The 72,089-nt window shown below is 38.3% G+C and overlaps 1 protein-coding gene, 1 long non-coding RNA gene and 2 pseudogenes across 2 annotated transcripts; 2 read left to right on the top strand and 2 right to left on the bottom strand.

Moving 5' to 3' along the window:
- The first annotated feature begins 8,127 nt into the window (after nt 1-8,127).
- LOC104455562 lies at nt 8,128-11,386 on the top strand (annotated as a pseudogene).
- A 31,571-nt stretch (nt 11,387-42,957) lies between these two features.
- On the top strand, nt 42,958-45,985 carry LOC120295283 (annotated as a pseudogene).
- An 11,592-nt stretch (nt 45,986-57,577) lies between these two features.
- LOC108959726 lies at nt 57,578-59,414 on the bottom strand. The gene is made up of 3 exons (XR_001987197.2): nt 59,129-59,414; nt 57,822-58,038; nt 57,578-57,745 (listed from the first exon to the last, which is right to left on the bottom strand). It is a non-coding gene; the product is annotated as an uncharacterized LOC108959726 (long non-coding RNA).
- A 3,903-nt stretch (nt 59,415-63,317) lies between these two features.
- LOC120295282 lies at nt 63,318-64,016 on the bottom strand. Its single transcript, XM_039316283.1, has one exon. The coding sequence runs from the start codon at nt 64,014-64,016 to the stop codon at nt 63,318-63,320; it is 699 nt and encodes a 232-aa protein (XP_039172217.1).
- Nucleotides 64,017-72,089: the final 8,073 nt, after the last annotated feature.

Raw genomic sequence — 72,089 nt, 5'->3', positions numbered from 1 at the left:
AGAAACACGGTCTAAGTCCTGAATCTTTTGGAAAAGTTGCAAAATAGTCCTTTTGAACATCATTTTTTTCCTGAATTTTCCTTTTCAACAACCTATAATCACCTACCACCAAAACCTCTTTATATGACATCACTTAAAGTGATTGGCAATTAGTTGGCCACCATAAGTTTCCATATTTTTTTAACGTCGCTAGTGATACGTTCATCTATACGGCACGACACATTGCTAAAAAAGAGTATTTATTGACTTGCAAAAATCCAAATTTTAGAGAACATTCACATCCTAGGTATTGATGGGTTGGAAGTCTGACATAAATTACATTGTTGGTAACTCTTGACTTATCAATTACACCCACTTTCCAATGGGTACGGCCGGCTATTGGCCCAAAATGAAATTCTGGTCTGATTGGAAAAATTCAAGTGCTTCCAAAGGCTTCTCCAGATGAAAGTGTGAGATTTGGTTGATTGGTTAATATACATAATGACCCTCTTAAAAAGGTTGAGCATGTAGAAGACTTCAAATTGACTAAGCTTTGTCTTAAAAAGGTTGAGTGTGCAGAAGACTTCAGATTGACTAAGCTTTGTCTTTAGATACTTAATTGGTTTTTTTTAGACACATATGTAGAAAGATCGATAATTGAGGACCATCTAATGTTCAAAAGTCACATCCATGGTCCATGCACTTGAAATCCTATTAATTTAGACCTTGATCTAGATATGTAGATGATGCAACGAGAGAGAGAGAGAGAGAGAGAGAGAGAGAGAGAGAGAGAGAGAGAGAGAGAGTAATTGTTAGAGAGAGAGAGAGTAATTGTTACCTCAATCAGCTCTCTTCCATCGATAAATTAGGAACAAGGGCGCAAAGGTCTAGTCACCACAATTAGCTCTCTTAAGAACACAACATATTAAAAAATGGATTATCACTAGGTTCGTTGTAGCGAAGGAAATATTTTACAGGAGATGGTTGGATGAATTTTGGTTCTTCCACATGTCTATTATGTTTTTTCTTCTGGAGGAAAAAACATTTTTTTATCTTTTCCTAACATAATTTCTATTTCAGATTTAATTTTTTTAATTTCCAAAACTTATAACAACACTAATGCAATAGTGCTGATGGTGCGAGGAGGATTGCTGAAAATTGACACTAGTCACTTTGTTAATGCTTTCAAAATGTGAGTTATTTACGAGAATTATTTCTAGTAATTTCTTATTTGCTAGTTCTGTTCAAGTTTATTTTATTTAAAATTGGTTAATTTATTTTAGTACATATATATATTTTTTTGGTGACCCAGGATCCGCTGGGCCTGACTTTGCTTACGCAAATTGGATTATCACTAGTATGTTATTTTCTACATTTAAGAAGAAAAGCTGTTAAAAATTGGAGTCTCGATTTGGATTGGATATTTGTTTGGGTACATGTTGCTAAAATTATAGGTCAACATAAGTTAATTTTGATCAGACCCTATTGCGAACCATTCAAATTAACTCAATGCACCGATTTGAAAAGTCCACTCCCAACTAAATATTAGAGATGTAAAAAAAAAAAAATAAATAAATAAATTGGAGCTTGGCGTACAACCTGACGTTTGCATGTTGAGGCAATATGAGACCTGTTCCTAAAACCATTTTGATTAATTAGTTATTGGTGCGTTGGAAGTTACCCATAAATTTCATTGTTGATAACTTGATCTTGCAATTATACTCATTTATAAATTAGGCTTTTTTTCCTTTTTACTTTGCAACCATAATGTGGTCAAATGTTGCATCATTTACCATTCTAGTATTATTTGGGTGACATTATTTCCACCCTCTTTATAACTAAATACACTCCGTTTATACAAGATAGGGAAAATCAGCGTTGATGGATTTCACATTTATACATTTTTCCTCAATTGATTTCTTTTCCATCGTGGGTTCCCTTCAAATTTAAACCCATTGTTGCTTAGAACATTAAAATCAGCATTTTCTTTGTCAATCCAACATGAATGAAATTAAGCTTTCATGAAAAATATTTCTATTACTTTAGGCATAGTTTCTATTTTACAAATTTTGTTTGTATATAGGCTTTTCTACATTTCTACGTGAAAATTAGTGCAAAAATTCACTCGACGAAATGAAAAGTTCTAAAGATGTCATTAATAAATAAAGTTGCTAACATGTGTAGAAGAGACAAAAAGAGAGAGAGAGAGAGTAGAAAAGATAGGTTTTTGATGTGCATGATAATAATCACTTGAATGTGTTATCCTCAATTATGGTAACCGGATGCTACATAAACTAGAAAAACTAGAAAGAATAGGACAATGTGTAAATTGGGGTCCACTACTTTAAGTTTCAATTGAATAATAAAGAGCAATTCTGTCTCTCTAATGCAAATAGGGGTGGGTCTAATCATATAAGTGTCAAAACAACTTTGCCCTGTTTGTAATTGTCAAACAAGAGGCCTACGGGGAGGAGCATCAGGAGCCACATGGCAAATCATGATTGATAGGTCTAAGTGCATCACGGCAACAATGTAATTGTGCAACATAATCTGAAGGAAATACACTTTTAATAAACAAAGAAAAATAAGTGATAAGTAAAGCCCCGGAATATTCACATCTCAAATAAGACATGCAATTTGCCTTTAATTAAGAATTGTCAAACAATCTTTATATTACGCAAAAAAAAAAATCTTTATATTAAATATAGGTAGATCCACATTATCCATGTAAAGCTAGACTTGATGGACTTGAGCTGGCTCTGATCGATATGTTTGAGATAGATCAATTTTTGCAATTATTTCAAAGCCAAAAACTGCTTTCTATAATTCCAAAAGGAATCGTTCATACCATTGACCTCTATGCAGTTGTTCATGGTGAATTTTCGTCTCGCTTTTTTTTGAGAAATTTCAATTAGATTCGAGTGTAATCTATTTGATGTTAAAGTAGTTGTTTAGCTGGAATAGATGAATAGTGTGTCTAGGAAAATTGCTCTCTAATATAATGCGTGGCAATATTACTAGCCTCATGTTTTCTACTCGGTATTGTCCTTGTCATTTTCCCAATTGCCCTCATTTCCCAAATTTTATACTAAGGTTCATCGTCAATAACAGTTTATGTTTATATAGTTTTGTGATGAAGAAAATTATTTTCATCAATTCATTTTTGTAAGCAATGCAAATGATCATTTTTAGAAAAATATTCTCATAATAATTAATTTTCCTCCAAATAAATGTATGCATACGTATTATTGGTCTTTGTGAATTACAAGATTAGCAAGCAAAGATCTCCTGAAGGACTCTCTATGTTTACATTAGCTTGTTCACGTGCCTTTACTTAATGATCAAATAAGAAATGACGTAATTGTGCCTATGTTACAACATGTTTCTAATTAAAAATATTTAATAGGAGGACCGATTTAAACATTTGCCAACTTTCTCTTTAACTTGCATTCTCTGTTTATAGGGTGAGAAGGCAATTTCAGTAAAATTACAATTAATATAGATTATAATTAACCTAATCCCATATAGTAATCAAACATAGTAGTGTATCTAAGCCCTCGATGCGCGCAAGAAATGTAAAAGTCAATTTGGGGGTCAATTTATCCCTTATTAGCAGCCTTTGGTGGTGCCCACCACTTTTAAGGTAGTGCGTTGATCCGCTGTGCTTTTTCTGTCGTGCTGGCTTTGATGAGTTTTAACTTACCTAATTATAATTTTTATTTTATTTTATTCCGACGTAATTAATGGTACAGATGAATTTCCTTGGTTTTAGCTTTTTCAATTGGTTTTTTTCTAATCAAATATGTTTGTCAATGGTTGAATTGATTGATGGATGATCATTAGCCAAAATGAAGTGCGTGGTGGTCCCTTGTGTGACTTTCAAATGTCCTTTCCTTGTATTTTGAGAAAAGATTAGCAAATTGTTCAATTTCCATCCTACTTTTTTATTGCATTACTAAATTTTTTAAATTTGCAATCAGATTAGCGAGAGCTCGAACTGGTCTCAAATGTAATCTTCAGCAGATAACCATCGAAAAGGTGCTCACTTCAATATCTTTTTTAGGTTCAGAAAACCGACCTTGGCAATATTTCTTAACCATAAAAAATTTCATCTTACGAACTATCTCTACCCGATTCCAATCGACTTGTAGCCTTCTAAATCCATTTGCATTGCTCGCAGTTTTTATCTCCCACCTAATTTAGCTGCCTCAATCAACCTTTTAATGGCGCAAAATCGTCATTAACTGCTTCTGATGATGCACAGTCCATCGCATGAATTTGAACAAACCTCTATCGATTGATGCATAATCAAATGGCATGAAATTGAGATTCAACTCTGACACTAGAATTGGCACAATTAGACCGAAGGCAATAGTTTACCAGTGCTGTAGGTATACTTCTGTAGCTTAAAAAATGACAATAGCACTTTATCATTCCAATTGACACCATAATCTTCTTTTTGTTTGTTTTGCTAAATCACATACGCCGTATGGTATTTTATAAGCAAATTCAAAAAAGAGGGTGATCTTTTTTATTAAAAACAATGGCTTCCCTTGTGATGGTGGCAATCTTCAGTGGACTAGAGTCGATACTTGGCCAGTAGCTTTTATAACTTTTTCTTAATTGATAAAAGGAAAAATATTTTAGTATTTAGATTCCGTTCATTTCGCGAAAAACAACTTCCAAGTAAATATATATATAGATTTTTTAGTGTTTGGCAAACCAAAAGAAGTTTTCTTAAATAGAGGAAAATGATTTTCATTTTTGAAAATAAGAAATCATTTTCCCTCTTCTTCCTTTCACCCAAACCAAGCATGTTCTCCTCCGTGCATCCTTTCAATAATTATTATTTTTTTCTTTTTCTTTTCTTTTCTTTCTTTTATTTTTAATTTTTTAATTTTATTTTTTATCATATGTTCTTTTCTTTGTTTTTCCTTCTTCCTTGGCCGGTCACCTATCGTGGCGACAACCGACAACTGACCACATGGCCAATGGCCGACAATCAACTAAAGAAGAAGGAAAGTAAAAAGAAAGAAAAAAAGAAAAAAAAAGAAGTAATTAAAATTTTGATTTTAAAAAATAAAAAAAAAAAAAATATTATTAAAAGGAGTGCGCAGAAGAAAATCAAATCAGATTTTCCATATTAAATGACGGAAATGTTTCCCAATTTATTTTCAAATTTCAGTCAAACAACGAGAATATTATTATTTTCCAGGAAAATGACTTATTGGGAAACATTTTTCATAAATGACAAATTTTTATGAAGCAAATGGAGTTTTAGGGGAAAATTAATCATATGAACCCAACATGAATAGCAATGACAATGACAAAAAGTGTACTTGAATCCATCCATCATTACCTCTAAAAGATAGTGTTGCAAAAAACATGCAATAGACATAATAATAAACAGTACAATAAAATGAATTGGATATTGGATTTATATGGTTCGACCACTATGACCAATTTTGGAGGGAGAACAATATGGAAATTCCACTTTAGATTAAATGATACCATGGAAATTACAACCGTACTAGAATCTTTCAAACACACTTAGTGTTTTACAACTCCTATTTACGTCCAATAACTTACATAATATTTAATCCTCACAACTCCTCGGGAACAATCTATTGATTTCACAAAGGAACTCACAAATCTTGTCACAAGATTTATTGTCTTTAAAACATTTACAATTTCTTCACAGTGTAATTCTTGAGCATGCTTGAACAATTGATTGTCGCACTCAGTAGTTTTTCTACTTACATATAGGCAAAAACCAATACACACATGAATATATTCTTCACAATGTTATTTATCAGCATGCCACACAATGAATTACCATGGCCAAGAGCTCTTTTGCTCACTGATGGGCAAAAACTAACGCCCCTTAATATTCGAATATAAAAAAGCAAACTTTGTTTAGAGAATCTATTTAGATTGGGTTTCCTTTACAGGTGCACACTTGAGATATATTCACAACAATCTTCATATTGGCTTGATGTTTGAGCTAAGTTACGACTATTTTGCTTGAACTTGAACTCGGACTCTACCACTACTCTCCCACAACCCCTCATGGGCTCTTTTGTTGCCACAACATCTTTCAAGACTTAAGTTGTGCTTAAAATTCACTATAAAAGCGAGCATCATCAAGGTACCAACTCTACCAACACATTTAACTATCACATAAGAATTTTCAAACACAATATCCTCTACCATAGATACAAAAAAATCACTATTACATCCACATCTATTAAAAAATCAAAGATGCAACTTGTCAAATTTGCAATTATAATAATTGCTGGCTTTACAAGCACCACCTCACTATATGCATTGTCTTTGTCAATTATGCACCAGATATTTAAGGAGTTTCTAGTTGCAACTCTACATTGAGTTGAACACAAGAAAATTGTCTAAAAGGTTTTAAATTTATTGCACTTTTACCAGTTCAGTTCTTAATTTTTTTACCTTTTGCCAATTAAGTATATTTGATCAATTTTGGCTTAAAATCATTGGCATGGAATTGACTGTCCTATGTGGTATAGCCGGTACTAATATAGATAATTTTTAATAATATTTTGATATTTTTATGAATCTTATATTAATTACCTATATTTTTCCTTATATTCTATTTTCCTTTTATATTTTATTCTTTTTTACTTTTTTACTTTTTTTTTCTTTTTCCTTCTTTCCATTCACCGGCCACTGTTGGGCCTCGTTGAGCTAGGCCGGTCTCAGGAGAGGGCCTCCTTGAGGCCGTGGTCTCCAATAAGATCCAGATTCCCGCCTTCCACCTTTTTAGGTCTGCCCATTTTGAAGTTAGGGTAAATTCCAGATCGTATCCGATTTGAGGCCGATTTTCACGAGCCAAAAACCCTCTCCAATTTCGGAATATTTATAAAAATTAGAGTTTGTGCAGAGACCAAAAATAAATAGTGCAGATCTCCTCCTTTATTTTTTAATGATCGTTTCGTTTCATTTGGTTATCGCACGTCCAATGCTTTCTTTTGAGTTGCTATTCTCTCTCTCTCTCTTTTCTCTCTCTGAGATTTTTAGGGTTTTTGCTTCTCTGCGGTCGCTCGCCTGGGCTCGTTCTTCCCATCCCCCTCCTTTCCCTCCTTTTCCTTTTGATATTTCTGCTGGAGGCTCGCGAGGACTGAGATTCAATGAAGCGGTTCTGCAATGGGTGGCCCAGACTAGACAAATGCTTGTTTATTATAATTTTTCAACGTCAATTTTCTTTTATTTTTTTAATTTTTTACTGATTATTCACTTCAATGCCGACAATGTCACGTAAGACAACCGGTGTCGATGTTGGATTTTCCAGTGAAGCAAATCGCCAATAGTATTTAAGTGATTGATTTTTCAAGTTTGAAACACTAACGTAAGCAAAAAAAAAGTTATGACAATTAATTGAACGTTGTATGAACGTAATAGTACTTGCGCAGTTCTTATCCCTATTTTTGTCAATTTAATCCTAAATCATTTCATCTATTACCAATTTTCGTTGAAAATTGTTGACGTGGCATTGATAACGTGGTATGATTAGAATTGACATGAATAATTTGTTAGATAATATTTTAATATTTTTTTGAATTTTATTTTATTTTCCTTATATTCTCTTTTCCTTTCTTTCTTTATTCTTTTTTCCCTTTTTTTCTTCTTTCAATTTATTTTCCCTTTTTCCCTCTATCGGCCACTATCGGGCCTCGTTGACCTTCGCAGGCCTCAAAAGAGGGTAGGGGTTGCACTTACCTGCTCAAGCGAGGGTGGCCTTGACTAGACAAATGCTTGTCTATTATAATTAAACAAGCAAATATTTGTATAGATGGATTCCAATTATTTTGGCACCTGACCAAGAATCTTCAAATCATATTTTCGAAGTATTAATCAAAGGGTATTAGTAAGAAGTACTAGTAGTCTGAAGGCTACTTTTGTGATTTAGGTAAAACTTTTCTACAAAAAATAACACGTAGGATTTTTCAGGCAACGTTGTGGGGAAATGACTAGAAGTCAAACATGTGTTTGTCACGGTAAGACTCCACAGAGTTTGTCACTTTCTCGTGGTCTTTGGTCTAAACTAGAACCCCTCGTGCTATAAAAGTTCATTCAGCTCACTCATTTCTCATGAAGCCTAATAGCATCTTGCCAAGCATGACAAAATCAACTGCAACCTGCCCCCTCTTCCTTTTCCTGTTCCTCTGTCTCCTCTTCTTGCTTCCATTTCAGGCCTCACCATCACCGACCACAGAGGCGCAAGCTCTTGTCAAATGGAAGAACTCCCTCTCGCCCCCTCCACCTCTACCTTCCCTGAGCTCATGGTCCCTCACCAACATCCCCCATCTCTGCAACTGGACTGGCATTGCCTGCAACGGTGGCGGGTTGGTCACAGATATCAGCCTCTCTGGCTCAAGCCTCAACGGCACGCTCGATGCGCTCGACTTCGCTTCGTTCCCGAACCTGACCCGCTTTGACGTCAGCAACAACAATCTCGAGGGCCCAATACCGTCCTCGATCGGCAATCTATCCCAGCTCAGATTCTTGGAGCTGGCGGTCAATTTCTTTGAAGGGGCAATTCCTTGCTCCATTGGACAATTGTGAAAGCTTGAAAAGCTTGATTTGAGACTAAACGAGTTGACCTCTTCGATCCCTTCGGAGCTCGGGCTCTGTTCTAACCTCACCTACTTAGCCCTTGCCGAGAATTCGATCTCTGGGAGCTGCCTCTCTCACTGTCCAATCTAGTCAGATTGTCATTATTTAGAGCTTCGCATAATCGCCTGTCGGGTGAGTTACTGCCTGACTTCTTCACAAATTGGACCGAACTTGTTTCTCTGAAGCTCCAGAGAAATTTCATCTCCAGGCAAATTCCGCCCGAAATTGGAAGTCTGACCAAGCTCAATCACCTCTCCATGTACAATAATTCGCTCTCGGGGACTATTCCTCCGGAGGTCGGGAATCTCACGTTGGTGACGTCTCTCTATTTTGGCACGAACCAGCTTTATGGAAAGATTCCCGAGACCATCTCTCGCCTTGCTAACTTACGGAAGATCTCTTTGTGCTCGAACAATTTCTCGGGAGAAATACCACGTGATTTAGGCAAGTACAGCCCTTCTCTGAAATCTGTTTGCTTTGCGAACAACGGCTTCACCGAGAGCTGCCGCCAGATTTATGCAGTGGCTTTGCTCCTCGATATCTCATGATCCAAGGGAACAACTTCACTGGGCCGCTGCCTGACTGTTTGAAGAATTGTTCACTGCTAATGAGAGTCCGTCTGGACAGCAACCAGTTCACTGCAGATGTCACGAGTGCATTTGGAGTTTATCCGAATCTGGTTTTATAAGCCTCAGCAACAACCGATTTGTCGGGAATCTCACCACACAATGGGGAGAGTGTACAAATCTCAAGACTTTGCAGATAAATGGGAACAAAATTACCGGCCGCATCCCACCGGAGCTTGGGAAGTTGTCTCAGTTGCGTGCCGTGACTTTTACAGCAATGACTTGACCGGGAAAATTCCCGACGAGATGGGAAATCTAGGGGAGTTGTTGAGCCTGAACTTGAGCAACAATCATTTGGCTGGAGATATTCCCATCTCATTAGGAAACTTATCGAAGCTAAATTATCTTGATTTGTCAAAGAACGCAATAAGCGGTAGCATACCGGACGAGCTAGCGAATTGCAAGAATTTACTGAGCTTGAACTTGAGCAACAACAATCTGTCGAGCGTCATACCGCCGGAGCTCGGGAACTTGTTCGCACTACAAATTCTCCTAGATCTGAGCCACAATTCACTAGCAGGATCAATTTTGTCCAATTTGGCAAAGCTTACTAAGCTGGAAAATCTCAATCTTTTGCATAACAACTTCTCGGGTACAATTCCTGCAGCTCTCAACAGCGTGAGCAGTTTAGGCTCTATAGACTTATCATACAACAAACTAATAGGTGCAGTTCCTAGTGGTCGCCTCTTCCAACAAGCACCGGGAAGTGCTTTTTATCGGGAATCCGGGCTTGTGTGGATACGTGACCGGATTATCTCCTTGTGGGACAAGCAGTAAATCGACTGACCAAAGAAAAAAGGTTTTGGTTGGTGTGAGTGTTGGCGTCTGCTGCTCACTACTTTTGGCGATTCTAATTGCCGTGATTCTGCTACGTCAGTGGCGAAAAAATCTTCTTGACAAAGAGGAAGAGATCAAGCGTCTTAAAAAGCACGAGAAATCTGAGCAGATCATATGGGAAAGGTTAGGGAAGTTCACATTCAGCGACATCGCCAAGGCCACCAATGATTTCAGCGAAGAATATTGCATCGGAAAAGGTGGGTTCGGGAGCGTTTATAAGGCCGTATTGGCCAGCGGCCAAATCGTCGCTGTTAGAAAGCTCAACGCACTAGAATCCAGCAATGTCCCAACAGTCAACCGCCAGAGTTTCGAGAACGAAATCCGCGTGTTGACCGAGGTTCGACACCGCAATGTGATCAAGCTCCACGGGTTCTGTTCCACGAGGGGTTTCATGTACTTAGTCTATGGGTTTGTTGAGAGAGGTAGTTTGGCAAATGTCTTGTATGGAGGAACGGGAGCCGTTGAACTGGACTGGGGTACAAGGGTGAACATTGTTCATGGCGTGGCTCACGCAATTGCTTACTTGCATCACAATTGCTCACCGCCTATCGTCCATTGGGACATAACATTGAAAAACATTTTGCTTGAGTCATACCTCGAGCCTCAACTCTCAGATTTTGGGACGGCAAGACTCTTGAATTTAGACTCATCGAATTGGGCCACAGTGGCCGGATCTCATGGCTACATGGCTCCAGGTAAGCCATATAATCAAAGCTAACTATGCATTTCGCTTGTACATATTAGCATGAATTGTTCTCAAATTTGGATTCATCATATAATTCTCATCAGACTTTTTAAGAGCAAGTATAGATTTTGAAAAGTCATTCATATTAATAATACCAAAGAAATTTGGAATTTTTGTGCAACTTGACATTGATCAAAATATTAATGCATTGTTCTTTCATGAAAATAGAGTTAGCAATTATGATGCGGGTAACGAATAAATGTGACGTGTATAGCTTTGGAGTAGTGGCGCTAGAGATTATGATGGGAAAGCATCCAGGGATCTTCTCTCTTCTCTATTAATGACACCAACATCAACAATCTCTGAGGACGCAAATTTGATGCTGAAGGATGTGCTCGATCCGCGTCTTCCTCCTCCGACTGGCCAACTAGCCAAGAAAGTGGCAATCATCGTCACAACGGCACTAGCGTGCACGCACACAAGTGCTGATTCGCAACCCACCATGCATTTTGTCGCGCGAGAATTATGTGCACGCACTCAAGCTTACTTGTCCGAGTGATTGGGCTCCATAACTATCAGCAAAGCTATCGAGTCTACAGGAATAAAATTTTAATGGATATTGCAGATCAAATGATACTTTTACCAAAAAAAAAAAAAAAAAAAAAATGATACTTTTCTGTCTATATCTCTTTTTCTTTTTGGGATTTAGCTCGTTATGAAGGAGAAAGAATCGGGTGTACAAAAGGATAATTTGGAAAATCTCTATTCCACTATCTTCAAAACATGTTTAAAAATCCCCTCTATCCTCTAATGAATATGAAGTACGTCATCACTTCGGATGATCCGATAGACTACTCTCATGTTTTGTTTTCCTGTACATTGGTATGAGTTGAAAGTTACCTTTTGTATGAGCCAATATAGATAAATTGCATACTCAAGTTCTAACTTTAAGGAAAAAATTCTAATTAAAGGCTTGAAATATAAAGTGGACTTTATTTTAAATAAGGGTCTCAAGTGACCAAGTCCATCTCAAATAAGGGCTTAAACTTCCCAATCAGCCAAATATTCACTGATGAACATTTTCCAGCAACTAGAACATGCGTAATTTGGTCAAAATCTGCAATTGGGTAAATTTTTTTAAAAATTTCCAAATTGAATAGGATTTTCAATTATTCATATTTTCTTCCTTCCTCTCCCCGGCTGCTTAAGCATATTGCACTCGCCCAATCCTCGGCCATGCCGCTCACCTGATCCTCGTCGCTTTTGCTGTTCGCCATTTTCTCTTCTTTCACAAGGTCATCGTCCACAAGCTTTAAGTCATTTGCAAGCTTCAAGTCCGTCGTTCGCAAGCTCCACTCGCTTTCATCCAAGGTTAGTGTCGTTCACATTGGTGTAGTTTGTTCAAGGAAAAGCAATTGTAGCTTGTCGAAACAACACGTCGCCCAGGTGTGGACATGTCGTGGAATATCATACCGATGGCAGCAAGGCTCTCTTCCCAAACCTGAATGGTTGTTCCAGTTATAGTCATGAAGCCTGCTTCTCTGGCACAAGCATTCTTGTGAAAGATCGAGTTCTGCATCTTCTCTTCGATGCTTCTCGGTCCACTCGTGCCGCTGCAATCACAGAAGGAAGAAATTTCCATTCCCCCTAATGCCCTTCGCCTTAAGATCAATCCAAGTGGTAAAGAGGGTTCTCCTTAGGGTAAATGTGACATCCCAATTTTTCTAATTCTATTTTCAGCTGATTGAGTCGGGCATTTCATCTGTGCATATAGTTCGTCTCTTTAAATTGGCCACTCATGAGAGGACTAGCATATTGGACGAAGCAATTAAGTGATTTTAACGCGTCAGACTTGGGGACTGATTACTCTCAGGTTGGATGCAAGAAAATTTCCCTGAATGCTACTTGGTAGGTTAGGATGCGCTGGAATTGCACCAGATTGAAATTAACCGTGAAAATTGAGATCGAATTCAGAAATTGGAAGTCATGATGTGTCACAAATCATTTTAGGATCATTGACTCATCATCGGAAGATTTTCATGCAATCGAGTTTTTCAGCGAATTAAATCGAGAGAATGGCTAATTTGGCTCGAGGAATTAGTAGGCCCGCTTTTGGTCGTGCCCTTGGGACTCAAGGAGGTTCTATGGACAAGTGAGGGTGTGAATTGAAGTGTGGTGACATTGAATTAATTTATGAACTTTAATTGGACTAAATTGGAAGAGATTCGAATGGAATTGAAGAATTTAATGTACAAAGTTTCATGCCTCGGCGGAGAAGGAAATTGCAACCATTGGAAGAGGTTGTGGAGGATTGGGTGAGTGGAATATGATGTCATCTTAGGTCATGGTGAGCCATCTTTGTTGGATTAAAGAAAGAGAAAAAAATAAAATAAAATGGTCCCATCTCTCTCTCTCTCTCTCTCTCTCTCTCTCTCTCCTTCCTTTCTCTCCTTCCTCTCTCCCTTCCGTTGGTTTCCCCCTCTCCATCTCTCTTCTTGCTGCTCGACGGAACCGAGCAGCCATGGTGGTCGCACGTCGCCAGCCGGACCCTCGCCATTCGTTTATCACCGCCGCCGCCACTCCGCCCGACTGCACGCACGTCGCCCGCGCGCCTAACCACCGCTCGACGTTGCCCTCGTCTGCGCCAGCCCGTGTTCTAGCAGCTGGCCCGAGCAGCTCGGGCCTTCGCCGGAGCTCCCTCTGCCGCCGTCGACCTCCCCACCGGCCTGCCCAAGCCCCGCCAGTCTTCTCCACCCATTTCCGACCCAAGCTTAACTCGGATCCGCCCTCCGTCGGCCTCAAACAACAGCCAAGAGAATGGGTATCTCAGCCCGGTTTGGCCCGTTTTGGCTGGCTTCCCGACCCCGGATGCTTGGCCCGCTTTGAGAAAAGTTGTTCCCCTCGGCGTCCTCGTCATTTTGATTCGCTCGACTCGCTAATCGGGTGAGTTTAGCTCATTAAATCTGGATTAGAGGGTTAATTATGCTTAGGGAGGTTTAATTTAGGTTAAGTGTTATTAGGCAGTTAGTTTAATTTATTTAAGTGTAGATTATATTAAGATGTTTAATTAACTTAAAGTATGTTTAAGTTAAGGCTAAGTAAGTGTTTATGTTAAGATAAGCTTTGATGTGACTTAAAGGAATTTATTTTTGATTTATTAAATATTTCGAATTATTAAATAATATAATAAAATATTATTATTCGAAATTATTAAAATATTATTATTTAATTAATTTCGGAATAAAATTAATTATTTATTAAATTCGAAAATTTTGTCAGGACCTTATTTTCTTAGAATTTCACGCCCGATTGTTGCCGTGTATTCAGATTATGAATTTGATGTTTGATTATTGAAAATTGAATGTTGATTGTGAAAAATAGGGATTTCTTTCATAAAATCCAAAGTGTCGGAATTTGATGGAAAGATAACCGTGATGTGGTTATGAGTGAACTTAGAAAGTCACCCTAGTTGGACTGAGATTTGCCACCAAATTGGATTTGGTTGCGCCCAATAGGGCCGTGATTAGCCACCCGATAAAGGTTGCGCCCAATAGGGACGTGATTCGCCACCTGATAAAGATTGTGCCCAATTGGGCCATGATTTACCACCTGACAGAGGTCGTGCTCATTGGGCTGTGATCTACCACCTTTTAAAGGTTGTGCCGAGTGGGGCCGTGATTACCACTAAATGTTAGACTTACTCAGAGTCGCAGTGAAGGCAAGTGATTGAATAATTAGAATGACCGTATGATGATCTTACGACATGTAATCGACTGAGTCGATTGATCGCTAAGACGATCTGAGCAATTGAATTGTTTGGATGATGCGATTGTGCTGCAATTGTTTGGTTCTTATAACTGCACGTGATTGAATTATATAAATAGTACTAACCTGCAAGTAAGGACTAAGACGAGGTAAGTCTTCTTGATATTGTGGCTAGGCCACCTTTGGGCGTATTCTATTTCTAATAGGGGTTTAGGGGGTTGAACTTGCTGAGACAATGCCTCACCCCGTTGTGGGTCAACATTTTCAGGTCCCCTATGGACGGAGCGACCAGTTCGCCTGGTTGGCCTTGTGGAGTTGCAGAGGTGAAGTTTGAAGGATTGTAATTTGTGTACGACTTGTAGGTCATAAAATGGTTCTTTTTTAAGAGCCATTCTTTTATAGACTTTTGGCTGTAGGCCTTCGTCTGTAACTCCGTCGATTTATGAAAGTGTACTGTTGTGAAATTGTTTTATGATTTTTTATCCCATATTTTATTGTCAGGGGTTTTATAATATGCTTCCGCATGTGCATTAAAGAACTGAATGGGTCGGTGACTTAACCTGGGAATGTTGCATTTGTTTGACCATGGTGGGATGTTGGCGCGCCCGAGGTTCAGGGTGTGACAGTAAAATTGGGATTGCCTCACACCGCCATCACTCTAGCAAAGGCTTTCTTTTGCCTTGTAGCTTTAAATTCCAATGCTTGGCTTTTCTTGTTGTGATCTATGAACTATTTGTGCATTGTGGGCATTGGTGAATTTAATAGTAAGATTAGTGACTTCTAAATGTTTTGGAGCAAAGGTGAGCACGTCGAGTTTGTGAATGTTAGTTACGAGCACCTAGAGGGGGTGAATAGGTGCGAAAACAAACTTTTGAGAAGCATAGTATAAAAATTTACTTTTAACTTAAGTCTGTTTAACAGTAAACTTTAAAATAGAAACGAGACTCTAACAATTAAATAGAGTTACGAGTAAAGTAAAAGAGTTTAGGGAAGAGAATAAGAACATAAGGTTTATAGTAGTTCGGCTTAATCCAAACCTACGTCCACTCTCCCGCACTGACAGCCCACTGTTTGGATTTCACTATGAATCAAAAGAGTCGTTACAGTATCACGTCATTGATTCCACAGTGTAGAGACTCTGCTACACTTTTTCAAGGTCTCACAAATGTATAAACTCTCTTTTGAGTACAAATTTACGCTCAACAATTGAATTGGCAAAGAACATGAAGCTTCGAGACTTTGGAATTTATCTATCGCGCACACACTCGAATAACTAGAACGTCTTCCTTATATACTCCTCCATGCCTTCATACCCGTTGGCACTTTCCAAAGGAGCTCTTCCAATCTACTCGTTGGACAGAATCAATTAGGGGAGATCTCAAGTTATTTAAGGAATATGACGATAGCCCACTAATCCTGCTCGCCCATACAATCAGGATCTAGGTTTCCATAAGTAAAACCTTCCAAGTATGCTTCACCAATCAATGAATCTAAATTACCCGAATAAAAGTGAATAATAGATTCCAAAATGCTATATCCAGCCGAGAGATCTTCTTTAGTCAATAGAATCAAATTCTTAAAGAAATACTCAATTCTGGATAAGTTTTTTTCAACGGTTTAGAAACTGTCAATAAGGGTAGATTTTGAATCTTGAGTGTGGTGGTTCGGTGGTCTTCAGACTTTGACGAAAGAGTCTGTAAGTCTTCAGACTTGACTGATGGAAACGTTTTGTCAACTTTAAAACAAATACGGAAGTTTTCTCCAACAGAGTTTTGGACATTGCAAAAAAGGAGATCGTAAATTTTCTTTTTTGTCGATTTTCATGGCATCCTTGAGTTAGTAATCTGACATTTATTGTCAGTAAGCTAGACATGGACTCCTCTGAGTAATGCTTCCGCGGTGATCAATTGGAGGTGGATGAACTCATCATTGGGCTTCCTATATCTTCTAATGGAAAAGAGACTATTCTGCCTAATAAATTTTGCAGCGTCGTCAGAAGAATCGCAGCTCAAGCCATGGGGAGGTGAAATGATTGCATATGTTTTGTTGATTATTAGTTATATCTTGTACAAAAGATAGATTCTTCAATGGGCTTTTCATTTAAACTTGTTGTTCCATAGTTTGTTCTGGGGAGGTGTAACAAGTTTCTGTGCATCTTTTTGATGAGATAATCAAGTATTAGAAAGGTGCTGTCTATATCATTCATGCTTGGACATTCCAATTTGAAATGCCTATATCTGCTATGAACATACACAGGAATTTTCTCCTCAATCGAGACAAAAACTAGTTGTCATTTTGGCCAAAACTCTCAGTCAACCAACATTCTCATATTATTCTATAATGGACTTGAAATGAATGCAAGAAAAAAACTACATTTACACATCAATGAAACACCGCAGTAATAAAACTGACGTACATTAATCCATATGATTATTTGACAACATCAGTCTACAACACTCTTACAAAAAGCAACAACAGAATAGAAAGCAACATTTGATATGGGATTTTCGGCCATAGCGGTGCCCAGCACTTGACGTATGCTTATTTATTATGGCTAGGCCTTTGATGTATGTATTGTCTTCAAAACATGCTTCCAAATCCTAAGTACGAATATTGAAATGACTATAAAGAAGGTCATCACTTTTCTGTTTTGTCTTCCCATACATTGGTGTGGGATTTGTCCCAGGTTGCCTTTTCAATGGTCATGTAGTGATACTTGCGTGCTCAAATTCCAACGCTCATATGGCGTTTTTCCAAATAGGTTTTTTGTTTGCAAACAAACTCGAATAGAAGCCATTCTGTTGATCGCATCAAATGGGTTGACAATAATCTGCGAACTAAAACACCATGAGCATTAATTTGAACTTGTTAAAATCGTGTGGCGTTCTCAAGTCGTATAAGGAAATTCCAAGTTTTAAACTTTGGCATCGATTTCAAAGACTAAAAAGAATAACATGATGGGAACTTACAATGTGACTAGAAAAAGCTCTAGCAAACTTTCTTTTTTGGCCCACAAAAACTTCAGCATGAGAGGCTCGCATTCTTGTCTAGGATTTGGCTTTCTCTCGCTTAATTTATGATGTTAGATTCTCCAACAAAAATGTTAATATTCTTGTAATAATTCTCTCTAATGAAATACCCACCAAGAAGGGTTTTCGAGGCTCCAGGGTTAAGGGGAACTAGTCAGTAGAAGAATACCACAAGTACCACAACTTGGTTGGAGGGACACATAAGTGCCAAAATTTCCAAAAGGTACATTTAAGTGCCACTTTTTGAAAAATTGGACACTTAGGCTAGAAGAGGAAGAATGGAAGGAAAAAAAAAATTATGTCAATACTTGCGCTTACGTCAGCGATTTCCGAGCAAAATTGGTTGGATGGACTCAATAGACAAACCGTAAAAATGTTTATGATTCAATTGGCATATTAAAATGGTTTAAAACTAAATTGGTCAAAATATAATAGCTTTTGGACTTTTTGGACAATTTTCCTCTTTCCTTTTGTTTAGCCAATTTTCACATAATGTTACTTAATCAATGAGTAAACTTCTTAGCCATTCGAGAAACGCAATCTAAATCCTAAATCTTTTTGAAAAGTTGCAATATAGTCCTTTTGAACATCATCCACTGAAATGTCTTCATAGGTCATCACTTAAAGTGCTTGGCAATTTGTTGGCCACCATAAATTTCCATATTTTTGAACTTCACTAATGGTACATTCATCTCTATGGCGCAACAATTACTCAAAAAGAGAAATTGACTTGCAAAAGTCCTAATTGGAGAGAACATTCACCAATCCTAGTTATTGGTGGGTTGGAAGTTAGGCATAAATGCATTGTTGGTGACTTTTGACTTATCAATTACACCCCCTTTCAAGGTGCAATCCAACAAGTAGAGCCTGCTATTGGCCCAATGTGCAATTCTTGTCTACTTGGAAAAACTCAAGTGCTTCCAAAGGTTTCACTAGATGGAAGTGTAGGATTTGGTTGATTGGTTAATATACATTGTGGCCCCTTCAGTTTAGCGTGAAGAAGACTTCGTATTGACTAAGCTTTGTCTTTAGATGGTTAATTGGTTTTCTTTAAACACATATATAGAAAAATTGATAATTGAGGGCCATCTCGTGTTCAAAAGCTGCGAGCTGTGAAATTGTGTCCATGGTCCACGGACTTGAAATCCTATCAATTTAGACCTTGCTCTAGATAAATAGATGATGCAACATAGGATTAAGAGAGAGAGAGAGAGAGAGAGAGAGAGAGAGAGAGAGAGAGAGAGAGAGAGAGAGAGAGAGAGAGAGAGTAATTGTTACCTCAATCAGCTCTTCTTCTTTTTAATAAATTAGGAATATACGGGCGCGAAGGTCCAATCACCTCTAGCTCTCTTAAGAACACAACATATTAAAAAATGGATTAATACTAGGTTCGTTGTATTGAAGGAAATATTTTATAGGAGATGGTTGGATGAATTTTGGTTCTTCCATGTGTCTATTATGTCCTTTCTTTTGAAGGAAGAACATTTTGATCTTTTCCTAACATAATTTTTTATTACAAATTCAATTTTTTTAATTTCCAAAAATTCTTACAACATCAGTGTGATAGTGCTAACAGTGGGACGATGATTGCTGAAAATTGACACAGGTCACTTTGTTAATGCATTCAAAAAGCGAGTTATTTAAAATGATTATTTTTAGTAATTTCTTATTTGCTATTTTTTCAAGTTTATTTTATTTAAAATTGGTTAGTTTATTTGGTATGTCATTTTCTATATTTAAGGAGAAAAGCTGTTAAGAATTGGAGTTTTGATTGGCTTGGGCATATGTTGGGTATATGTTGCTAAAATTATAGTTTAATACAAATTAATTTGGGTTGGGACCCTATTGCGACTCATTCAAACTAATCCAATGCACTGATTTGACAAGTCTACTCCCAACTAAATAATAGAGATGTTAAAAAGAAAAAAAAAATGGAGCTTGGTGTACAACCCCACGTTTGCATGCTGGGGCAATGTGAGACCTGTTCCTAAAACTACTTTGATTAGTTAGTTATTGGTGCATTGGAAGTCATGCATAAATTGCATTATTGATGACTTGACTTGGCAATTGACTTGGCAATTATCCTGTTTATATTGGGGATTGCATTATTTTTACTTTGCAACTTTAATGTTGTTTATCCCAGTATTTTTTTTTATCTATCCCACTTTAATTCTTGGCTCACTTTTAGACTTTTGCCCTACTTCGTCGAGATTCACACATGAAACTAAACGTATCCACCTTAGTCCTTCTGAGAAAGTGGGGAATTAAACGCCGCACCTTCTTCTTCCCATGAGAAAAGGGTAGCCATTGGGGCAACCTTCTTTATAACTAAATACACTCTGTTTATACAAAAAACGCGAAATCACCCTTGATAGATTTTGTTAAAATATATCTCGAGTTGAAGCTCAATAAATGAAACCTTACCAGAGGTTATTTATTATTTCTGGATATAAGAATATTCTGAATTGAATATTTTATGGACGTCTTCGAGCAATACATAAATTCTTTTGGGTTGTGAAATAAAGTTAAAGGGAGGGGCACACAATTTTGTATTTCCCTGTTAGTGCAGTCGCCCAAAGAAGTCGAAAGCGGAATGTCCAATTGAACTTGGGTTGACCGAATATTGATGCAAGTGATTTCTTGATTCTGGATGAAGTCGCGCAGAAGGAAAGAAAGTCCAAGTTAGACTTTTGGTTTGACCGAATCCCAATAGGAAGTATTACATCATGAATGTAAAGGATGACAGTAGCCCGAAGCTTGGGCTTCAGAATACAGAAGATCCGAAAGCAAAGGGGGTGGGGACGTAGCCCAGTTCAGTGATAAGTTGCCATTAAAATGGGCCTTAGCAGCCCAATCAGCCACAAAATTGGCTTCGCGTCTATAGTGACGAATTTTTAGGTTAGGGAAAAAGGGGAGTTTGGCTGCCACTTCTGCAAGAAGAGGTCGCATCTCCTAGGGTGTCGATGGTGGATCGTGGACAGCATCTACCAAAAGACAGTCAGATTCAAGCGCAAGCCGGTCCTGATCCTTACCGTGTTGTAGCAGATAATCAAGAGTGATGAGGAACGCCTGGATCTTGCTGTGAAAAGCCGAAGTTGCTAAGAAATCGCAGGTAAAGCCATGGATGAGAGTTCCTGTGTGATCTCTGAATATACATGCCATAGCTCCTTTAGAACTCATTGGTTGATGTGCTCCATCAATATTGATTTTCACCTCGCCAAGATCTGGTGGCTGCCACTACAGATCGGATTGTGAAGCAAATCGGGATGTACGTGTCAATGGCCGGGTTGCAATTCGTACCTAGGCGAGGGCCTCCTCCACTACCCGTGACGAGTTGGGGCATTATCGGCGGAAGATGAAGCCATTTCGTGATTTCCAGATCTGCCATAAGAGTGCAGCAATGATCTCCAGACCAGGCGAGGTACTCCGGTGTTCTAGCTGTGCTGCTAACCACTCATCTATTCATTTGACTGATTGTGGTGTGATTTGAATGTTGATCTGTGGATGTGACCAAATACAATGCATCCATGGACATAAAAGAAAGAGATGTTCTGTGGTTTCCCGTATGTGTTGATTACTGTTGACACCTAAATTTTAGCAATTTGTTTAAGTGTTTCTTAATTGCATTGAAAAAATTGGGGATTGATTTCTAACCCCCTTAACAAAAATTTTCATTAAAATTGCATCACATATAGACATTAGGAGAATTTGTGTCACTAGTCTTCTAATCAATCAAAAAAATTATCAAAAAAATTATTACAAGAAAATTTCAAAATAAAAAAAAAAGGGCACTGGGCACGGGTTTAGACAAACCCTAGGCTGGCCCCTTCCTCCCTTTCTTTTCCTTTTCCCTCACGCGCCCACCGGTTCGGCCCATCCACCTTTTCCCTTCAGCCCAGCCCACGCACGAACCTCGTCTCCCTCCTGCTGTCCTTTGCGCGACGACTGCAGAGAACAGAAAAATGGAGCGGCGACCGGAGCGGGATCGGGATTGCGGGCGGCCAGCATGATCCGCGAGTTGGAGGGGCATTTCGGCGGCAAGCTAGCAACCGCAGAGGCCATGCGCGCTTGCTGGCCGGGTATAAAACCGGAAGGGGGCTCGACTGGGGGGGGAAGAGAACAAAGAGCACCGGAGAGCGAGCTTGAGAGAGGGCGAGCTTGAGAGAGACGATTGGGGAGAGAACGCTTCGCTGCTGCTTGAAGTACGCCTGTTGCTCGCCATCCGAACCAGGTAGGCTTCCCGCTTCACTTCGAGGTCTCGGGCCGGAGCTCACGGCCGACCTGTTCACGCGAACTTCAGCTACACTAGTCCTCCATGAAAGCTCATAGATGTCCTAGTGCATGTTGACGAGATGTCCGGCTTGTGCTCGAGTCTATACCAGTCCCGAGATCCTTCGTTTTTGTTGTGTATGCTAACCGGTTGATGAAATGCAAGTCTGTGAGTATGTTGTGGCTGAAAATACTTGCTGTGTTCGCATCTGTTTGAGTGTGATATATGTCCCTTAGTGGATCTGTGTTGCTTGTGCATGTTGTGTTGATCTTTACTCGGATTCGAGCCTCGAGTGAGCCCGTATGCCTTTTTTTTTTAGCTGCTGCACGCCCAATGTTTGACAAAATGTCTCAAAGAGAACCGAAAAAAAAAACCTACGTTCAAACTCGGTCTAATTTACGCTTGTTCATATATATGTTGGACCATGACTGTCTCTTATGTTTTCATCGCGATTTCATGCGATTTTCGTGAAGTAATCATGTGTGTTTGAGCCGGGGTGTTCACATCCGAAAATGGTGTAGCAGCCCTCATGGTCGACGATTTGCGGCAGTCGGGGTGGTTTGGTGTTAGAAGGGATGCTAAGTGCTTTGGTTATTGTTGTTGTTCGAATTAGTTTTGGTAAAGAAACAAATTTTGGTGAGGAATGTCGTGAGGAAGGAGAAGGCGGTCTTCGGGAGGGTTGAAAGGCGTGCGGGGGCAAGGAAGGAGAACGTGTAGAGAAGAAGACCAAAAGAAAAAAAAATAAAAATAAAAGAAGAAACAAAAGAAAAGAAAAGTAAAGAAAAAATGAAAAGTAAAATAAAATATGAAAAAAGAAAGTAAAAGGGGCTTCGGGAAAGAGGAGTCGCGAAGCAGATGGTGTAGGGAAAAGGTATGCATTGAAAAAAGACAAGCGGAAGGATTTTTATTTATTTATTTATTAATTTTTTTTTTTAAAATGAATTTTTTAATCCAAAAGTGTTGGATTTGGGTTTGGGTTGGTCCATGGGCCGGATTGGGTTTACCCGGTCCGAACCCATTTTATTGAAGTATAATAATATTAAATATTAAATATATATTAAAAATTAAAAAAATCAAAAATCAAAAAAAAAAAAAAATTTCGAAAAATGATAAAAATTCAAAATTTTTCTGGAATTTCAAAAACTCAGAAAACATTAAAAATTTCGATTTTTTTTTATTTTTTAATTAATTTAAAAAATTAATTAAATTAAATTAAAAATTTCGAAAATCAAAAAATGATAGGGTTTGGTTAGGAATTGCTATGTATTGCCGCTTTAGTATAATTAAGCATTTATTTTCTTGTTATGTTGTTTTATCCTATGTTTAATTTGCATGTGTTTAATTTTAGGGCAAATAGGATCTTGGTAGGTATAATTATTACTTTATTGATTGCGCACCTGCATGCTCACCTCCTATGTTAGTGGATAGGTATGAAATTGATCTAAATTGCCTGATGAAAATCATTTTGTTAAAATGAACAAGATTAGGTACCGAAAGGGCACTAATTAGTCAATTAGTATAATTAAGTCCCCGACCCTAGATTCTCCGGTTGCGTAGGAAGTGAGGTACACTCCCATGCCTCACTTGGTTTCTAGCTGACCCCAATAGGCTAGTGGCGACTCCATTTGTGCAAAATTCTAAAAAAATATCCCAATGTCATGCGGGGTATGAGTTTGGGAGAGCCCGCGCCTAATCATGAGCCTTAGACCCATCTTTTAGGCAATACCCCTAAACCTGTTCCCTCCCCCCGATGGTAGGTCGCGACAATTACGGATAAGGCATGTTGGTTCTGCTGTGATGTGATGTTGGAAAAGATTGTCTTTTGTTGCTAAGGTGTTGTGACAAACGACCCACGGAATGGTCGAATTTTGGGGGGTAAGTTGACAGTCCATATGGATTTCCATAGTAGCTTGGGGGTTTGTGTGATGATGATGCTTGGTTACGTTGGTTGCTGGAAGTGGAGCGTCGATGGTATGGTAGGCATTTTTGATATAGTTACCATTTTGAGTCCTTAACCAAATAATTTGATCGAGTAGTGTAGTAAGGGGTTACTGTATGGCAAGAATTTATGCGGTTGTTGGGGCATCAAAGTGCCAATTGAGAAGGGGGATGTTCCAGTTGTTGTTTGCTGAATCGAAGAGATCAGCTACCATCTGTGGATCATCTCGAGCAACAGGGCCTCCTATAACTCCTCTAGGGAGCCAACGATCTTCCCATATATTAATAGTTTGTCCATTACCAACAGACCATTGTAGGTGAGGTAAAATGACATCGCTCCCAAGGAGAATACTCCGCCATCCCAAGATGGTTTGGTTCCACGATCAACATGCAGAAAGTCCTGTGAGTGGAAATAAAGCCCTTTAAAAAGGGTGCTCCATAAAGATGTTGGGTGCTGCATTAGTCTCCATGCTTGCTTACCAAGCATGACTTTGTTGAAGTCAATGAGATCACGAAATCCGAGACCCCACTTGTCTTTTCTACTTTTAAGAACTTCCCAATTTTTCAGTGTATGCTTGATTTCTTTCCATCACTCGCCACCAAACCGAGCAATTTTCTGTTCTATGGACTTGCAAATTGACACAAGTATTTTAAAAATAGACATGGCATATTGTGGTATTGCCTGTACAACGAATCTTGAGTAAAATTTCCTTACCACCCTTAGAAATCAGGTTTTCTTTCCACCCTTTTAGTTTCGCATTAACTCTTCCCAATATCCAAGCAAACATCTCCCTTTTTGATCTTCCCCAGTCAGATGATATACCGAGATATTTACCAGCCCTATCATATGACATCCGTTTCGCCGGACCTCGAATATGTAACTGTCGAGACGGGTTCGACGAAATTGTCGTCGGACTACGTCGTTGACACCAATTACAACCCCACTTCATCACCACACTCGCCATAACGAAACGTCGCATTTCGTCACATTCTCGTGATAGCTCCTCGTTTAAATTTCTCGTTTAACACAATCAGCTTTGAAGACACGTTAACCCCGAGCGGCCTCGCAAATCAACCAAGCTGAAGGCCCATAGCATGCAACGGCCACGCGTACGTGAATGTTTACGACGAAAATTGTCGAAGACCTCCCAATCCTTTACCCCGCAAAGGACCGCGGATCAACACACGTTCTCCGAGGATAGCCCGACGAATGGTCTCACCAACGGCCACGTTTTCTTTTATTTCTTTGGCCGGTCAACCATGCACATCCTTTGACCCATGAAGCCCACGTCCACGTCTTTGGACGGTCAACAATTGAGGGAATTGTTGACCGAAGGAAGCAGCTGTGAGTTGCTTCGAGCGGCCAGCAAAGGCCACGTCCGCATGCATCATGCGAGGTGGCGAGCGGCAACAAATTCGGGGTCAACTAAATGGAGAACTTGACCGAGGAGAAGCCACGCCGTTCGAGCAGCTGGAGACACGCAGCAACGGCTTCGAGCTGGCGAGAGAAGACCGAATGCAAGCCACGTTTCTTTCTCCCTCTTCGGTGGCCAGCGGAGAGAGCGTCCGGGACAGCATGCAAGCCACGTTCCCATCCACCTGTCCTCGCCTCCTTCTGCCGCCGAAGCTTTCCTTTTGTTGACTGGTTTTTGTCAACAAAACCAGTGATGGGAATAGCAAAACCGAGCGAAAGAGAGAGAGAGAACAGCGAGCAGCGAGCGCGCGAGAGAGAGATCAAGAGAGAATAGCGAGCGAGAGAGTGAGCAGCGAGGGAAAGAAAAGGGACTGTTCCCTTTGCCGTGCACCCGTAGCTGCCATTCGTCGCCATGCCGATTCAGCTGTCTCGACCGTGCCCGCAGCTGCTGTACCACCCACCACCAACCTCCCGAGCCGCTGTAGGCCCGAGTTTCAGTCGCCGTTGCGTCGTTATCAGCGTGAACCGATTGTTGCGCTAAACCGGTGAGTTTATGCACTAAACTCTTCTTAGTAGGCTAATAACGTTTAAGGGGTGTTTAGATTTATTTAAGTGTAATTAGATGGTTAGATTAGAATGGATTAGTGATTATTAGTTAATTGCATTGCATATTAGTTAGGTGGTTAGTGTACTTAGCTAGAAAATTGCCTATAGTATTTACTGAATGCATCTCGGGATTTTTCCCGACCCTTATTGGGCTTCAATTAGGCATTATGGACCTAAATTGGATTTTTGGTATTTATTTATTAATATTCGAAATTAATTAATTATTTAATTTTCCGAAAATTCAACCGGGATGGCCGGTGACCAGAATTTCATGCTGATTGTCGTGGTGCAGTCCATTTATTTAATTGAGCTTCAATTTGTATGGAATTGATTTAATTATGAATTTTAGGATTTATTCCTATTGAGTTGATTGTTAATTATTTGATTGAGAAATCGTTGGGTATTGGTTATTGGTATCGAAAGTAGTTGGTTATCACCTAATAGAAAATGCATGGGCTCGGTGAATTGGAATATCACCTGGAGAATGCACATGAGTTCGGTGGTTGAATATGTCATCTTGGCGAAGAGGTCGCCTTAGAGAATACACGTGGCTCGGAGACTCGTATGTGCTCTGGAGAATGCACGTGGCTCGGTGACAGTATGGCATCGTAAAATGGGCACGTGGGCTCGGTGATCCGACGCATCACTTTGGTGAGTTAGCACCTAAGAGAAGGCACATGGGCCGGGCATCGTAAAAGGGCACGTGGGCTCGGTGATTTGATACATCACTTTGGCGAACTAGTGCCTAAGAGAATGCACGTGGGCCCAGAGAATCAAGTGTGGCATCTTGGAAGAGACACGTGGGCTCGGTGATTTGATGCATCACTTTGGTGAACTAGTGCCTAAGAGAATGCACGTGTGCTCGATGACTAGATATACAATGTGGAGAATGTATGGTGCGATTGATTGACACAGGGAACGGTTACGATTGACACGTAATCGGCTAGATCGATTTGATCGGTGCTTCGATCTATGTGAATTTGTGTGGTGCCTATTTAAACTGTATTGACCTACAAGGTGGATCTGAGCGAGTAGGTCCTCTATACAAATTGCATGATTGTGTGGTTAGGACGCCTGCTGGGCGTATTACCCTCCTAATCGGGGTTTAGAGCGTGGACTTGCTGAGACATTGTCTCACTGGTTATTGAATAACCCTTTTTTCAGGTCCTTAGAAGGTGGTCGTGGAGGACCAAGGCCCCAAAGTCTAAGGAGGAGGAGTATGGAGGATCGGTGGATGTGTCCTATTAGTATGTCATAGGACAACCTCTTTTGAGAGTCGACCTTTTTGTAGGCTTTTGACTAGACTCGTTTTGTACCTGAATCTCGTTGCTTATAAAAATGTGTGCTTTTGTGAATTGATGTCCTGCTTTTCTATCCCAAGATGATTATTGTCGGGGATTTATTTTCGCTTCCGCATGTGCTTAAAAATGAATGGGTCGGCGACTCATCCCCAGGAAGTCACAAAATATTATCGACCCGAGAGGGATGGGCATGCGCTCGGGGTTCGGCGTGACATATCAAGCACAAGTATTTGAAATTCCCGAGCTAGATTTTCTGTAGGGTAAGAGGACAATCTTTGCTAAAAAGATTCAGATTTATTTCTATTAACAGCCTGACCGGTAACAAAGTAATCTTGGTTGATGATGTTAGCTAAATTCTGACATTCAAGTAGTTTACCATCTAAAAAAAAATTGCATCATCTGTAAAAAACAGGTGAGATAGAGTAGGACACCACCTGTTCAGTTTGATGCCTATGAGAAGCCCCATGGTAAATGCTTGATTCATAAGATGAGAGAGGACATTCACGAAGGATGAATAAACAGGGGAGAGAGGATCTCCCCTGTCTAAGATCATGGGATGGTTGGAAATATTGAAGGTGTTCACCATTGAATTTAACACTAAAAGACATTGTCGTTATACATTACATGACTCACTTTGTACTCATCTAGCATGAAAGCCTATCTTGAGGAGATAATCTTGGAGGAAATCCCACTCACCCGGTCATATGCCTTTTGCAAATCCATTTTTAGAACAGCTCGAAATTGGCGCTTGCATTTTATGATCTTAATCGATGAAGCGCCTCTTGGACTATTAAAATGTTATCTTGTATTTGTCGTACACTCACAAAGGCACTCTGTTCCCTAGATATTAGGTCAGACAGGTAGGGCTTAAGGCGATTAGCAATCACCTTAGAAATGATTTTGTAGGCATAATTGCATAGGCTAATTGGACGGTATCGATCGAGCCTTTCAGGGTGAGGTACCTTGGGGATCAGGGAGATGATAGTCCGATTTAGATCAGGTGGCATAACTCCAGATAGGAATAAATGTTGCACTAATAAGACAAGCTCATCCTAAAGTATATCCCAATGGTTTTGATAGAATAGTCCATTTAAACCGTCTGGGCCTAGATCTTTAGTATCTCCCAACTGGAAAGTAGCATGTTGGACTTCCTCCTTTGTGACCGGAGCTAGCAAGGACAAGTTCATTTCCTCAGTGATTATACTAGGGCATTGATTCAAAATAGGCCCATAATCGCGATGTCCCACTATTTGATATAGAGTAGAAAAGTAATCTGTTGTCATTTGTTTTAAAAGCTGGGGGTCACGCACCCAAACTTGGTTGTCATCTTGCAGCATACTAATCTTATTGTGTTGTCTCCTCTGAATAGTAGTTGCATAGAAGAATCTAGTATTTTTATCCCTCCACCTCAGCTAGTTTATCCTAGACCGCATGGTCCAAAGTGTTATTCTTCTTGCTGCCATAATTTCTGGATTTGCTCTTGCAAGTGAGTGATCAATGGCGCATTAGAATGGTCATGAGTTTGATTCACATGACTCGAAGTTGCTAGTGTAAAGCTGCAAGTTGCTGATGACCTTTGGAGAATTTTGATCTACTCCATTGAGCTGGAGCAGAGGAAACTGCCTTTAGTTTAGATGCAAGTGTAGAGGTTGTTAGATGTGTAGATCTCCACGATCGAGCAACAATGTCACGGCACTCTAGGTCTTGGGTCCAAAAAGCTTTGAATATGAAGGGCCGAGGCCTTCAATGAGATAAGGCTTTAGTGGTTAAGAGCAAGGGGTTGTGATCCGATCCCACAGCAAGTAAAGCAAACAATTCAGCCTCAGAAAAGGTAAGACGTCAGTCTAGAGTGCACAGAGCCCTATCCAATCTTTCCTTTACAAAGTCATCACCAGCTCTATGATTCATCCAGGTAAATGAACATCCCTTACTTTGAATGTCCATGAGTGAACAGTCATGCAAAACATCTCTAAAAGATTGCATCCACTGTGAGTTAGCCAAATGCTTACCGACTTTCTCCCAATGATAGAGAATTTCATTAAAGTCACCAACACAAAGCCATGGCAGATCATTGGAAGTGTTGATGAGACGCAAGGTTGCCCAAAACTACCGACGTTGCAGAAAAGTGGCCGAGCATGAAGACATGTGAGTCTCATCCTAATAACACTCATGAGATTAGTGCATATTACATCATAAAACTCAGAAGAAGAGCGATCCAAAGTAATATCGAGCTGATCATTCTAAAAAAGAGCCAGCCCACCAGCTAAACCAATAGGGTTGAGTATAAAGGAGCTAGGATAATTGAGGCGTTTTTGCAGACATTGAAGTAGGACCTCTTGGTTTTTGGTTTCCATCAAAAAGATAACATCGGGCCTCTCCTTAGCCACTAAGGCCTTGAGGGAATATTGGATGTGTGACATCCCGATTTTCCAATTCTGGTTTCAATTAAATGAGTCGGGCATTTCATCTTCGCGTCTATAGCTTTCTTCTCTGAGCTGATCACTCACGAGATAACTAGTCTATCAGGTGAAGCCGTTAAGGAATCTAAACGCAATAGACTTGAGAATTCGACCAGAAACGCATCTCGACCGTACTAATATGCAAGGGTCATTACGGCACGGACCGATTAGAGACCGGAGATAGGTCGATTCAACGAGCCATGTAATTCGTATGGGTGATTCCATCTAATTGCACAATTCTTGTTGATCGGCACTAGACCGATTTCTCTATCGTTTTGGTACCTCGTGTCCGTATTTGAAACCTCGAGATTTCTACGACAATCAAGAGTCGCCAATGTGTCGAAGATGCACTTTGTGGCTTGAGAATAATCAACCACAGTCAATTGCACTGAGAAAATTCCTAAAAGCTACCCGGTAGATTAGGACGCGCTAAAGTCGTGCAGTTGAATTTAACTTAACCGTGAAATTGAACCCGATTACAGAAATTGGAAGTTCTGTCAAGTCACAATTCATTTTAGGAATGTCGACTCATCTCCAGAAGATTTTTCTACAAACCGAGATTTCTAGCGGAAAAAGCAAAATAAGGCCGTTTTTGTTCGGGTTTGTCAAATGGCCGTTTTAATCGAATCTTCGGGATGCAAGTTGGATCATTTGATGGGGAAATGTCATGAGAAGGCCGATGACACATGTGTTAATTTAATTGAACTTCAATTGAATGGAATTGATTGAGAATTGATTAAATTAAGTGTACAAGAATTGGACCCGGAAAATGAAATTGCAACCATTGGAAGAGGTTGTGGAGGATTGGGTGAGTGGATTGTGAGGTCATCCTAGGTCATGGTGGGCCATGTGTGAGGGATTAAAGAAAAAGAAAAGAAAATGAAAGAAAGTGGTCCCATCTTCCTTCTCTCTCCTCCCTCTCTCTATTCGGTTGTCTCTCTCCTCCCTCTCCCTACCGTGCGACCATTTCCTCTCTCCATCTTCTTCTTCTTCTTCTTCAAAGCCCAGAAACCGCAGAGGAGAAGCTGCTCATCGCCTGGAACAGCAGCGCCGCCCGTCGCCGTCCGCCGTCCTTGCACGCCACTGGCCGCGCTAGCTCACCTCCGTCTCTCTCCATCTTGCGTCGTTGCTGCCTTTCTCCTCCATCTCCGGTTTCTGCTCGAAGACCCAGTAGATCTGAGGACGCCGGAGCAGCAAGCAGTCCAGTCGGACCGCCGTCGCGCCCCGCTTGCCGCCGTCCGCCGCTCGCGACACCCGCTGTCCACGCACGCCAAGCCCGCCCTTCCAGCAGTCGTTCCTGTCTGGTGTGCATCCAGAGCTGCTGTCCAGCACCGTGAGCCACCGCCGGAGCTCCCTCCGGCCACCGTGAAGCCCCGCCTAGGTCCGGTTTAGCTCCTCCGCCCATTCCCGACCCCAACCAGCCCCGGATCCGCCCTTTCCCGGCCTCAACCAGCAGCGATCAGTGAGCAGAAAAATGGGTATCGCAGCGAAGGTTTGGCCCGTTTTGGCTGGCTTCCCGACCCCGGAAGCTAGGCCCGCCTTGGGAGACTATCAACCTCGCGTCATCCTTGTCGTTTGAGCCGTTCGGATCGTTAATCCGGTGAGTTTATCCTCTAATTCTTGCTTAGTTAATTCTTGCTTAGTGAGTTAATGACGCTTAAGGGGTGTTTAGATTAGTATAATTAGGTTTATGTGATTAAATTAGATTATTTTAATGTAAATTAGATTAGTTGTATGATTAGTTTAATGGATGTTTAATTAGGGCTAATTGTATGATTAAATTAGTGTAATCTTGTTTAAGCCCTAATTAATTATTTTTAATTAATTAATTATTTCAATTTATAAATATTATTTTTATTAAATTATATTATTATAAAATAATATTTAATTATTTAATTTTCGGAATTAAATTTAATTATTTAATAATTTCGAAAATTATGCTTGGGATGGCGGTCGTTAGAATTTCGCGCGATCGCAAAGCGAAAGTGCGGTCGGTTTGTGTTAATTGTATGTTTAGATTGAGAAATTGAGTGATTGATGATTATGGTTAATTATTCCAAAAGTGTGGAATTGAGTGATATTGATGAAGTTGTGGTATTTAACTTGAAAATACCCGGTGTTGGCTTTTAGCACCGTAATTGGTCTGTATGACCAGTTTGAATTGATTGGATTGATTGAATTGAGGTATGAGTTGGTTTATTGTTGAATGATCAGCCTTGGCGAGCATTGGTTTATATATATATATATATATATATATATATATATATATATATGTATCCGCTTAGGCGAGCAATTATAATATACATATATATATATATATATATGGCAGCTTCTGGTGAGCTATAGTATACTATATTGAATATTGCGGCAGCTTCTGGTGAGCCAAGATCGTTTTATCAGCTTGTGCGAGCACGATCTATCTATCAGCTTGTGCGAGCACGATCTATCTATCAGCTTGTGCGAGCTATCATCTATGCATATATCAGCTTGTGCGAGCTACCATCTATATCAGCTTGTGAGAGCATTGCATCCATTTCAGCTTGTGCGAGCCATAATTGTATTGATGGATGAATAGATGGTATGGTTTAATAGATTATATGAATTGATAGATGTGTGGATCGTGTGATATCAATTGGATTGACTGAATTGATAGACCGATGGGTATGTCGGTAGTTTCAGCTTGTGCGAGCATTGTTTGAATATGAATTGTACTGACGTGCAGGAAAGGGACTAAGGCGAGGTAAGTCCTCTATTCTATTTGTGTGGCTAGAGCGCCCTGAGGCGTATTTTCTCCCTAATTGAGTTTTAGATGGTAGGACTCGCTGAGACGTAGTCTCATCCCGGTTGTGGGATAATATTTCAGGTCCCTAGATGACGGTCGTGGAGGACCGGAAGTCTGAGTTCGGAAGGTGGAGGCTGAAGAATTGGTGAACGTGTCTCGACAAGTTGGTCATAGGACAGTTCCCTAGTTGTTGAGCCTATCTATTTTGTAGACCATCCAGTGTTGTATATAAACCTATGTGTTTATAATGAAGCTTGTTTGGTTGTGATTGATTGCCTGTTTTTCTATCCCAAGTTAAATGTTGTCAGGGGATTTGTTTCGCTTCCGCATGCGTAATAAAAAAAATGAATGGGTCGGCGATGTGTCCTGGGAAGTCGCATTTCTATCGACCAGAGTGGGATGTGCGCGCGCTCGGAGGATCGGGGCGTGACAGGATGTACCTAGGATGAGTGGCATAGTCATCTGCTAATGCATTCCCCTGTTTATATCATTGCTAGGAGGCTGTATATGTTCCCTCACTTCCGCTTATAACCATTGGCCATACGCCTTCTTTTCTTTTCCTGTCATCTTCGCTTCATTAAATGGAAAGTCCTTACAGTACATAGCATAGTGTCCGAGTTTACCACAGGAATAACAAAAGTGTGAAAGTCGCTCAGAACGAAAGTCAAGCCATAGGGTTTTACCATTGATTCTGATGAGCTGGCCTGTCTTTAAAGGTTCCTGCACATTAAGTTCGACCCTAGCTTTCCCAGCGCGCAGAGATGTTCCCTCCTTATTTTCTATCTTAACCTCCAGTACTTTGCCTATATTTCTAAAAGCCTTTTCTAGCATATGCTTAGAACACCAATCCAACGGCAGACCAAAGAATTGCACCCAAAAGGCGCAAGTGGAGAAATCATAACAGTGCAGCGGTGTGTTAGGGAGCCAGGGTTTAAAGATCACTAAGTGGCTAGAGAAAAGCCAAAGGCCACCCTCCAAAACTCGCTGTTTATCCAAATCAAATTTGAATTTTGATACATATAAACTAGCTTCCCTTGCAGATAATTCAACTTGGTCTATTCTCCATGCACACCTCAATGTATTTTGAAAAGCTTGAAAATTGATGGAAGGATTAGAGAGAATTTTACCTACTAGCATTAATTTGCATTCTTCAACTTTCTCCACAGGTGGCGCCTCATCCCAAACCTCAATCCGTTGCTCCGGCCATAAGTGACCTAGTCAGGAACAAAGGGTAGCCAAACGAGATGCTTCTTCTTGGTCGTGATCATCCATGAGGGCAGGGTACAGAGCGGTGCACCAGAGGGGCTATCGCAGGGGGGGGGATAAGTACATGCAAATGGTTTCGTGGAATTTCAATCAGAATTATTGGCTAGCGATTGTGAAAGTCAAGGTGAACAATTGAAGATAAACCATCAATGAGAGCTGAGAGAAGACAGAGGAAGACAAAATCCCATCAAACAGCGAAGAAAGACGGAGGTTTAGGTATGGATTGTGAAGGGGTGGAAATGGTGAGGGAAACAGACTGAATCATTGCAAAAGCATAATTCCGGGCAGATGAATGACACAATTGTCGAAGATGCAGGGAAGGAAAAGCAAGGAAGAGAGACGGGGAAAGATACGAAGGTGGAGGAGTGATGGTGAAATTTGGGTTTGATTTGTTAAACTACCATGAGGATAGTGAAAAGCTCTACATTGCGAGAGAGAGTCTAAATTGCGGAGTCTAAACTCGTAAACTAGTACACGAGTGGGTTACTCCTAACAATTTGTTGCACTTTTTCAGGGAGTGTGCATTCGAGTATAAATATATATTTTGTGGGTTGCTCCGTAGTTTGGGCACAGAGAAATATTGAAGCGACAGTTGGTTATTTTGTGGGTATTATTCGTGAGTTACATCGAAAAAGATATAAGTATTCAACCCAATTAAATCTTATGAATTCAAAATTTGTGTGTAATTTCATCGTGAGATTAAAAGATTATTTGGCGATGAATTGTTGGGCAAAACACTGTGTACGTTATTGGGTGTAATTGAGGCTTAGAAAACATCATGAGCATTTGAATGACTTGAGTGTGGTTGTAATTTCTATATATCACTTGATTTATGGTGAAATTTGTTGTTATTCTCCCTGTGAAATTAGATCTCTACTGCATAAATCTGGTGTTCAATTTATTTTCTTATTCTATTTATTTTATTGTTCGATTGCTTGCTTTTCTTAACAATTGATATTAGAGCAAAGTTTGACTAAGTTGAAGTAAATTGATGGTGACTAAAGAAAGAAAAGTGAGAATCAAAAAAATTGTTGGAAAGGATTTTGGTTTCTAAAAGATGCAAATTGAGGTTTATCACTATCAAATGAAACTGCACTTGCCTCTATCTGGAGAGAAGCTAGAGATGATGAAGCAAATTGATTGGGAATTGCTGGATAGACAAGAAATAGGTGTTATTTGGCTAACGTTAGCTTGTAATGTTACATTTAACATCATGAAGGAGAAGATCATTGCAAATTTAATGCTTGTCAGATATGTATGAGAAGCCTTTTGCGATGAGCAAGGTCTATTTGATGTAACGTCTGTTTAACTTAAAGATGATCGAAAGTGCATCAGTTGCTGATCATATCAATGGATTCAATATAATTATTAGTCAATTAAGTTCAATTGAGACTAATTTTGAAAATGAGGTACATCCTTTGATTTTGTTATCCATATTGCATGATAGTTAGAATACTACTGTTAGTAATTCCTCTAAGTCAACGAGCTTGACGTTTGATGGGGTTCAAGATTTAATTCTGAGTGAAGACTCTTGTAGAAGAGGATCTGGTGAACCTCTATCTACTGCTTTAGTAGGTGAAAGTAGTGGAAGAACTAATACATGTATTAGCGAGTAGTTAGTCTAGAGCTAGTGATGTCGTATGTTGGAATTATGGCAAGAGAGGTATCTTAGAAAAAAATTGCCTTAAGTTGAAGAATGAGAATGGTTAGAGAATTATAGTTGATTCTGCAAATGTTGTTACAGCTGTAGCTATCAGTAATTCAAATAGTGCCAATTTTGTCTTGTCTGTCATTGATGAATGGATTATGGATTCTAATTGTTCATTTCATGCAACACCAAATATAAAAACTAGTTTGCTACTTATCCATGCACGAATGGTAGTAAAGTGTAGTTAGGGAATAATGTTGAATGTGATATTGTAAGTATTGGCGATGTTAGAATAAGAATATATGATGGTATTGTAAGGACATTGATTGGAGTAAGGCATGTTCTAGTTGAAGAAAAACTTGATTTCTTTGAGTGCCCTGGATTAAGTTGAGTGTTGAGATTTTTCAAAATGTGGAGTTCTGAAAGTTATTCAAGATGCTTTAGTGATAATGAGAGCAATTAAGCATAGTGACCTGTATAAACTTCAAAGTGAGATGACGATATTCATGTAAGCAATTTTTGGCTAAAATTGGTTGGATGGAGTCAATTGGCAAAGGGCGAAATGGTTTATGACTTAGTTGGCAATATTAAAAAAATTTAGGACTGGATTAGTAAAAATAAAATAGGTATAAGACTTTTTGGAAAAAATTTTCTATTCCTTTTGTTCATCCAATTCCCATAATGTTACTTAACCAATGAGTAAACTTCTTGGCCATTTTGGAAACGTTGTCTAAATCCTAAATCTTTTTGAAAAGTTGCAATGTAGTCCTTTTGAACATCAATTTCTTTCCCTAATTTTCCTTTCCAACAAACTTTAATCACCTACTACTGGAACCTCTTTATAAGTCATTGCTTAAAGTGATTGGCAATTTGTTGGCCACCATAAGTTTCCATAATTTTTTAACGTCGTTTGTGGTGCATTAATCTTTATGGTAGGACATATTGCTCAAAAAGAGAAATTGACTTGCAAAAGTCATAATTTGAGAGAAAATTCGCCAATCCTAGTTATTGTTGGGTTGAAAGTCAGGCGTAAATCGCATGATTGGTCTCTTGACTTATCAATTACACCCACTTTCCAATGGGTACAGCAAGCTATTGACCCAAAATGCAATTCTGGTTTACTTGGAAAAATTTGAGTGCTTCCAGAGGCTTTTCCACATGGAAGTGTAGGATTTGGTTGATTGGTTTAGGTCGAGCGTGTAGAAGACTTCAAATTGACTAAGCTTTGTCTTAAAAAGGTCGAGCGTGTAGAAGACTTCAGATTGACTAAGCTTTGTCTTAAAAAGTTTAAGCGTGTAGAAGACTTCAAATTGACTAAGTTTTATCTTTAGATTGTTAATTAGTTTTCTTTAAACACATCTATAGAAAGATTGATAATTGAGGGCCATCTCACGTTCAAAGTCTGCGAACTTTGAAATCGCGTCCATGGTCCACGCACTGGAAATCCTATCAATTTAGACCTTGCTCTAGATATGTAGATGGTGCAACGCACGATTAGAGAGAGAGAGAGAGAGAGAGAGTAATTGTTACCTTAATCAGCTCTCTTCCATTGATAAATTAGGAATAAGGGTGCAAAGAAGGTCCAATCACCACAGTTAGCTCTCTTAAGAACATAACAAACTAAAAAATGGATTATTACTAGGTTCGTTGTAGCAAAGGAAATATTTTACAGGAGATGGTTGGATGAATTTTGGTTCTTCTATTTGTCTATTATGTTCTTTCTTTTGGAGGAAGAAACATTTTTATCTTTTCCTAACATAATTTTTATTTCAGATTTAATTTTTTTTTTAATTTCCAAAACTTCTAACAACATTAATGCGACAGTGCTGACGGTGCGATGATGATTGCTAAAAATTGACACTGGTCACTTTGTTAATGCTTTCAAAATACGAGTTATTTAGGAGGATTATTTTTAGTAATTTCTTATCTGCGAGCTCTTTTCATGTTTATTTCATTTAAAATTGGTTAGTTTATTTTAGTATGTTATTTTCTATATTTAAGAAGAAAAGCTGTTAAAAATTGGGGTCTCGATTGGGTTGGGTATTTGTTTGGGTACACGTTGCTAAAATTATAGGTCAATATAATTTAATTTAGATCGGACCCTATTGCGATCCATTCAAATTAACTCAATGCACCAATTTGAAAGTCTACTTCCAACTAAATAATAGAAATGTAAAAAAATAAAAATAAAAATTGGAGCTTGGCATACAAACTGATGTTTGCATGCTGAGGCAATATGAGACCTGTTCCTAACCACTTTGATTAATCATTTATTGGTACATTGGAACTTATACATAAATTGCATTGTTGGTGACTTGACCTAGCAATTATACCCATTTATAAATTAGGCTTTTTTTCCCTTTTAACTTTGCAACTTTAATGTGGTCAAATATTGCATCATTTACCATTCCAGTATTATTTAGGTGACATTATTTCCACCCTCTTTATAACTAAATACACTCTGTTTATACAAGATGGGCGAAATCACCCTTGATGGATTCCACATTTATGCATTTTCCCTCAATTGATTTCTGTCCATTGTAGGTTCCGTTCAAATTTAAATACATTGTTGTTTAGAAGATTAAAATCGACATTTTCTTTGTCAATCCAACATGAATGAAATTAAGCTTTCATGAAAAATATTTCTATTACTTTAGGCATAGTTTCTCTTTCAATTTTTCTTTTTTTTATATAGGCTTTTCTGCATTTCTACATTAAAATTAGTCCAGAAATTCGCTTGACGAAATGAAAAGTTCTAAAGATGTCTTTAATGAGAGAGAGAGAGGGAGAGAGAGGAACAGAGAGGTTTTTGATGTGCATGATAATATTTGCTTGAATGTGTTATTCTCAATTATTGTAACCGGATGCTACATAAACTAGAAAAACTAGAAAGAACAAGACAATGTGTAAATTGGGGTCCACTACTTTAAGTTTCAATTGAATAATAAAGAGCAATTCTGTCTCTCTAATGAAAATAGGGGTGGATCTAGTCGAATAAGTGTCAAAACAACTTTGCCCTGTTTGTAATTGTCAAACAAGAGGCCTACGGGGAGGAGCATCAGGAGCCACATGGCAAATCATGATTGATAGGCCTAAGTGAATGACAACAACAATGTAATTGTGCAACATAATCTGAAGGAAATACACTTTTAGTCAACAAAGTAAAATAAGTGATAAGTAAACTCCCGGAATATTCACATCTCAAATAAGACATGGAAACTGCGCATCTAGTTCTTCATTGCAATTTGTCTTTAATTAGGACTTGTCAAACAATCTTTATATTAAATATTGGTAGATCCACATACTCCATGTAAAGCTAGACTTATAATGCAATATAATCGTATAAAAGGCCAAGAGAATATCCGTATATAAATGTAAAGCAAAAATCCTAGCTACAAATAGAAATGGAGTTATCATAGCTACAAATACTAATGGACTTGAGCTAGCTCTGAACTATACGTTTTAGATAGATCAATTTTTGCAATTATTTTAAAGCCTAAAAGACTGCTTTTATAATTCCAAAAGGAATGGTCCATACCATCGACCTCTATGCAGTTGTTCTTGATGAATTTTTGTACCGCTTTTTATGAGAAATTTCAATTAGATTCAAGTATAATCTATTTGATGTTAAAGTATTTTAGCTGGAATAGATGAATAGTGTGTCTAGGAAAATCGCTCTCTAATATAATGCGTGGCTATATTACTAGCCCCATGTTTTCTACTTGATATCGTCCTCGTCAGTTTCATTATTGCCCTCATTTCCCAAATTTTATAGTAAGGTTCATCATCAATAACAGTTTATATTTATATATTTTCATCGGTGAAAAAATTATTTTCATAAATTCATTTTTGTAAGCAACACAAATGATCATTTTCAGAAAAATTTCTCGTAATAATTAATTTTTCTTGAAATAAATGTATCCATACGTATTATTGGTCTTTGTCAATTACAAGATTAGCAAGCAAAGATCTCTTAAATGACTCTATGTTTACATTAGATTGTTCACGTGCCTTTGATTAGGAATGATCGAACAAGAAATGACGTAATTGTGCGTCTACTACAAAATGTTTCTAATTAAAAATATTTAATAGGAGGACTGATTTAAATATTTGCCAACTTTATATTTCACTTGCATTCCCTGTGTATAGGGTGAGAATGCAATCAGAGTAAAATTACAATTAATATAGATTATAATTAACCTAATCCTATATAGTAATCAGACATAATAGTACATCTCTAACGCCCTAGATGCACGAAAGAAATGTCAAAGTCAATTTGAAGGTCAATTTATCCCTTATTAGCGGCCTTTGGCAGTGCCCACCACTTTTAAGGTGGTGCGTTGATCCGCTGTGCTTTTTCGGTCGTGCTGGCTTTGATAAGTCTTGATTTACCTGATTATAATTTTTTTTTATTCCAACGTGATTAATGGTACAAATGAATTTCCTCTTTTTCTATCATATCCTTGGTTTTAGCTTTTTCAACTGGTTTTTTCTAATCAAATCTGTTTGTCGATGGTTGAATTGATTGATGGATGATCATTAGCCACAATGAAGTGCGTGGTGGTCCCTTGTGTGACTTCCAAATGTCATTTCCTGGTATTTTGAGAAAATATTAGCGAATCGTTCAATTTCCATCCCACTTTTTTATCGCATTACTAAATTTTTAAATCTGCAATCAGATTAGCGAGTGCTCAAACTGGTCTCAAATGGAATCTTCAGCAGATAACCATCGAAAAAGTGCTCACTTGCATATCTTTTTTAGGTTCAGAAAACCGACGTTGACTATATTTCTTAACCATAAAAGTCAAGGGTTTTGCTACAAATTTCATGTTACCAACTATCTCTGTCCGATTCCAATCGATTTGTGGCCTTTTAGATCCATTTGCGTTGCAGGCATTTTTTATCTCCTGCCTAGTTTACCCGCCTCAATCAACCTTTTAATGGTGCAAAATCATCATTAACCGCTTCCAATGATGCACAGTGTATGAATTTGAACAGATCTCTATCCATTGATGCATAGTCAAATGGCAGGAAATCAGTATTTAACTCTTTGACACTAGAGTTGCCATAATTAGACCAAACGCAACATGATGTAGGCATGCTTCTGTAGCTTAAAAAATGACGATAGGACTTTATCATTCCAATTGATACCATAATCTTCTTTTTATTTGTTTTGCTGAATCACATATGTTGTAAGGTATTTTGTAAGCAAATTCAAAAAGAGGGTGATGAAAAAATAAATGGCTTCCCTTGTAATGGTGGCAATCTTTAGTAGAGTAGAGTCGATACCTAGCCCGTAGCTAGTATTTTATGACTTCTTCTTAATTGATAAAAGTCATTTTGTAATGGTGGCAAATATTTTTGGGGCCCTGGTCTCCAAATAAGAATGATTTTCGTTTTGTGAAAATCCCCCATTTTCCCACTTCTTCCTCTCACCCAAAAAAAAAATGTTCTCCATGCATCCTTTTAATTATTTTCTTTTTGAAAATGATATAAGAATTTGTCTTTTTGGGTCTGCCCACTTTTGAAGATTATGGTGATATAAGAACTAATCCGATTTTAGGCCAATTTTCGTGAGCCATCCCAAATTTCGGAATATTTATATTTGTGGAAAACTTAATGATAAGAAAAATACTTTCCCAAAAAGCATTTTGCATGAATATGATTTGTTTTCCTTTGTTGGTGATTTATAATCAAAATGATTTATGCTATTTGGATTCCATTAGAAAATGATTTCACACTTTATCTCAGCCAAAAAAAAAAAAAATCGAATTTTTAAATTTTTTAATGTTTTATTTTAAAAACTTAAAATTATTTTTATTTTTTACTTATTTTTTTTTTTTTCTTTTCTTTCCTTCTATTTTCTTTTTCTTTTTCTTTTTTTCTTTTCCTTCTTCTTCTCCTTTGCTCCTCTCGCTTCCTCATGGCATCCCTTCTGCTTCCTATGGCAATTCATCCCCAATTGGCTTACAAGGGGCAACCTTGAGCCTTTGTCGGAGGTTGTGAGCTCGCCGATTTGGCGAGACTCAAGGCTTGCTACCAAAGGCTACGAGCTCGCTTGATCTGGCACACTCGTGGCTTGCTGCTTGAGTCTTGCTGTGGGCTTATTGGCCTTGGGCAAGCTCGAGCCTTGCCACTTGAGGCCGCAAGCTCGCTCGATCTAGCGAGGCTCTAGGCTCATCGGTGAGGCTCAAGCCTCCCCAGCTCACCACTAAGGCTGCAAGCTCACTTGATCTGGCGAGGCTTAAGACTTACCATTGGAGGCCACGAACTAGCTCAACTCACTAGCCTTGGGTGAGCATGAACCTTGTCACCATAGGCCATGAGCTCACCTGATCCGCAAGGCCGAGCTCGCTGCCATCCGCGTGGTCGACAATAGGTGGAGAAGAAGAAAAAGAAAAATAAGAAAATAAAATAAAAATAAAAAAATTCAAATTTTAAAGAAAATTAAAAATATAAAAATATATAATTTTATGAGAACAATTGTTTGTAAACCAAGCACCCAATCTAAGTTTTGGTAGATTCGGAAAATGTTTTTAGATTTTTTTTAACGGGGAAATTATTTATTTAAATTTAAGTTTTGATTAGAAATTTTTTTCTTTAATCAGGAAAATATTTTCCGTTCACTCATTTTTCTGAGTGAATCAAACACCGAAAAATGAGGAATATATTTTTCTTTAAAATGTATTCCACAAAACAAACACACCCTTAGATTTTGTGCAGAAATTGAAAATTAAAAGGCCAAATCTCCTCCATCCATTTTTTTTTTTTTTTAATGATCGTTTCTTTTGATTTGGTTATCGCCCAACGGTTTCTTTTCGAGCTGCTATTCTGACTCTCTCTCTCGCTCTCTCTCTCTCTCTCTCTCTCTCTCTGAATTTTAGGGTTTTTGCTATTCTGCTGTTGCTCGCCCGGGCTCGATCTTGTCGTCTTGTTGGGCCCGTGAGCTCTTCTCCCCTCCCCCCTTCAATTTTTTTGATGCTTCTGTTGGAGGCTGGCGAGGACTGAGATTCAGTGAAGCGGCTCCGCAATGGCGACTTCGTTCCCTGCTCCCGTCACTGCGATGCACGTGATTACCCCCTCGATGCTCTCCGTTGGCTTCTCCGTGGCGCCGCCGGCCTTGGGCCGTGTTGGGCGAGAGATTCCGGTCGATGCTTATTATTGTTATTTTTTTTTTCGGTCAAATGGTTGATGCGTATTGAAAGCAGGTTCTTTTTATTTATTTATTTATTTGGAGGCAGCTACGTGGGAATTTTCATCCAAAGTGGTTGGAAATACGACTAATGTAAAAGTGTGTGAATCGGTTAGTCAAAATTCACGGTCAAGGAACAAAAGACGCAAAAGAAATATATAAAATTGCATGCGCCAACTTCCAAAAGGTGCTCGACTATTTTAACAACAAAACGGTATTATATACGACTCCTTGTGCGCGCGCTCGCTCAAGCGAAGTGAGGCCGACTCCCTAAACCACGAGAGTGATCTCGCTAGGCATGACAAAATCAACTGCAACCCGCCCTCTCTTCCTATGCCTCTTCCTCTGTTTCCTCTTCTCGCTTGCGTTTCAGGCCTCATCATCACCGACCACAGAGGCGCAAGCTCTTGTCAAATGGAAGAACTCTCTCTCTCTCCTCCACCACCTTCTCTGAGCTCATGGTCACTCACCAACATCACCCATCTCTGCAACTGGACTGGCATCGCGTGCAACAATGGCGGGTCAGTCTCAGAGATCAGCCTCCCAAGGTCACGCCTCGGCGGCATGCTTGACCTGCTTCAATGTCAGCGAGAACAATCTCGAGGGCCCGATACCGTCCTCGATCGGCAATCTATTCCAGCTCAGGTTCTTGGGGCTGGCGGGCAATTTCTTCGAAGGGGCAATTCCTCGCTCCATTGGACAATTTAGAATGCTTGAAAAGCTTGATTTGAGAGTAAACAAGTTGACCTCTTCGATCCCTTCGGAGCTCGGGCTCTGCTCTAACCTCACCTACTTGGCCATTGCCAAGAATTGGATCTATGGAGAGCTGCCTCTCTCACTGTCTAATCTGGTCAGATTATCAAGATTTGGAGCTTCGCATAATCGCCTGTCAGGGGAGTTACTGCCTGACTTCTTGACGAATTGGACCAAACTGGTTTCTCTGCAGCTCCAAAACAATTTTCTCTCCGGGAAAATTCCGACTGACATCCGAAGCTTGACCAAGCTCGATTACCTCTCCATGTACAACAATTCGCTCTCAGGGACTATTCCTCCAGAGGTTGGAAATCTCACATTGTTGACCCATTTCGACCTTAGCAGGAACCAGCTTTATGGAGAGGTCCCCGAGACCATCTCTCGCCTTGCTAACTTACGGTGGATCTCTTTGTACACGAACAATTTCTCGGGAGGAATACCACGTGATTTCGGCAAGTATAGCCCTTCTCTGAGCGATGTTGAATTTTCGGACAACAGCTTCACCGGAGAACTGCCGCCAGATTTATGCAGCGGCTTTGCTCTTCAATTTTTCGAGGTTGATGGGAATAACCTCACGGGGCCGCTGCCCGACTGCTTGAAGAATTGTTCGGCGCTGACGAGAGTCCGTCTAGACAGCAATCAGTTCACTGCAGATATCACGAGTGCGTTTGGAGTCCATCCGAATCTGGTCTATGTAAGCCTTAGCAACAACCAATTTGTCGGGAATCTCTCGGCACGATGGGGAGACTCTATGAATCTCACAAATTTGAAGATAGATCGTAACAAAATCTCTGGCCGCATCCCACCAGAGCTTGGGAAATTGTCTCAGTTGCGCGTCCTGGCATTATCCAGCAATGAATTGACTGGGAGAATTCCCGACGAGATGGGAGATCTAGGGGAGTTGTTCATGCTGAACTTGAGCAACAACCATTTGACTGGATATATTCCTTTCTCGTTAGGAAAGTTATCGAAGCTCAGTTATCTTGATCTATCGGCAAACATGTTGAGCGGTGGCATACCTGACGAGCTAGCAAATTTCGAGAATTTACTGAGCTTGAACTTAAGCAACAACAATTTGTCCGGTAACATACCATCCGAGGTCGGGAAGTTGTCCACGCTACAGTTACTCCTAGACTTGAGCCAGAATTCCCTAGCAGGATCAATTCCCTCCAATTTGGCAAAGCTTACTAAACTAGAAAATCTCAATCTTTCGCATAATAATTTGTCGAGTATGATCCCGGCTTCTCTCTCCAACATGGTGAGTATAAGCTCTATAGACTTATCGTACAACAAGCTAATGGGTGCAGTTCCTAGTGGTAGGATCTTCCAACAAGCGCCCGAAAGTGCTTTTATAGGGAATTCGGGCTTGTGTCGAAGCATGGTTGGATTATCTCCTTGGGGCACGAGCTGTAAATCGACCCACCATAGAAAAAAAGTTCTGGTTGGTGTGAGCGTTGGCGTGAGCTGCTTACTACTTCTAGCGATTCTAATTGCTGTGATTTTGCTAGTGCTTCGGCGGCAAAAAGAGCTTCTCCACGAAGAGATCAAGCATCTTAAAAAGCACGAGAAATCGGAGCAGATCATATGGGAAAGGTTAGGGAAGTTCACATTCAGTGACATCGCCAAGGCCACCAATGATTTTAGCGAAGAGTATTGCATTGGAAAAGGCGGGTTTAGGAGCATTTACAAGGCCGTATTGCCCAACAGCCAAATCGTCGCCGTCAAGAAGCTCAACGCACCAGAATCCGGCAATGTCCCAGCGATCAAACGTCAGAGTTTCGACAACGAAATCCACGTGTTGACCCATGTCCGGCACCGCAACGTGATCAAGCTCCATGGGTTCTGTTCCATGAGAGGTTGCATTTACTTGGTCTATGAGTTTGTTGAGAGAGGTAGTCTAGCAAAGGTCTTGTATGGAGGAACAGGAGCAGCTGAACTGGACTGGGGTACAAGGGTGAAGATTGTTCAAGGCGTGGCTCATGCGATCAGCTACTTGCATCACAATTGCTCACCGCCTATCGTCCATCGGGACATAACGTTGAACAACATCTTGCTTGAGTCAGACCTCGAGCCTCGGCTCTCCGATTTTGGGATAGCGAGACTCTTGAATTCAGGGTTGTCCAATTGGACCACAATGGCTGGATCTTATGGTTACATGGCTCCTGGTAAGTCATATGATCAAAGCTAACTATGCATTTCGCGAGTACATATTATTTGGAGTTGTTTAAATTTCTCTCATTAACTTCTCGAATTTGGATTCATCAAATAATTCTCACAAGAATATTTAGAAGAGCAAATATTGATTTTGAAAAGCAGTTTGTATTAATAATATCAAAGAAATTTGAAATTTGTGCACAACTTGACATTATGATCAAAACATTAATGCATTGTTCTTTCATGAAAAACAGAGTTAGCAACTACGATGCGGGTAACGAACAAATGCAACGTGTATAGCTTCGGAGTAGTGGCGCTAGAGATTATGATGGGGAAGCATCCGGGGGATCTTCTCTCTTCTCTATCAATGATGAAAACATCAACAATCTCGGAGGACCCAAATTTGCTGCTTAAGGATGTGCTCGATCCGCGTCTTCCTCTTCCGACTGGCCAACTAGCCAAGAAAGTGGTATTCATCATCATGGCGGCACTGGCGTGCACGCGCACGAGACCTGATTCACGACCCAACATGCATTTCGTCGCGCAAGAATTATTCGTACACACTTTACTTGTTTGAGCCGTTAGGCTCCATAACTATCAGCAAAGCTATCGAGTCTTCAGGATTAAAGTTTTAAGAGATGTTGCAGATCAAATGATATTTTTCTGTCTCTCTCTTTCTTTTTTTATTCTTTTTTTATTCTTTTAGAGTTTGCTCGTAATGAATGAGAAAGAGTGGGTGCACAGTTTGGATAATTTAGAAAATTTTTATTGCACTGTCTTCGAAACATGTTTACAAATCCTAACCACGGATCCTCTAATGAATATGAAGTACGTTATCACTTCGGATGATCCGATAGACTCCCTTGCCTTTTGTTGTCCTTTACAATGGTATGAGATGTAAGTTGCCTTTTCAATGGGCCATTATAGATAATTTTGTACTCAAGTTCTAACTTTAATGATTAAGGACTTAAAATGGGACTATTTTTTTCAAAAAAGAGTTTAAAATGTACTTTGTTTTACATAAGGCCCATAGTGGCTAAGTTAGTTTCAAATAATGGCTCAAACTTACCAGCCCACCAAATATTCACTGGTGAACATTTTTCAGTGACTTGAATTGGGGTAATTTAGTCAAAATCTACAATTGGGTAAAACATTGAAAAAATTCCCAAATTGATTAGGATTTTCGATTTTTCACATTTTCTTCCTTCCTCTCCCCGAATGCTTAAGCATGTCGCTCTTGCCTGATCCTCGTCGCTCCTCGTGAGCTTCGGTCTGCTGTTTGTCGTTGTCTCATCTTTCACAAGTTCATTTTCCACGGGCTTTAAGTCATCCGCAAGCTTCAAGTTTATTGTCTGCAAGCTCCACTCACTTTCATCCGTGGTTAGTGTTGTTCATATTGGTGCAATTCGTCCAAGGAAAGTGATTGTAGCTTGTTGAAATAACACGTCGCCCAGGTGCGGAATGTCGTGGAAAATCACCCCGATGGCAGTGAGGCTCTCTTCCCAAACCTGAATGGCTAATCCAGTTACAGTCACGAAGCAATTCTTGTGAAATACCTGAGTTCCACATCCTCTCTTTGATGCTTCTTGGTCTATTCGTGCCACTACAATCCCAGAAGAAAAGAATTTCCATTCCCCCTAATGCCCTTTGCCTTCAGATCGATCTAAGTGGCGAGGAGGGTTCTCACTCGGGTTAAAACTGGGATTGCCTCGCACCGCCATCGCTCTAGCAAAGGCTTTCTTTGGCCCTGTGGCTTTAAACTACAATGCTGAGCTTTTCTCGTTGTGATCTATGAACTGTTTGTGCATCATGCTCATTAGTGAATTTAACATTTAGATTAGTGATTTCTAATGTTTTGGAGCTGTGAGCACAGAAGCTAGAGCTGCGGCTTCTGGACATTGCAGAAAAGGAGGTCGGAATTCTTCTTTTTTGTTGATTTTCATGGCATCCTTAAGTTAGTAAATTGACTTTGTTATTGCAAGTAAGCTACACATGGACTCCTCTGAGTAATGTTTTCGTGGTAATCGGCATGAGGCGGATGAATTCGTCATTGGGCTTCCTATATCTTCTGATGGAAAAGAGAATATTCTGTCTAATAAATTTTGCAACGTTGCTGGAAGACTTGCTCGAGCTTTTGGGGAGGTGAAATGATTGCACATGTTTTGTTGATTATTAGTTATATCTTGTACAAAAGATAGATTCTTCAATGAGTTTTTCATTTAAACTTGTTGTTCTATAGTTTGTTCTGGGGAGGTGTAACAAGTTTCTGTGCTTTTTTTTTTTTAATGAGATAATCAAGTGTTAAAAGGTGCTGTCTATATCATTCATGCTTGGACATTCCAACTTGAAGTGTCTGTATCTGCTATGGACGTACACAGTGTTTTCTCGTCTATCAAGACTAAAACTATTGTCATTTTGGCCAAATCTCTCAGTCAACCAATATTCTCATATTATTCTACATCGGACTCAAATGAATGCAAGAAAAAACCACATTTGCACATCAATGAAACATCACAGAAGTAAAACTAACATACATTAATCGGGACAAGGACTCCTGGAGCCAAAAGTTGGCACAAAGAGACACTTAAGTGCCAAAAGTTACGAAAGGTACATTTAAATGCCAAAATCGGAGCAAAATAGATCACTTGAGTGCTAATCTGGCCAAAATTCGACCAAAATGCCGACATGGCATTTTTCCGGCGAACCGAGCTCAAAACAACGCCGTTTTGCACGCTGACATGGCCGAATAATGCAAAAACGGCGTTGTTTTAGGCTCATGTGATAAAAAAATAATATAAAAATTAAATAAATTAAATTTAAAAATAGATTTAGTTAAAATATTAAAAAATAATAATTTTAATAGTTAAAATATTAACAAAATAATAAATTTAAAATTACATTTAGTTGAAATATTTAAAAAATAATTTTAAAATTAAATTTAGTTAAATTATTCAAAAATAATAATTTTAAAATTAAATTTAGTTAAAATATTAAACATTAATAATTTAAAAATTTAAAAATTTAAAAATTTAAAAAATAATAATTATAAAATTAGATTTACTTAAATTTTTTTAAAAATAATAATTTTAAAATTAAATTTAGTTAAAATATTAAAAACTAATAACTTTAAAAATAAAAAAATAAAAAAAAAAAAAAAATAAAAATTTTAAAATTAGATTTAGTTAAAATATTTAAACAAATTAAATTAAATTAAATTAAAATATTTAAAAAATAAATTTTAAATTAAAAAAAAAAAAATTATCAAAAATTATCAAAAATTTATAAATTAATAAAAGGGGGCAGTGGCTGAGGGCAGCTTTAGCCACCGCCCCCTTATTTTAAATTTTTTATTTTAAAATTATTTTTTAATATTTTAATTAAATTTAATTTTAAAATTATTTTTTTAATATTTTAACTAAATCTAATTTTAAAATTATTTTTTTTTTTTAATTTTTTAATTTTTTAATTTTTTAATTTTAAAATTATTTTTATTATTTTAAATAAATTTAATTTTAAAATTATTATTTTGTTAACTTTTTAACTAAATCTAATTTTAAAATTATTTTTTAAAATTGTGAACTAAATCTAATTTTAAATTTTTTAAATTTTTTTAAATTTTTTTATTTTTAAAATTATTATTTTTTATATTTTAACTAAATTTAAATTTAAAATTATTTTTAAAATTTTTTAACTAAATCTAATTTCTTTTTTTTAATTTTTATAATTTTAAAATTTTAAAATTATTATTTTTAATATTTTAACTAAATGTAATTTTAAAATTATTATTTTTTAATATTTTAACTATATTTAATTTTAAAATTATTTTTTATATTATTTTAACTAAATGTAATTTTAAATTTATTATTTTTTAAATTTTAACTATTAAAATTATTATTTTTTAATATTTTAACTAAATCGAATTTTAAATTAAATTTATTTAATTTTTATATTATTTTTTTTTTTTACCATGTCAACCCAAAGTGATGTCGTTTTTTCATTATTTGCCACGTCGGCATGCAAAACGGCGTTGTTTTGGGTTTACTTCGCTGGAAATTCGTTGGAAAAATGCCACTTCAGCCTTTTGGTCGGAGTAGCACTTAAGTGATCCGTTTTTCTTCAAATGTGACACTTAAGTGTACATTTCGTAACTTTTGGCACTTAAGTGTCCTTTTGTACCAACTTTTGGCACTTGAAGTGTTCTTATCCCTACATTAATCCATATGATTATTTGACAACATCAGTTTACATCACCCCTAGAAGAGCAACAACATAATAGAAAGGAACATTGGATAATGGATGGTGCTCGACGCTTGATGTACTCTTAAATATTATGGCTAGGCCTTTGGCGTCTGTATTGTCTTCAATGTTGGAAATTTCCTATAATATGGGCTTATATGAATTAATTGATTTTCTATTTTAAATAACCAAGTTGATGGATATTCTAATATTTGTTGAATCCTAAAGTGATCTGATTGAATTGGGTATTGGCATCTATTGATAATGAGCCTAGTTGAGCAGCAAAGTGTAGGCAATTGTATTTAACTGAAGCCCATAATGGGAAGGGCCCAGTTGACACGCTGTTGATTAAGGTTTGCTAGGTCCCCTCTATAGCTTATAAAAGAGTAGGTTATACCTATCAGTTGCTTTAATCCCATTGAAAGCTGCTATACTAAAATAAATTATAGAGAGGAAAATCTGGCATTCCGATAGATCCCTGATTATCAGAGTGATCTACTTTTCTGTAAGTGAAGTAATGGCTCAAACATGTACGCTTTAATTCCGCTATATTTATTAATCGGTGTTTTCCAATCATATATGGATTTGTTATTTCCTTGATTGATTAGTTGTATATGTGAATAAATATTATACATGTGGTATCAGAGCTAATCATATATAATTGTAAAACACCAAGATCACGTGTATAATATTTATTCACATATACAATTAATCAATCAAAACATGCTTACGAATCCTAAGTACGGATATGCTAATGAATATAAAGAAGGTCATCACTTTTCCATTTTGTTTTCCTATATGTTGGTACGGGATGTGCCCCAAGTTGCCTTTTCACGGTCATGTAGAGATACTTGCGTGCTTAAATTCCAACTCTATTATGGTGTTTTTCCAAGTAGGTTTTTGTCTGCAAACAAACTCAAACAATAGTCATTTTGTCGATCGCATCAAATGGGCTGACGAACATATGTGAACCAAACATTATGAACACAAACTTGAACTTTTAATATTGTGTCGCATTCTCGAGTCGTATATGGAAATTCCACGTCTTGGAACTTTGTTATCAAATTCAATGACCGAAAAGAATAACATGATGGGAACTTCCAATGTGACTAGCCAAAGCTCTAGCAATTTTTCTTTTTTGGCCGACACAAATTCCAGCATGAGAAGCTCGCATGAATGTTTAGGATTTGGCTTTTTCTCGCTTAATTTATGATGCTATGTTCCAACAAAAATGTTAATATTCTTGTAATAATTCTATCAAAATGAAATACCCACCAAGAAGGGTTTTCGAGGCTCTAGGGTAAAGGGAAATTAGTCGGTAGAAGAACACCATAAGTGCCGCAACTTGGCAATGAGGGACACATGAATGCCAAAACTTCTAAAAGGTATACTTAAGTGCCACTTTTTTTTTTTTTTTGAAAATTGGACACTTAGGCTAGAAGAGGAAAAATGGAAGAGAAAAAAAGAAAAAATTACATGTAAATGCTTGCGCCTACGTCAGCGATTTCTGAACAAAATTGGCTAGATTGACTTAATAGACAAAACATTGAAATGTTTATGATTCAATTGACAAATTAAAATGGTTTATAATTAAATTGGTAAAAATACATTATGTTTTGAACTTTTAGGACAATTTTCCCTCTTTCCTTTGTTTAGCCAATTTTCACATAATGCTACTTAATCAATGAGTAAACTTCTTAGCCATTCGAGAAACACGGTCTAAATCCTAAATCTTTTTGAAAGTTGCAATATAGTTCTTTTGAACATCATCTTTTTCTTGATTTATTATTTTTGACAACCTTAAATCACGTACTGCCGAACCTCTTTATAAGTCATCGCTTAAAGTGCTTGGCAATTTGTCAGCCACCATAAGTTTCCATAGTTTTGAACGTCACTAGTGGTACATTCATCTCTATGGCACGACACATTACTCAAAAAGAGAAATTGATTTGCGAAAGTCCTAATTGGAGAGAGCATTCACCAATCCTAATTATTGGTGGGTTGGAAGTTGGGCATAAATGCATTGCTGGTGACTTTTTGACTTATCAATTACACCCACTTTCAGGATGCAATCCAACAGGTGCAACCTGCTATTGGCCCAATGTGCAATTCATGTCTGCTTGGAAAAACTCAAGTGCTTCCAAAGGTTCCGCCAGATGGAAGCGTAGGATTTGATTGACTGGTTAATATACATAGTGGCTCCTTTAGTTGAGCGTGAAGAACACTTGAGATTGACTAAGCTTTGTCTTTATATGGTTAATTGGTTTTCTTTAAACACATGTAGAAAGATCGATAATTAAGGGCTATCCCATGTTCAAAAGCTGCGAGCTGTGAAATCGTGTCCATGGTCCATGCACTTGAAATCGTATCAATTTAGACCTTACACTAGATATATAGATGATGCAACACACGATTTAAAAAAAAAAAAAAAAAAAACAGAGAGAGAGAAAAAAGTAATTGTTACCTCAATCAGCTCTCATTTTTTTAATGATTAGGAACACAGGCGCAAGGTCCAATCACCACTAGCTCTCTTAAGAACACAACACATTAAAAAATGGATTAATACAGGTTCGTTGTAGTGAAGGAAATAATTTACAGGAGATGGTTGGATGAATTTTGGTTCTTATATATGTCTATTATGTTCTTTCTTTTGAAGGAAGAAACATTTTTCATCTTTTCCTAACATAATTTTTATTACAAATTCGAAATTTTTAATTTCCAAAACTTCTAACGACATCAGTGTGATAGTGCCGACGATGTGACGGTGATTGCAGAAAATTGACACGGGTCACTTTGTTTTTTTTTGGTCGAAAACAGAAATATATTATAAACTAAGATTAGAAGTTACATTTATAGGCATATCAGAATACAAAAGATCTTGTAAAAAGGAAGGAGGATGATGCACCCAATCGAAGGAAAGCAGAGAAGCCCGATGGGCCTTTGCAACCCGGTCCGCCACTGAATTCACTATCCTATTGTAGTGCACGACGGTGAGATTAGGGCACCGAAGTTTCAAATCTCGTATCTCCTGAAAAATGCCTCTGTGCTCCCACGACATCAGGGTAGGATCGTTGATGGCGTCTACAAGAGTCAAGCAGTCAGATTCCACCTCAAGATGATCTGATCCGCGCCCTCGCTGCAACAAGAAGTGCAAGGTTTGATTTAAGCCAAGCAACTCAACCTGCAGTGCCGAAGATGCAAACACTGTTTGCGCGAAGCCATCGAGCAAAACACTAGAGGAATCTCTGCACACACAAGCAATCGAAGCGTCGAGACACTGAGATAGGTAAGCGGCATCAATATTGACTTTGATAGAGTCGTTGGCTGGTGGATGCCATTGCTGATCGGAATCATGTTGATTTCTCCCATGCCGCTGCCTTTTCTGACCAAAGCTCCACGCAGATCGTGCGTCTACTAACGCATATTGCACAACCTGGTCAACGTTGGGGCGTTGCTGGCGGAACAAGAAGTTGTTCTGGCTTTCCAGATATGCCAGAGAAGAGCCACAGCTGTTTCGAGCTCGGGTAAGCCCTTCTGTTTCTCAATAACAGCAACCAGCCAGTTTTCTATACGATTCACTCTTGTAGGATGATGCTTGATGTCGATTTCTGAGTGTAACCATACATTTAAAGTCCATGGGTATAACAAAAATAAATGCTCTGGTGTTTCGGGTACCTGTGTAGTGCACATACAGCAAGCAGGGTCTGAGATAATGTGTCGACGATATAGGTTTTCTCTAGTCGGCAGGCATTGTTGCAAATTGACCATAGGAATGGTTTTAATTTAGGCATAATAGTGATTTTCCATAGGGCATTCCATAATTTGCGAGGCGGCTGATATGATGAAGAGGCTTGATTGGTGTTGTGACTTGTTTGCTGAGCTATGATGTGATTATAACAACTCTTTACCGTAAATTGCCCATTTTGTTTTCCTATCTAGACAAGTTTGTCTTGCGTGTGCTGTGGCCAGATAGAAAGATATAGTATTTCATTGACTAGTTTACTATCAAAACTCTTGCTTGATAGGGTAGTGTTCCATGCTTGCTGTTCTGAGACTATAAAGTTTGCAACTCACTGTGGTTCATCTCTAGGAGCAGGGCCCCCTATTACACCCCTAGCTAGCCACTTGTCCTCCTGTATTTTGATTTGTGTGCCGTCCCCAACAGACCATAAGACCTTGTCGGTAATAGATTCCCGACCTAACAAAATGCTTTGCCAACCCCAAGAGGGTCTAGCACCTTTAGTAGCATTCCATAAATCCCGAGAGTGAAAGTATAGACCTTTAAGGATTCTGCTAGGTAGGGAATGTGGTTGTTGAACTAGCCACCAAGCTTGTTTGCCTAGTAATGCTCGGTTGAAAGCCAAAAGATCGCGAAAACCTAAACCCCCTTCATCTTTCTGTCGCTTGATAGACTCCCAGTTCTTCCAATGTATACCTTGCTTGCTGTAATCAAACTGCCGCCAGAATCGAGCTATCCTCTTTTCAATTAACTTACACAACGTAATAAGGATCTTAAATATCGACATAGCATATTGGGGGATTGCTTGCACTATCGTTTTAAGTAAGACTTCCTTACCCCCTTTTGAGATCAACTTTTCCTTCCAACCTTCGAGCTTGGAATGCACACGACTCATAATCCATGAAAACATATCTCTCTTAGATGTCCCCCAGTCTGAAGGAATGCTAAGATATTTGCCAGTTTTTTGCAAAATAGGAACTCTAAGTTCACTGGCTAGATTCTCTTTCAAGCTTCTAGGACAGTCCGTACTGAAAAATAGACCGTATTTATTCCTATTCACAGCTTGTCTTGTAGCTATACAATATTCATTTAAGATAGAGGCTAAGTTTCGACATTCGATAAGCTTCGCATCGAGGAAGAAAATAGCATCATCTGCGAAAAATAAATGAGATAAGGTAGGACACCATTGATTTAGCTTAATACCTTTAAAATTGCCAATTGCCACTGCATTGTTGATTAAGCTTGTTAAGACATTGGCCATCAGGATGAACAAATATGGTGATTAAGGGTCCCCTTGCCTCAGACCTCGAGTTGGATGAAAATAGGGTAGAGATTCGCCATTAAACTTCACACTATAAGAGACCGTAGTCACACATTGGAGGATCTAATTCACCCATCGAGTATGAAAGCCCAGCTTTAGAAGATATGCACCGAGAAAGTCCCACTCGACCCGGTCATAAGCCTTTGCCATATCCAGTTTAAGCACTACCTGAAAATGCTTCCTTCTTTTCCGTATTCTAATTTGATGAAGAACCTCCCGAACCACAACAATATTGTCCTGGATTTGCCCACCACCGACAATAAAGTCCCACTCGACCCGGTCACTTTGTTAATGCCTTCAAAATGTGAGTTATTTAGAAGTATTATTTTTAGTAATTTCTTATTTGCTAGTTTTGTTCAAATTTATTTTATTTAAAATTGGTTTGTTTATTTTGGTATGTTATTTTCTATATTTAAGGAGAAAAGCTGTTAAGAATTGGAGTTTCAATTGGATTGGGCATGTGTTGGGTATATATTGCTAATATTATAGGTCAATATCGGTTAATTTGGTTGGACCCTATTGCGACCCATTCAAACTAACCTAATGCACTGATTTGACGAATCTACTCCCCACTAAATAATAGAGATGGTCAAAAAAAAAAAAAAAAAAATGGAGCTTGGCGTACAACCCCACGTTTGCATGTTGAGGCAATGTGAGACCTGTTCCTAAAACCACTTTGATTAATTAGTTATTGGTGCATCGGAAGTTATGCATAAATTGCATTATTGGTGACTTGACCAGGCAATTATACCCTATTATTTTGGGGATTGCATTATTTTTACTTTGCAACTTTAATGTGGTCCATTTTATTATTATTATTATTATTATTATTATTATTATTATTATTATTATTATTATTATTATTATTATTTGTCATATTTTAACTCTCAACTCACTCTTAGACTTTTGCGCTATCTCTTTACAGGGCATGGGACTCAAAATTCACACATAAAACTAAACGTCTCCGCCCTAACCCTCCTGAGAAGGTGGGGAATTAGACTCCCCACCTTCCCCTTTCCATGTGGGCAGGGTGACTGTTGAGGCAACTCCCAATATTATTTAGGTGACATTATTTCCACCCTCTTTATAACTAAATGCACTTTATTTATAAAAACAAAAAAGCGAAATCACCCTTGATGGATTCTATTAAAATATGTCTCGAGTTGAAGAGAGATTATTTGTTACTTCTGGAGATAAGAATATTCCAAATTGGATATTTTATGGACATCCGAAATCGAGCATTACATAAATTCTTCTGGGTCGTGAAATAAAGGGAGGGGCACACAACACAACTTTATATTTCCCTGTTAGTGCAGTCGGCCGAAGAAGCCAAAAGTGGAAAGTCCAATTGGACTTGGGTCGACCGAATATGGATGCAATTGGTTTGTTGATTCAGGATGAGATCGCGCGGAAGGAAAGAAAGTCCAAGTTAGACTTTTGGTTTGACCGAATTCCACTTTGATTTGCCTTTCTTTATCTAGTACGCGAATGGGTTATTTCTAACGATTTGTTGCACTTTTTTAGGGAGTGCACATTCGAGTATAAATATATATTTTGTGGGTTGCTCCGTAATTGAGCAGGAAGAAATATTGAAGCACCATTTCCATGCGAGTGCTTGACGTGTGTTATTTTGTGGGTATTGTTCGTAAATTATATCCAAGAAAATACAAGTATTCAACCCAGTTAAATCTTATGAGTTCAAGATTTGTGTGTAATTTCATCATGACATTAAAAGATTATTCAGCAATGAATCGCCTGCCAGGTGAGTTACTACCTGACTTCTTCACGACTTGGACTGAACTTTTTTCTCTGGAGCTCCGGAACAATTTTATCTATGGGCAAATTCCTCCCGAAATCGCAAGCCTGACCAAGCTCAAATACCTCTCTATGCTCAACAATTCGCTCTCAGGGATTATTCATTCGGAGCTCAGGAATCTCACGTCGTTGACCTATCTCGACCTCACCATGAATCAGCTTTACGAAGAGGTCCCCGAGACGATCTCTCGCCTTGCTAACTTACAGTGGATCTTGTTGTGCACGAACAATTTCTCCGGAGGAATACCGCGTGATTTCGGCAAGTACAGCCCTTCTCTGAGCGATGTTTGCTTTTCGGACAACAGCTTCACTGGAGAACTGCCGCGAGATTTATGCAGCGGCTTTGCTCTTCGATATCTCGCCATCAATGGGAATGACTTCACGGGGCCGCTGCCCGACTGCTTGAAGAATTGTTCGGGGCTGACAAGAGTCCGTCTAGACAGCAATCAGTTCACTGCAGATATGAGTGCGTTTGGAGTTTATCCGAATCTGGACTTTATAAGCCTCAGCAACAACCAATTTGTCGGGAATCTCACGGCACAATGGGGGAGAGCGTACAAATCTCACGAATTTGAAGATAGATGGTAACAAAGTTGCTGGCCGCAAAGAGCTTCGGAAGTTGTCTCAGTTGCGTGTCCTGACTTTGTACAGCAATGACTTGACTGGGAAAATTCCCGACGAGATGGGAAATCTATGGAAGTTGTTGAGCCTGAACTTGAGCAACAACCATTTGGCTGGAGATATTGCCATCTCGATAGGGAACTTATCGAAGCTAAAAGAGAAGAAACGGAACAAAATCAAGTACCAAAAGAGAAGAAATGGATTTGGCTGCTGCTTGGCAAGAAATTCAACTAGATAAAAGAGAAGAAACAGAACAAAATCTGCATTGAAAAGGATGTTGCAAGTACCAAAAGTGAAAAGCCAAGTGTCTGCGAGGGAAGAAATTCTTGGCTTCAACTTGGAACACAAGTTATAGCTTAAGCCTATATATCACAGCCACCAAAAACACCCCAACCTGTAGATATCCTATATGTACTGCTCCCTCTATTGCCAACTCTAGTGTCATAAGGCATGTAGTTCTAAAGCAAGATAAATCACCTCTTGCAACGAGAGAGAATCAACAGTAGGATAGATAAGTTACTGATTTGTCTCGAAGACGATCTGCGAGTTTTATAGCATCAGCTGGAATGGAGTTTGGAGAATTAGATGCCGCATCGCAAATAACAGTGACAACTTGTTTTCTCACGTTCTCATCATAGTCCAGCAGTCAATCGCATAAGGCATCTAACAGTCAAATTAAAACATGTCAACAACTTTTAAACACAGATTATCATAAAAAATTTCACTAGTCACCCCTTACCAATTATTTGAGAAGATTCAGCTCTAGAAGGATTTCACAGCAGGAAGTTCTTAACATGTTCAAGCACAGACATTCTTACTTTAACAGCTTTATCAGTCAGCCTCTTCAAGAACTCTGAAAAGATTGGCTGGAAAGGCTTGGTGATAGCATGGCCTGGAGTGGAAAATAGGTCTCCAACTAGTATCACAGCTTGTAAACGAACTTCTAGCTGGTCCGTCTGCATATAAGAATGTTACAAACTGAGAAAATATCCCTCAATTTCCTATGAGGCTAAACCTCCCGAGTCCACAATGTAATACATTGTATCACTCTCAAATGAAAATCATGCAAATAATGTTACTCTACTGATAGTTCTTTTCTTAAGCCGTTGAACATAGAGAGTGTGCAGGCTCCTCTATATGTGCAACCAATCAAAAAATTAATCCAAAAGCATAGTAAAAAGTGACTACTTGAGCAGGCATCCCCAACAACGAAACGCTTGAATGAATCGATTCGTGCACAGCAAGTTTCTAGCCAAAAAATGAGTATGTAAAAAACACAAACAAGAGGCCGTAAGTCATGCATTACCACGAGATCTCCATTTAGATCTCCATTTAGATATGGGATGACTCCTGACAATATCTGAGGAGCACATTGATATACATCACATGTAGCCTTGTGGTAGTCGATTTGATTATTCAAAGGCTTGCTATCTCCAGACATCAATGAAACAAGAAGCTGCTTTATACCCGGTTCAAGTTTTGCTTCACAGCTCTCTACAACATTCATCGCAAGCTTTCTAGCAGCTCCAGAGAAATCCCGAAAATGAAATTGCAAGAAAATCCATTCTCCTCAAGATAGAATTCTAGGAAGATGACATGTAACAAGATACTAAACAGCAAGACAATATCAGTTGCAGGTACTCACATTTTTGTTTTGACCTAACACAGACAGCAAAATCAGTACAAGATCCTTGGGGATATCCTCGAGAATCAGCTCTACCGTCCAAGCAATTACGAAGTGAAAATCACCTCTTGCAACGAACTTTAGAGAATCAAAAGAGAATGATACCACAGAGTAAAGGGAGACTTTCGAACGGCAAATCGACATAGCAATAGCAACAACAAAGGGAGACTTTTGAATGGCAAATCGAAACATCGGGAGAGGAGAGGAATGGGGGAGGGCAGAAAAGGCACAGGCATGAAGACGACTGCACGAGCCGATCTCAATACCAGAGCAACGAGGAAACCAAAAGGCCAGGAAAAGAAAGAAAAATGAAAGAGCAGTGACACCAACCAACTAAGCAGAGTCCTCAAGAGAGAGTATACCTGAGGATTGACAAGTCAAAGGATACGACCAGTGGCGAGACAAGCGGGAGGAGAGAGAGTGCAAGAAGACTGGGACGGCGAGAGTTGGCAGCGTCGTCAAACGGAGCAGCAGTGGCATCGGCGGCGACGTCATGGGTCGTGACGGTGGCATCGAGGGTGGTGGGCAGCATTGGGTCATTGCTGGGGGCGTCGCAGCTTCGCCGAGAGGAAAGAGAAGGAAAAGTATCAGGGACGGGGAGAGAGAAGGAACATATTGAAATCAGGGATTTTGGGTTTAGGAACCCGATTCCGGTTCCCATCCCCCGTTCCCTATGAAAATATCACAATGTGATAAAAGAATCAATTAAAAAAGATCCTATAATTGAATTTAGAAATTCGATTGGCCTTTAAGAACAGTCCTTCAATTTGTGAAATTTTCTTCATTTTATTATTTAATAACTCATAATTCTATTTTGGTAACTAAATATTTGCAACTTGAAAATTTAAAACAAACTTTTCAAGTAATTAACTATTATTTAATGGATGAAAATGGGAGAATTTTGAATTTGGTTCCAGCTCCTATAGGAGCCGGGAGCAGAACCGAGAACCATCGGTATTGAAAAAATAAAACCAGGAACTAGAACCTCCCTCCCTAGAATCAAGAATCAAATCGGACCCACCAGTTTGGTTCTCCAATCCCTGTTCTATTCGGAACCGTGTTCATCCCTAAATCCAGCAAGTCAGTTACCCGATTCACTACGCAGAAGCCTACCTAGTAAATTAGGGCCTAGGTTAACTTTAGAGGTCTTGTTAGTATTAAGCTTGACCCAACCAGTTGGAGGGGCAGCCCAACCCACAAGCTTCTCTCTTTTCTCCCTTTGAGGAGACAATCTATGTTTGATCAACCGAGTCGATATAACGTCTTTAACATAATTTAGAATTAAGCATAAGGGTTCTTGGTAAGACAAAAATCCCTCTTAAATAATCATTTATTCCCCAAGTTCCAGAGGTGACCAGTTATCTTGAACCCTAATTGATGAATCAAATGGTTTGTCATCAACCATCAGTGTAGATGTTGGGTAAAGAACTTAACCCCGAATCTGCATATTTTTTTCTTGACCAGAATATCTCCCCTCCTTTCAATTTCCTTGCCCTTTATATACATCTGTAATTTGGCTAGTTTCGGCAAAGAAATTTTTTTCCGATTTCAATGAATACCACTAGCCTTTCTTCACCGAGTTCGTGCACCACATGGAATGAATAAACCAAGAAAATCCACGGCTTGCGTCTTGTATTTCATCTGATGCGAAACCGCGTCAGTCCGTATTGTGGGGCTAAAAATTGAAGCATGAGATTTCGAGCCTCCCATCTTATGGCATTTCACGTAGGTTCACGAAATAACTATGAATGCAAACGCTATATTGATATTTTTGTTTAGAGATTACATTTAATCTCTAATGTTTATTCAATAAATGACTAAGTGGGAAGATCAGAATTAAGGTGTGAACATTATGCCAACCCAAAAGGCCTACGTGACATCCTACATGGAATTGAGTTATATATCTCTCAATCATCGCACCCTATCACGCATGGTTGATATAGCTTTTTTGCCCATATTGGGACCTGTCACTCAACATAGTCCTATCTTCTATAGCTAGGCTTTTGATGTTTGTATTCTCTTTGAAACATGTTTACAAATTGGGTTAATATTACAAAAAATCACAAATTGATACACCAATAACAAATTTACCCTGAACTAATTTTTTTTTATCAAAACTCCCCCAAATTGGTAAATGTAGGATATAATTACCCTTCGTTAACTTTTGTCAAATATTGCCGTTAAATTGCTGACTTGGATGCCATGTGAACTTGACGGGTAAGTCCACGTCAATCAATTAATAGATTAATACTATGAAAAACTCCAAATTGGTATGCTTGTAATAAATTTACCCCAAATTGGTATACCCATGGCAAATTCATCCCAAACTAGTCTTTGAACCACTAAAAACCCTAAACTAGTACATACATGGCATATTTACTCTTCATTAGCTTCTATCAAGTTTTACCATTAAATTTAGCAAGGACTATAGATCGTCTTCCTCTTCATTGAGTCCTTCATCATCATCTTTGTCTAAGGTTGTGGAATGCCATTTAGCTAGAAATCTTAAGTAACACTTTTAGTAACTCTAGTAGCACTCTTGACAAAATGGCTTGACCAAATACCGCTATCTAACCTACTCATTGCCTAATGTGACATCTCGTATAAAAACATTAACAAAGGATTAAGCCCTTTTGAGTTTTACTGAATGTTTTGGTCAATACTCTCTTTTCACGGTGATCATTCTTTTCATAGATGTCATGAGATAATTGTTAGAATCCTAAATCCCATTCAAAAGAGACTACTGAGCATTTGAGGTGACGACTTTTCTTGATATATATAGGTCCATGAACGAAGCAATTGGACCAAGTTGTGTTGTAAAACCAAGTTTATTTTAAAGATTTCTCTAACATTGCCTCTATATCATCAATCCTAGAATTTTGTAGTTAATAAACTTAGAAGAAAATTTAGGTATTGATGTTATAGAGGCGATGCTAGAGGAATGTGAAAAATGAACTTGAGTGCAAATCACGACTCAGCCTAATTGCTTCATTCATCAACCTAGATTTATTAATAAAAGTTGTCACCTCAAATGCTCAATACCCTCTTTTGAATGGGATTGGGGACTCTAACAATTATTGCGTAACACCTATGAAGAGAAATTATTTATGCTTGCATTGAAGGGAAAGTATTGACATGAGGTCAAGTAAAACTCACGAGGGCTTAATCTATCATTAATGTTCTTACACAAGATGCAACATTAGGTAGTATTTACGCCATCTAATGGTACTTAGTCAAGCCATTTTGTCAAGAGTACTATAGGAGTTCCTAAATGTGTCACTAAAAAGCTCTCGCTAAATGGTGTTCACAATTTCAATGAACTTAGGCAAAGACAATGAAAAGGATAATGATCTAGAGTTTTCACTATATTTAATAGTAGAATCCGATGGAAACTAATGGAAAGTAAATGCATCACATGTGTACCGGTTTGCAATATTTGGTGGCTCAAAAATTAATTTAGAGTAAATTTATTACAAATGTATCAGTTTAAGTTTTTTTTTTTTTGTGCTATTAACTTGTTAATTGATCCACGTGGACCCACTTGCATCCCAATTAGCAATTTAACAATAATATCTGACGAAAGCTGACGGAGGATAAATATGTCATGCATGTATCGGTTTAAATTTTTTTGTGACAACAAAATTAACTTGAGATAAATTTATTACTGATATACCAATTTTTGGTTTTTGGTATTATTACCCCTTCTAAATTTTAAGTAGGAATATTCTAGTGAATATAAAATACATCGTCCCTTCGAATGATAATATAAAATACTTGCTTTGTTTTCCTCTACATTTTTCGATGGCCCATGCAGCGATACGTGCGGGCTCAAATTCTAGCCCTAAAATGACTTTTTTCACAGTCGGATTTTTATCTGCAAGTCATTTGTGGATGGCGTCAAATGGGCTGACAAAAATCTGACCTCTAATACCATTGACATGGACTTTAACTTATTAAGGTCGGGTGTAGAAAAATGCCAGCTCTTTTTAATTTTGTCGTCAATCACAAAACAAAAAGAATAGCATGATGGTGATTAGACTTCTCAAATTTTTCTTACCCTTCATTTACTCAATGTAGAGTATTCAAAGACGAAGACGTTCGCATGACTTGTTAATTGAGTTTTCTCTGCGAGTTAGAGATCATATGATGTCAAAATTGAACCATTTTCTTTTAGAACAATTTTCTACTAATCTATTTATGGATATGACAGGCCCAACTCCTATATTATTCTGGCCAAAAGAATTCGTAAAAATTTAAAAAGAAAAGGAAAATAATTTTTTTTTTGGTAAAGGTAATAAATATATAAATAAAGCTAAGGCAATATACAAAAGATTGGCACCAAAAACCTACACTCATTCCTCAGAAGGAGACAAAGTGTGGGGGAGCCAATGTAAGAGGCCACAAAGGCAAACAAGAAAGCCACAAGGGCACAGCAACAAAACAAACAAGCGGGAAAGAGAAACAACAAGGCTGACCAACCCTTAGCCCCCCAAGGAAGCGGCTAAGAACGGCGAGCCAAGAAAGATAGGAGCAACTCGCGCAAAGCAGCAACTAAGGAGCACTAGTCAAACGAGAGAACACCGCAGGGTCGAACCCCCAACCACATTGAAGCCTCTTATTCCTCGGGGTAGGAGGAACATCTTTGAATGTTATAGCTTTATCCCTCACAACCTTAATAAGGTGGCTTTTTAGAGCCGAGACCACTAAGGATTCGCCCCGAAATATAATCGCATTCCTCTTTTTCCAAATAAGGTGACACATAGCTCCAAACGAGAACCGCGCAATGCAATGGAAGAAGTCCTTACCAGATAAGAACTTTAAGGCCCAACTGAGGATATCTTTCCAACATCTATTCCGCCACGGGAGGTTACACCTGGCAGCCCAAAAGTAGGCCAGAGAAGCCGAGGTGCGACACCCGAAGAATAAATGTTCGACAGAATCTGGAACATCATTGCAGAAGGCACAAACATTATAGTCGATCCTTCCATGAGAAAGAAGCAGCATCTGGGTCGGCAGGCGATTTTTGGTTATAAGCCATAAATTAAACTGGAACCGCGGGGCTACAGCATTGTCCCAAACAAAAGACGCCCAATCAACACGATCCTTCTTGACTCTAATGGAATTCCATGCTGAAGTTACAGAGAATGATCTAGAAGCATGACAGCACCAGGTAAACCTGTCACGAGCCGAAGAGAGGACCAGGAGAGAGATCCCCCATCTTTCCAAAAAGGATTTAAATAAACAACCCATAGAGGTAAACAGATCCGCAACAACAGCATTGTCAGGAAGACATAAGCCTTCACAGAATGAGCAAGGGATAAAGGCATCAAGCGGGCCACAAGAAAGCCAGTGATCATGCCAAAGAGACACTAATAGGCCATTTCCAATCTTCCACACAAAGGATAAGCGAAAGTAATTCCTCAGTTGAAGGATTTTTTTCCATGCCCAAGAACAACAACGAGGCTGGGAAGAAATCCAAAAGTTTCTTTTCTTTAAGAAGTTAGAGTGTACCCACCGACACCACAACGATTCTTTATCAGTGAAAAGAATCCAAATAAATTTAAGCATGGAGGCTTTGTTGCAATCTCTAAGTTTCCAAATGCCTAGACCGCTCTCAAAAACCCAAAGCATTGCTTTACATCAAGATGTGGAAATATAGGCAACGTCAGGTTAGGGCTACAGTTATTGCGCGACAGTTTCCTCAAAAAAATATACTAAAGTAATTCGAAAAAAGATAGATAGTTTTTCCTTCAATTGATCTAGAAAAATCTCCCCATCATTTGAACTATTTTCTCCTAAATAGAGGAAGAGTGGGGCCTCACTATGTTGTCTGAACTTGTTAACTAATTTCCATATCGCAGTAGTAAGTTTGGTGCGGTTTTGATGCTTTTTGCCTTTGGGGGTCGATTTTGTTTGAAAGAAAACTATTTTCAGAAATTATTTTTAGACTTTCTGGTTATAAATGATGGAAAACTAATCAATTTACGGAAAACATTCTCCATAGACTGAAAACTGACAAATTTAGATTGGGGAAAAGCCACTTTTACATTTCTAGCAAGAAGAAAATTACTTTTCTTAAACCACCAAACAAATGAAAATGAGTCATTTTACTCAAAAATAATTTCTATGGAAAATATTTTCCTTTATTAGTGAAACAAAGTCACCCTCAAGTTTTGTTTGTTTCATGGAGAATATTTTCATGGTCACATTTCCCATGACACGAATGAAGCCTTAGTTTAATTTGAGCTGTTGGATTTGTTTAAATTAGATAATTTCAGGTTAATGTAAATCCCAATGTAGAAACACAAGGCTTGTGATTTTAAATAATAAGGACTTCGCCTTTAGCTTCAATAGTGTTGGCGAGCTCTCAGTGCTAATTCAATATGTTTTTGTTAGGAACTTTGGCATCTCATACTTGATGAAGGATTTGCTCTTAGTGTTGGATCCATGCTCCTTCAACATATTTTTGTTGTCTCTGTAAGGCGATGACATTGAAAATGCTGATCCTCAACGTGCACCTACCAAAACGCAAAATCGTAGCTATAGACGAAGATCTCAACTTGTGTTCATCACTAATGATGATGTGAGATTTTATGATCGGCCGCCAATTCTTTTGCTTTGATGCAATACAGATCTATTCTACCATACTTTGATTATTCTTCTTGAGAGTTTGGATTGTTTTGCAGCTTTATAGGCTTGCTTTGTTATAATGATCTCAGGGATTATCAACATATCTTTTTCCATATCGTTTTAGAAAGGATTGAATTTTTTTTTTTTTTGGACAAAATATTAATATTCGATATGATATGTCCTCAATTGGAGATTTTATGAAATGCCCATGAGACGGTGAATGGTCAAGAGCCAAGAAATGGTCAAAATTCCAAAGCAAGGGAAATAATTCAGAATTCCAAAGCTTATATAGAAACTTTTGATAATTCCTTGGTCAAAAAAATTTGCAATCCTCATAGAAAACAATAAAAAAAATTCTTAAATTATGTCCATTATGACACATTTTTCTTGATTTTCTTTTTTTTGCAACATAAAAAATCTCAAACTATGTCCATTGTGACATATTGACCCCAATCTTTTTCTTGTGACATAAAAAACCTCAAACTTGTACTTATGTGACACATTTAGCAATTTTTTTTTTTTGCCAAATTTTTTCAACTTTCCTTTTCTACTCTTTCCTTATACTTCTTACTTTTATTTTTTCATTTTTTCTCTATTTCCTTCTGTCAATTGCGAGACCTTGGCAATAGTCAACGAGGGCATCCTAGCCTTGCCTAAGGCCAGCAACTTCCCTTGCCATTGCCAAGGCCTAGGTGATCGACTGACCATCGCCAAGGCTCTGGCAACTGGTGGAGGGAAAAAAAAAAAAAAAAGGTAGGAAAGAAAAGAAAAGAAATGAAAAGAAAAACGAATAAAAGAGAATAAAATCTAAAAAATTTTAAAATGTTGCAAAAATCATCCATGTTATCGACGAAGGTGGCCAACGTCTACATTAACGATTTTCAGCTAAAATTGATCGGAGTGGCTATATTAGAAAATGATTAAATTTTTTTTGACTAAATTAGTCATGGTACAATAAGTTTAAGATTTTTTGGATAATATTTCTAGTCATAAGTCAATCAAAATCAAGCAAGGATAATTAATATAATCAAATATGAAGCCAAACTTGAACTTGTACGATTAGGGAGAAAAAACATCGAGATTGGTTTTCTGAATCCCAAGAAGGTTGGGAAGGTAATAGTTTTATTCAAGGAAGTTTTCATCTGAAGTCATTTCCACACTATAAATGGCCTGGTTGAAAGTTTTAAAGGTTTAGTTGTGCTACTGGAAGTAGTGTGATAATTGAAAGATGCACCGGCCCATTTAGAGGGGCCGCAAGGGACCACCATGCACTTCATTTGGCTATGATCATCCATCACTCAATTCAACTGTCGACTAACAAACAGATTCGATTAGAAAAGAGCAAATTGAAAAAGTCAAAACTAAAGATATAATAGAAAAAGAGGAAATTCATTTGTGGCATAGATCATGACGGAATAAAAAAAAGAAGATAAATAAAATCAGACGCATCAACGTCGGGACGAGGGAAAGAGCACAACGAATCAACACACCACCTTAAGAGTGGTGAGCAAAACAGCACCAAAGGTCGCTAATAAGTAATTATTGACCCCCAAATTGACTTACATTTCTTGCGTGCAAGAGGGTGTTAGATATATTACTACTTATGATTACTATATAGTATTAGGGTAATTACAATTCATATTAGTTACAATATATTCATTTATATGTAAGTTGGCCAATACAAACATCTCTTTTTTTAGAATGGATTATGTCATTTCTTGTTCAGTTGTTCCTAATCAAAGGCAGGCAACCAACTAATGTAAGCATAGAGAGTCAAGTAGAAGATCTTTTCTTGCTAATCTCTTAATTAACAAGGACCAATACTACGTATGTGCACATTTGTCTCATCAGAAATTTCTCCATTGAAATAATAATTTTTCTAAAAATAATCATTTGTGTTGCTTACAAAAAAATATATGAACGAGAAATATTTTCGTCATCAGTGAAAATATTTAATTATAAACTGTTGTCGACAATGAACTTTAGTATAATATCCCAAAAATGAGGGCAGAGGAAAACAACAAGGAATATATCAAATATAAAACATGGGGCCAATAATATTGCCACATATTATATGACGCAATTTCCCCGGACACACTATTCATTCATTTCCAAATAAATTAGTTTAACATCAAATAGGGTCCAACCAAATTAACCTATATTGATCCATTTTTATGTAATACAATTTTAGGGACTCATATCTATCACAAACCCAACGCACTCCCTACCCAACTGGAGATTCAATTTTCAGCAATTTTTTCCCTTAAATATAGAAATAAACATACTAAAAAAATAACCAATTTTAAATAGAATACACAAAAAAAAAATTGTCAAATAAGAAATTACTAAAAATAACTCTTCCAAATAACTCGCATTTTGAATGCATTAAGAAAGTGACCACTATTATTTTTCGGCAGTCATCATCACACCATTAGCAGTCACATTAATGTTGTCAGAAATTTTGGAAATTAAAAAAATGAATTTGAAATAAAAATTATGTTAGGAAAAGATCAAAAAGGTTTTTTCCACCAAAAGAAAGAACATAATAGACATATAGAAGAACCAAAATCCATCCAACCATCTCCCGTAAAATATTTTCTTTGCTGCAACAAATCTAGTAATTATCCGTTGTTATGTTCTCAGGGGAGCTAATTGGTTGATTGGAACTTTGTGTCCGTGTCTCTAATTTATAAAAAAATGGAGAGCTGGTTGAGGTAATAATTACTTTTTTCTCTTATTTTTCAATCGTGCATTGCATCATCTACATATCTAGAGCAAGGTTTAAATTGATAGGATTTCAAGTTGGTGGAGCATAGACGCGATTTCAAAGTTTGCATCTTTTGAACATGGCCGTCAATTATCAATCTTTCTACATATGTGTTCAAAGAAAACCAATTAACAATCCAAAGACCAAGCTTACTTAATATGAAGTCTTCTTCATGTTAGACCTTTTCAAAGGGGTGACTATGCATATTAATTAATCAACTAAATCCTATATTCCATCTGGAGAGGCCTCTAGAAGCACTCAAATTTTTCCAAGCAGACCAAAATTGCATTTTGGGCCAATAGCTGGCCGTACCCATTACAAAGTGGATGTAATTGATAAGTCAAAAGTCACTAAAAATGTGATTTATGCCTAACTTCCAACCCATCAATAACTAAGATTGGTGAATGTTCTCTCGAATTAGGACTTTTGCAAGTCAATAAATACTTTTTTTGAGGAATGTGTTGTGCCGTATAGATCATTGTACCACTAGCCAAGTTCAAAATTATGAAAACTTACGGTGGGTGACAAATCACTAATCAATTTCAAGCAATAACTTGTAAAAAGGTTTCAATAGTAGGTGATCAAAGGTTGTTGAAAAAGAAAAATCAGGAAAAAAAATGATAATTGAAAGGACTATATCGTAACTTTTAAAAAATATCGAGGACTTGGACCACGTTTTCTAAATGGTTTAGAATTTCTAATGTAAATTTGTTTGAAATGCCTAAGCAAAAGGAAAAAAAGAAAAATAAAATAAAGAATGGACGAGTAGAAGATAAGACAATCAATATTATTTCATGTGTGAATTTACAGATGAAAAGTCAAATCAAATATCAAAATATAAGGAAGAATATCAGGACAAGACTTGATGGGATGAAAGGCTAGATGATTTTCCCACTATGATTTTTATGTTGAAAAAAAGACTGCCTGTATATAAATATATAAATACATAATGGAGAATATTCAATTGGTCGGTTAGTAATTAATTGTACTGAAAATAGTTGCACTACATCCTTTTCACTTTAAAGACCAGAGGACTCTTCTTAGGGGGCATTTTATTTGAGAGAATTATTAAAACATACCAATATTTTTGTTGCAAAACCTAACATCATAATTATGGGAGAAAAGCCAGATCCTATACATGAATGTGAGCTAATCGTGCTGAAGCTTTTGTGGTTTCTTGTTTGTTTGTTAGAGCTTTGGTTATTCTATATTTTTAATTAGATAATGAAGTTAAAAGAGTAGGACATTTTCCACACATCATGAGAACATGGCACCATATTAACAAGTTTGAACAAGTTTGAGTTCAAGTAAATGGTGCTAGTGCTCCAATATTTGTCAATCCACTTGATGTGGGAAGATAATCAAATTAATCTTAAAGTTATTGCACGGATGTCGAGTCTGTGCTAAATTTTTCAATTTACCAATGGTACTATTGTTTACGTGAAATTTTAATATAATTATTCTGCTTGAAATTGCCATCATAATAATCTAGTCATCGCCAATTAGCAATCAACATAGATAAATTTGCCAATCAGCAATCAACATAGATAAATTTTCTCAAAATGACATCATATTTAATTATTTTATGAATTCTGATTTTTTCTCTTTTTTCCCTCTTCTTTTCCTCTCCTTAACGTGTAACTCTTCATCTTCTTCTTTCAGGGAAACAAATCTGCCATAGGAATCGTGTACTTCATCTCCACCGCCATCTTTCCCGGTGTGTATACATATATTCTTATCCTAATCAATTGAGTATTTACTGCAGTATTTTACACAAAGGTTTAGAATTATATTAGCAAAATCAAATGGGAAGTGACTATACTAACATTCGTACAATAGATATAAAATTGAATAGATATTTTCCCATTTGACGCCATCAACAAACGACTTCTGTTCGAGTTTGTTTGCAAAAAAAAAAAAAAAAAAATCCTATTAAAAAATTTCATGTTAGAGTCACAAATTGAGTAATCAAGCTTCCCTACATGGCCCATCGAAAAGGCAACCTGGACACATCCAGCATCAATGTAAAGGAAACCAAACCGAGAAAGTATTCTGTTGTATCATCCGAGTAGATAAGACAACATGGCGTAGCTATAATAATTTATTCTTTTTGTACATACACCGGGGCGCACACCCACCCCGCTCTTTCTCATTCATTAGAAGCTAAGTCAAAAAAAAAAAAAAAAAGCACCAAAGAAATATCATTGATTTGCACTATCACTTCAAATTATATTTCTGAGGACTCGATAGCTTGCTGATAGTTATGGAGCCCAAGGCCCCGGACAAGCAAGATTGACTGCGTGCGGATAATTCTTGTGCCACGAAACGCATGATGGGTCGTGAATTCAGACTCATCCGCGTGCACGCCGGTGCCACTTTGATGATGAGTACCACTTCCTCAGCTAGTTGGCCGGTCGGAGGAGAAAGACGCGGGTCCAGCACATCTCTCAGGAGCAGATTTGGGTCTTCCAGCGATCTCGATGTTTGTGTCCTTTGTAGGGAAGAGAGAAGATCCCCCGGATGCTTTCCCATCATGATTTCTAGTGCAGCTACTCCAAAACTATACACATCTCATTTGTCCATCACTCTCATCATAACTGCTAACTCTGTTTGTCAAGAAGAATAAATCAATGATATGATCATAGGTATTGCACAAATTCCAAATTTTTGTGATACTCTGACACAAATCAGTTTTCAAAACCTATACTTGTTAAAAATCTTGTTAGAATTATTCAACGAATGCAAATTCGAGATTATAATTAGAGCAATTTGATCAATCCCATGTAATATGTACATATGAAATGTATGGTTAGATTACCAGGAGCCATGTAGCCATAAGATCCAGCCATAGTGGTCGATGAGTCGAAATTCAAGAATTATGCTGTCCCGAAATCCGAAAGTCGAGGCTCGAAGTCCCACTCGAGCAAGATGTTGTTGAGGGTTATGTCCCGATGGACGATAGGCGGGGAGCAATCATGATGCAAATAGGCGATAGCATGAGCCACACCTTGAACAATCTTCACTCTTGTACCCCAGTCTAGTTCAGCTCCTCCTTTTCCTTCATACAAGACCTTCACCAAACTGCCTCTCTCCACAATCTTATAGACCAAGTAAATGCAACCCCTCTTGGAACAGAACCCGTGGAGCTTGATCACATTGCGGTGTCAGACCTCGGTCAAAATGCGGATCTCGTTCTTGAAACTCTGTTGGTTGACCGCGGGGACATCGCTGGATTCTGATACTTTGACATTTTTGACAGCGACGATTTGGCCGCTGGCCAGTTCGGCCTTGTAAACGCTCCTGAACCCGCCCTTTCCAATGCAATACTTTTCACTGAAGTTGTCGGTAGCCTTGGCAATGTCATTGAATGTGAACTTACCTTCCCTTTCCCATATGATCGACTCAGATTTCTCGTACTTCATAAGACCATTAGTCTCTTCATTGAGTTCCTTGTTTCGCCGCTGAAGCGCTAGAATTACAGCAGTTAAAGTCACCAAAAGTTGTAAGCAGCATATGCCCACAATCGCACCAATAAGAACCTTTTCCCTATGGTCAGCGGATTTACTGCTCGTCGCACAAGGAGATAATCCCGTCATGTATCCACACGAGCCTGGATTTCCGATAAAAGCACTTCCTGGTGCTTGTTGGAAGATGCGACCACTAGGAATCGCGCCTGTTAGCTCATTGTATGATAAGTCTATGTAGCTTAAACTAACAAGCTGGTGAGAGCAGTAGGGATCGTACCCGAGAAGTGGTTATGCGAAAGATTGAGATTTTCCAGCTTCATGAGCTTTGCTAAATTGGATTGAAAAAGTGTGATACTTTATGTTTTTATCCTTTTCATATAATTACTCATTTAAATGTTAGACATAATCTATTTATCTATATTTGAGTTAATGCAAGTAAAATAAGGAGAGAATATGATA

The sequence above is a fragment of the Eucalyptus grandis genome, chromosome 1, assembly GCF_016545825.1.
Source record: "Eucalyptus grandis isolate ANBG69807.140 chromosome 1, ASM1654582v1, whole genome shotgun sequence".
Classification (NCBI taxonomy): Eukaryota; Viridiplantae; Streptophyta; class Magnoliopsida; order Myrtales; family Myrtaceae; genus Eucalyptus; species Eucalyptus grandis.
This window is presented reverse-complemented; position numbering and strand designations above follow the sequence as displayed.

Bases quoted from the DNA above. Each gene is read 5' to 3' on its own strand.
- LOC120295282 (XM_039316283.1), bottom strand. From the start codon at position 64,016: ATGGGTTGTTTATTTAAATCCTTTTTGGAAAGATGGGGGATCTCTCTC.